At 46.4% G+C, this 71,566-nt stretch overlaps 1 protein-coding gene across 1 annotated transcript; it reads right to left on the bottom strand.

Moving 5' to 3' along the window:
* Positions 1–25,640: 25,640 nt before the first annotated feature.
* SCARA3 (scavenger receptor class A member 3) lies at positions 25,641–58,023 on the bottom strand. The gene is made up of 6 exons (XM_004579285.4): positions 57,737–58,023; positions 41,460–41,558; positions 40,147–40,266; positions 36,783–36,881; positions 34,835–35,878; positions 25,641–27,148 (listed from the first exon to the last, which is right to left on the bottom strand). The coding sequence occupies exons 1-6, from the start codon at positions 57,741–57,743 to the stop codon at positions 26,697–26,699; spliced, it is 1,821 nt and encodes a 606-aa protein (XP_004579342.4). The 5' UTR covers positions 57,744–58,023; the 3' UTR covers positions 25,641–26,696.
* Positions 58,024–71,566: the final 13,543 nt, after the last annotated feature.

Here is a 71,566-nt window from a genome sequence, read left to right as displayed (position 1 = left end):
GGCACCAGCAGGTCTTGGATAGTCCACAACACTTACCTGGGGCTTGACATAAGTTGTTTCTCTGCCTTCCAGAGCACCCAGCCTGGTGGGAAGAGGTTGGCGCCTTGGGCAGTGCCCCTGCACCAGTCTCAATGCTGGTAACACCAAAGGTAGGTATAGTCTAACTTTCAGCAAATATTTACTGAACATTTACCCCCCACCTGATAGGGTGCTAAATCGGAGTGGAGTTTCAGAGATAACTGGCTCAAGATCCCAGAAAAGGTGCCACTCAACCCAGTTTGCCTGGCACTGTCCCAGTTTTAGCATGAAATATCCTATGTCCCAGGAAGTGCCTGGGCGAACTTGGAGGAGCTTTGTCACAGATTTCAAGCAGCTCATGCTGTGGAGAAAGTGAGAGTCTTAGAATGTTATAAGATGCGCGGTACAATTCAGGCAAGACAGAGACCATTTGTAGGGGGAAGCTTGAGAAACGTGGCACCCTCACGGCATCTGTGAATAAAGGGGGGTGAATTTAAAATTCAGTCACAGGTAAGGGTTTGACCTAGTGGTTAAGGAGTCACCAAGGATGCTGACACTGCACATCAAAGAACCTTGTTTCAATTCCTGGCTCTAGCTCCTGACTCCAGCTTCCTGTGACTGCAGACCCCAGGAGGCAGCAGCGATGACTTGAGTACAAGGATCCCTACCACCCAAGCAGGAGGCCTGGATTGAATTCCCAACCCCTGACCAGCCATTGCAAGCATTTGGAGAGTGATGCTGCGTTATACAGAGGCTTGCTTCGTCTCATTACCTCTCAAATTTAAAAAAAAAAAAAACCAGTTTTTTAAAAATCAACTATAATGCGAAGTTTTTATAAAGTACTATATCTATACCTCAATGCACAAATATATTTTGCTGTATAGATATATAGATATACCCATGGAAGTGCTATAATGAAGTATTTCTTCAAGGAACCAACTTGTAGCTTTGTTAACTTTTTCTATTGTGTGTGTGTTTTCTGCTCATTAATTCATATTCTTATTGTTTTCTATTTATTTGGATTTAGTTTGCTCTTCTAAAGATTTATTTATTTTTATTCGAAAGTCAGATATACAGAGAGGAAAGACAAAGAGGAAGATCTTCTGTCTGATGGTTCACTCCCCAAGCAGCTGCAATGGCTGGAACTGAGCCAATCTGAAGCTAGGAGCCAGGAGCTTCTTCCAGGTCTCCCACGTGGGTGCAGGGTTCCTTGGCTTTGGGCCATCCTCTACTGCTTTCCTAGGCCATCAGCAGGGAGCTGGATGGGAAGTGGAACAACTGGGACATGAACTGGTGCCCATATAGATCACGGTGTGTGCAAGGCGAGGATTTTAGCCAGTAGGCTATCGCACTGGGCCCTATGTTTAACTTCTTTTGGTTGATTTTTTTACCCTCATATATGATACAGGCATTTGAAATATTTACTTACTTATTTATTTGAAAGGTAGTGTTACAGAGATAGAGAGAGAGATCTATCTGTTGGTTCACTCCCTCAGTGGTAGAACAGCCAGGGCTGAGCTAGGCTAACACCAGGAGCCAGGGGCTTCATCCAGGTCTCCCAACCCTCCTTCAAGGTGTCATGGACGGTCACACAGAGCTTCAGGATTCCTTCCTTGCATGTCTCTGGACCCCTAATCCTCAGCTCAGAAAATCTTCTGTACTCTTGTTGGGCTTTATGTATCTGCCGTATAGCTATAAAATGTTCTTTGGAGTACTCAGGACTCAGCAGTTGGTTTTCTTTCTCACAGGAGTTTTAGTCTTGTACTGTACTGTCTTAATGTTAAGAGTTGTGTCACATCTTGTCCAGTTTCATGGCATTGTATGATGACTGTTCTGGTATCAGTAATGAAGCTGTGATGCTGCTTGCAGAAGGGAAAGTCACCTGTTGGTGACTCCATTTCTTTCATCTGTGTTAAATGGGAAAGTTCTGGTAGAAACCATTTAGGAGCCCCTGAGATGAGAATGACTAATCTCACTGGACTCTACCCCTGCCTCCTCCTCCTTTATATTCCTTCCTTCTGTTTTCCTCCTCCCAGGTGTGGATTTTTACCCCCTGATGATTTGGTCCTTCCAGGTGACACAGGATGTGTTTTGACTCAGGGTTGCTTCCCAGGAGTCCTAAATAAACACACATCTCTTCTGTGGTTTACTTTCATTTCCCTTCCCCATGTCCCTTATTATCTTAGATAAATCAAATTCACAAATGATCACAAATAATTGTGCAGTAAATATCTCATTGATTAGAGTTCCATTTATCTATTAACATGTATTAACTTACTGTACTTCTCAGCTGTCTATTTCTTTAACTATCTGCTAATCACTTCTTCTACATAAGCTTTTCTTCTCTTCCTATTTCAAAAAAGCATTCTTATTTCTTGAGTCATGGGAATCTGTCAACCAGTTTATAAGTGGCAAGTGTTGCATATGCTAGTTGGGCTATATATGTGGTAATTTCTGTAGAATTAACATTGGTGGGGTGAGATTGGAGAATATCTAGGATGGAGTGCATGACAATGACATCAACTCTTTAGTCAAGGCACTAAAACATACTTCTTACTTCTTACCTACAGATCTCATTTAACCCTCATAGCTACCCTAACAAGCAAGGATTCTTATACTTTTTTAAAAAATTTTGTTTATTTGAAAGTCACAGTAACAAAGAGAGGGAAAGACAGAGACAGAGAGATCTTCCATCTGCTAATTCACTCCTTAAACTCCTGTAGTAGCCAGCTGTGCCAGGCAGAAGCCATCAGGCTGGTGGTAGGCTGGGTAGAGCAGGATGCTGGCCTGAGGCAGGGTGAGTCCACTGTGGGTCATCCTGGCTGTCTCCTTAGGAATGTCTAGAATGCCCTACAGGAGCCACTCTGGCCTTGTCTCAGCCCACCATGAGGAGTACTCTGTGTCACAGGCCATTTACTATATGTTACAAGCATGTGCAAATGGAGGAGCTACCTTCTCCCATCCCCCATGCCTAGAATGTTTAAAAGCTCAGTGCTGTATACTTAGGGTGGCCATTTCCCTCACACTGTTACACTGTTATGCGGAAGTGGTCCTGGGTTGTTTCCCAGGCCCTCTCCCCTAACTAATATAACTCTGCCTGAACTAAAAGCCTTTCTTTCACTAGCAGTCACTTCTTTTTTTTTTTAAAGATTTATTCATTTTATTACAGCCAGATATACACAGAGGAGGAGAGACAGAGAGGAAGATTTTCCGTCCGATGATTCACTCCCCAAGTGAGCCGCAACGGCCGATGCGCGCCGATCCGATGCCGGGAGCCTGGAACCTCTTTCGGGTCTCCCACGCGGGTGCAGTGTCCCAATGCATTGGGCCGTCCTCAACTGCTTTCCCAGGCCACAAGCAGGGAGCTGGATGGGAAGTGGAGCTGCCGGGATTAGAACCGGCGCCCATATGGGATCCCGGGGCCTTCAAGGCGAGGACTTAAGCCGCTAGGCCACGCCGCCGGGCCCTAGCAGTCACTTCTTAACAACAGGAACTCCATCAGGGTCTTTCATATGGGTGACAAGGTACTTGGGCCATCATCTCTCAGGCACGCTAATAGGAAGTTGGATCAGAAGTGAAGCTGGGATTCCATCATGTGCTCTTTTATTTGGGATGCAAGTATTCTGAGCAGCAATTCAACTTGCCATGCCACAAGGCCCACTCCTTTAGTGTTCGTTTTTCAAAAAGAAATCTAGACTTAATGAGGGGAAAGCCACTTGACAGACCTCAGAGACACTAAACAACAGAGCAAGGATTCAAACCACATCTCTGACTCAAATCTGGACTCTTTCTGTTCTACAAGAGATCTTTCAAGCATTCATAGAAAAAAAAAATCTTAGAAAAAGCCTAGGCATGGATTTCACATTTTTCTCTTTGCACCAGATAAACCAATCTTTTAATTCCATTTTCCTTGAAAATTTTAAAACTCTCCAGAAGGAGTCTGTCTATGCTCAAAGGGCATGCTGTTGCTTAGCTCCTGAGGTTAGCATGAAGGACAGAAACTACATGGACTCAGTTTGTGGTTCAGCATGTCTTTATGGGAGTTACGGGATCTTAGAGGTCTTTTGTTATCACCCCTACCCGAAACCTGAGTGATCAGGCACAAGAGAATGGGAGGGGACCAAACACTTAGATCATTGCCAAGAAGGAAATGGGCCCTAGACCAGAGGAGGAGGGGGAGGTCAGGAAAAAGGACAGTACCCCCAGGTGACAAAAAGGCCACTTGTGCATGCAGACTTACAGGAACAGCCCAGGGACAGGGTAAACGGAGCAGGTAGGGGTTTTCCAGAAGCACCCACAGGTTCATAGGCAGCCACAGGGTGACACAACCAGCCAGCTGGCTCTCAGCAGGGGGCTGCCGATGTGAATTACACTCAGGATGAAATCAATGGCCAGGTTGGAAATGTCAACAGGTTAGGAAAGTGTGTTGAAATGCAGCATGATGTCATGACAAGTGCAAGATGAAGGGAAGGCGTCCAACAGCTTGAAGAAGAGAAGAAAGGGAAAGGAAGTAAGATTCACAGATTTTTGCCAGCATGACCAAAGAGAGATGTGGCAAGGGGTGGTGGCTGGGGATTCAGCAGAGTGGTCCCCAGGAAGCTGTACTCATGAATGAATATTGATGAGTACCTTACGTCTCCCCACTTTGAATTCAATGTGAACACTCCCAGTTTTGGAAAGACAATGCACCTTCTTTGCTTTCAAAAATATTTTAAAGCAAAAAATTTGTTAACACGTGCAAAATCGAAAAGGGCCCCCTTCCCGGCTTCGGATTGGCGCGTACCGGCCCGTTGCGGCTCACTTGGGGAGTGAATCATCAGGCGGAAGATCTTCCTCTCTGTCTCTCCTTCTCTGTGTATATCTGGCTGTAATAAAATGAATAAATCTTTTAAAAAAAAAAGAAAAGAAAAGGGCCCCCCAAAATATAAAGGGACAAGATGATCTACTTCTACCTTTACTCCCTAGAGGTAATTTCCTTCTTTCTTTTTTTAAGACTTGTTTGTTTTATTTGAAAGAGCAATAGAGAGAGAGGGATCTCCCATCTGCTGCTTCATTATCCACATGATCACTGTGGCCAGGGGTAGGCCAGGCCAAAGCTGGAAGCCTAGAGTGCCGTTTGGGTCTCCCATGTGGGTATAGGGGCCCAAGCAATTAGACTGTCTTTCGCTGCTTTCCCAGACAAATTAGCAGGGAACTGAATAGGAAGTGGAGCAAATGGGACTTGAACAGGCACCCATATGGGAGGCTAACAAACCCAACTCAACACCCTCCCATCCTCTGCCTTCTGAAGCAATTTCCACCAGTAGTTTTTATGGATCCTTTGAAAGGTCATCTCTGCATTGTGAAATGTCTCACAAATTGTAGTATATTGGACATGCTCTTTTGCACCTTATTTTTTTTCCAGAACTTGAACTTCAAATTATATTTTAGGAATTATTCTTTATCAGCACAAAGATAGCTGCCATATTGCTTTTTTTAAAAAAAGATTTATTTATTTGAAAGGCAGAGTGACACACAGAGAGGGAGAAATAAAGAGATCTTCCATCCACCAGCTCACTTTCCAAATGCCTAAAACAGCTGGAGCCGGGCTAGGCTGAAGTCAGGAGCCAGGAACTCCATCCAGGTCTCCCATAAGGGTGGCTGGGCCCCAAGAACTTAGGCCATCTTCCACTGCTTTTCCAGGTGCCTTAGCAAGGAACGGGATGGGATGGTGGGGCAGCTGGGACTCAAACCAACACTCTGAGAGCATGGCAATGTTCCAAGTAGTGGCTTAACATGCTGTACCACAATGCCAGCCCCATTTTAAAACAGCTACAGGATTTTCCATGTTGGAGATGGATCCTGACTTACCCAGTATTTTCTTAATGGGAATGCATCTTAATTTCCAATCTTTTTTATTACATACTGCTGTAATAAACATCCTTGAACATATGTCATTTCCTGTGTGTTTGAAAAAGAGGAGAGAGCAGGCATGGAACTGTAAAGGAAAAGAACATAAGCATTTAAGATGTGGAGAGTGCTTGTCGCCTTCTAGATGCTGGCTGCTCCCAGGGGACGGAGAAGCTGCCTGCAGAGCCTCTGATTGACAGAGATACCAGCAAAGACGGGGCTTTAAAGAGCTGGAGGAACATTCACAATGACTTTTAATTCCCTTCGTGTCACAAACATTTTGAAACCCATCATATATGCTATTTGTCTCAGCAGTGAGACAAGACTAACCAAGTACCTGAGTAATGGAGTCAAATAATTGTTACATTGCTAGAAAATCCAATGTAACTGGCAAATTCTGATAGGTCTCAGTTTCCAATGCTTGGAAAGGCAGCTTCTCTCTGGATAAAGCATACATTTGTCCCATGTCTAGGAGTATGTGTTGCTCACTATAAATACCTAACCCAGGTTTTGGATCCAAATTGACCTTGAGTCTGAGCCCAGGGTCCTCTGCTGCTGCTGACTCAGCTTGACCAGACCTGAGAGAACACACCTTTCTCTGCTTCCCTTCCATCAGGCTGGTGAGGGAATCCTGAAAAAACCTGGCCAGCCGTTCCCCCAGCACAGGGCTCTACAATGACATGGTGCCTTCTTCATGTTTGCATTCCCACTTCCAATCACAGCAGAACTTTTGTTTCTGAAGACAAGCCTTGGGAATCCAGTTCTTCCAGCTCCTGTGGTGTGGGAAGGCTGAGGGCTGAATGTGCCCCCATGCGTTATCAGGTTTGGCTGAAGGATCACTGAATAATTGAGCTTTTGATCAGCAGCTTCACTTCCTCATTCCCCAGGGACTTCCACCTCTAGCCTGGTGTGAAGCAGGTTCTTTCTCTTTCAGTGTTCCAAGTTCAGAGACACCAAGAGCTATTCCCACTGTCCCCCAAGCCTACCCTTTGCTTGGAACCAGGTCCAAAGACTGCCTCCATTTCTGCTAGAACCTTCCAGAACAGCCTTTCAAGTATCTGTTCTAGGAGCCCTACAGAACACAGAACCTTACAGCTGGGCTCCTGAGCTCCATCTGGGGCTTTTCTGATCCATTTGTTCTGGGCAGGAACGTTATTAGTGTATGGCAGTGGAATTGTAAGCTATGAAGAAGTGCCTTGTAGGCTGCTGCAGGAAGCCTCTGCAAACAGAACTCCCAGGCATTTTCCCAAAAAAACATTGTGCAATACATATTCAGAAAAGCACAAAACATACATGTAGTACTTAAAAAATATTTATAAAGCAAATATCCGTGTAACCTTCAGCCAGATCAAGAAGCAGAATATGGCGGTGCCCCAGAAACCCCCAGGGGCCTTCCCTAATCTGTTCCATATGTTGAAGTTGAAGTTAAGCGTTGCCCTGTAACCAAGTCTGAAAAGCCTTGAGTCAAGATGCGGGTACTTTGTGGAAAAGAAAATTAAAAGGTAAGCTTACTTTGGTGCAAAAAAAAAAAAAAAAAATCCATGCATTTTTTAGAATGCATATATTCATGAACTTTTAAAAAAAAAGATGTATTTATCTATTTGGAAAGCAGAATTACAAAGAGAGAAGGAGAGAGACAGACAGAAATCATTCAACCACTGGTTTACTCTCAAGATGACTAGCAACAGTAAAAACAGCGCCAGGCTGAAGCTAGGAGCCAGGAATTCCATCCAGGTCTCCTGTGTGAGTGACAGGAGTATGAGCCTGCAGACCATCTCTGCTACTTTCCCAGGTACATTTGTGGGAGTTATGTTGGAAGTGGAGCTGCAGGTACCGATGTTTTCTCTGATTTGTGGTAGTTATTACCTAGGTGGTCTTTCTGCTTTGTATTTGTTGAATTCTTCATTTAGTGTAGCATTAAACCTGTGACTAAAATAAATTACGAAGATTTTAACCTCAAAAATTGAAAAAGAGAGGAAGGAGGAGGGAGGGAGAGAAAAAGGGAAAAAGTCATTATATTCTTGAAATTCTATCTGTGAATTACATGAAGTATATTCTCTATATATTAACAAAAAAATTAAGTATTCCAGAAAAGAGTTGGGCTGAGGGCCAATAGCTTAATAACTGGTACAGATGGACAGAAGGGGAACACAGATTGGCCCCTCTGAGATATCAGTTTAGTGGGGTCCTTTCCACTGCCACTCACACAGAGGAAACATCTTCGTATGCAGAGAAGTGAGTACTGTGTATGGAGAACAGGTGCCTCAAGACCTGCCATTCTGGTGAGAAAGCACACTTTGTCACAAGGCCGCAGTGAGAATGAAATGCTCCCTGATCCACACCTCACTCATCCCCACCTGATGAACTTTTCCCCCTATTTTAGAGAGATGGCCAGGGAAGCCCCTTTCAGGGAGGTGACATGTGCACCTCCCTGAAAGGTATAATTAAAAGGTAAGCTTACTTTGGTGCATGGGCTGAGAAGGAGTTAGCCACATGGAAGTAAGGCAGAAGAGTGTCAGGCCATGATGTATACATTGGTTTACCTCCTGAAACTGGAAGCTGTCTGATCTATTTGAGGGAGCTCTAGGTCACTGTGTCTAGGAGAGTGAGTGAGAAACAGAGTGACAGAATGGCTACAGAGCCTGTTAGGATCTGGTATCACCCTTCCTGATAGATCAGGAAAGCAAGTCACAACAAACCATAGCAAAGAAGCCATGCTGGAGGCCAGGGCCAGGGTTTGTCCATGTCCCCCACCAGGCTGCCACCATGTTCTGCTTCCAAGTTCTGGGAGAGGAGAGAGACCAAAGAATCTTCTGTGAGTGGGGTGGAGTGGATGGGAATTAAGAAGCAGGGCAAGAATCCCTGGCTGGCAGGCTTGTCCTAGCAAGGGAGCCAGTTAGATTAAGTTCATGGTCAAAGGCAAATGGCAGCACATCAGTGTGGAAAAGAAGAGGCCAAGGATACTCACATGCCAGAAAGTCAGCCCCTTGTACCTTTTCCATTGATTTCTCATCACTGAAATCTGTTGTATCTTCAAGTCTGTGTTCCACAGAGCTGAGACCCTTGCTATCTTGTCCTTTAGCCTAAAGGGGGATGCATTTTCTCTTCCTGACTCTCTCCTTTTTGTCTGCTCAATGGCCTGTGCCCTTGTCTCTTTTTCATTCTATCATCATCAAAATCATCATTTCTGTTTTGTTCTCCATCCTTTCTGTCTTGCTTCCATTTTCTCTTTGTTGCTTTCCCTTTCTCATGCTCTCTCCTTGTCTCTCTTTATCTAATCTCTTCCTGCTGTGCTAACAAATGGTTCTTTGATTAAGTAGCTCCTGGAAGATTAAGAGGGAAATGCGGTTATACTCAAGGACTCTAAGTCTGAGGCTCTGCATCTACTTTCTCATGATGACTTCTTTCTTGGGCAGGGTCTTTTCTGATTTTCAGGCAAATGGTCACAACTCCAGGAATAAAGTCTTCTGAATGAGCAGCCCCATGAAGAGAAGTGTCTTTTTGCTGGTACTTGCAGCAAATGTCTGGGAGTTGCCTCTCTTTGGCTAACATTCCAGCACGGTAACATGCCCATTCCTGTAATCAGTGTGACATTATTACTGGGCAGACCTGAGTCACTTGCACACCTCCCAGGGATGTGGGTGGTGAGGTCAACCCCGTCAGAACCGTGAAGTGATTAAAGGTGTTTTCTTTCTTGGGGACGTTGGTAGCTGGAGAAGCCAGCTGGTAGCTGGAAGCCAGTACAGCAGCAGCTTGTGCTGCAGGAGTGTTTGAGCTGGGCTTGCAAGATGGGCTGGACTGGGCCTGGAGTAATGAAAAGGAAGGCAACTCCGGGAGCAAGAAATGGTACAAAAAGAGAGAGAGAATGTGGAAACAATGGGCTTACCCACTTTCCTGTAGCCCTTGACTCTTTGTGCCCTAATCAACTATGAAAAGACTATCAAAATAAAATAATAATAATTTTTTTAAAAAAAGAAATGGTACAAATGTAGGCTGGGGGCGTGTGCTGGAGACATTTTATCAGTCAGGTCCTCCTGGGAGGCCCACGAGAGTGAACAAGGAGAGAAGCTTTGGACCTTGCTTGTTTCTTTTTGAAATCACATTTGTTGTTACAATCCTTTTTATTATCTTAAAGTTTTCGTTGGACAACCTTCCAAATGCACACAAAGGGAGCTGAGCTAGATAATGACTTTCTCCATGTAATCATAGCCCAATTTTAAAATTATTCATATTTTGCTTATCTAACTACTTAATTTTGCTTGACGGCATTTACTGAGATATAATTCACCTGTCACAATTCACCCACTGAAAGCACATCATATGATGGTTCTTAATAGGTTCAGAGAGTTGTGCAATCATCACAATCAGTTATTCAAAGTTTCCTCACATAAAAAAAGCCTGTAACCAGAGACATTCATTTCTCTTGCCCCCAACACTAGTCAGTCATGTATCTGCTTTTTGTCTCCATATATTTGCTTATTCTAGACACACCTTACAAGTACACCGTCCCTCCCACCTAGCTGTAATTACATACTCTCAGACAACATCTTCACTCCTCCGTGCCCCTCCAGCTGTGGTAACCATCACTGTACTCTTGAATGAAATCAACTTTTAAAGCAACTTCTTAGAATTTCTCCTTTGTGTGAGGTCATGTGGTATTTGTCTGTGCCTTGCTTCTGCCACTTAGCATAATATTATTCTCCAGGCTCCTCCAGGTTTGCCACAAATGACAGGATTTCCTTCTCTGTGTAATGCTGAACACAGAGAGCCCATTTTTTTCCTATCTGTTTGTCCTTTGATGAATACTTGGTTGATCCCCTATCTTGACTATTGTAAACAGTGCTGCAATTGTGCTAAACACAGTGAAGATGTTGCTTTAAAATATTGACTTTATTTCTGTTGGCTATATGTAGCCAGTAATGTCACTGCTGGGTCACGTGGTAGTTATACTTTTTATAGGTTGAAGATCCCCTGTATTACTAATAATTACTGATTTACATCCCACCAGTGGTGTGCAGGGATTCCCTTTTCTCCATATCCTCACCAACCTCACCAATGTTTGTTCTCCTTTGTCTTTGCTGCCCTAATGAGTGAGATGACATCTCACTGCAGGGTTTTGTTTTGTTTTGTTTCGTTTTTCAATTTTTATTGGAAAGGCAGATTTTACAGAGGGAAAGATAGACAGAGAGGAAAGATCGTCCATCCACTGGTTCACTCCCCCAAATGGCTGCAGTGGCCAGAGCTGAGCTGATCCAAAGCTGAGTGCAGGGTCTCCCATGTTGGTGCAGGATTCCAAGGCTTTGGGCCATCCTCTACTGCTTTACCAGGCCACAAGCAGGAAGCTAGATGGGAAGTGGGGCATTTGGGACACAAACCTGCACCCATATGGGATCCCAGCACTTGCTTCCATCTGCTGGTTTATTCCCCGAATGTCTGCCATAGCCAAAGCCAGGCCAGGAAGAAGCCAGGTGTCCAGAGCTCAATCCAAGTCTCTCCCAGGGGTGGCAGGGACCCAGGCTACTGGAACCATCATCTGCTCCCTCCCAGGGTGCACAATAGTAGGATGCTGAAATCTAAAGTGGAGCAGGGAGCTGAACCCAGGCATTCTGGTACGGAATGTGAGTATCCTCACTGCATTTGAACCTATTCCTCAGAAATATTTTTGCAGGATATTTTGGGTATATTTAAATTCAATCATTGTCTACACACTGCATTTGGCTGATGTGTCTCTTAAGTCCCTCTCTTTTTAATAAACTGTTATTATTTTAAATTATTTTAATCTGCAGCATTCTCTACTTGGGACTCGTGTTGTAGCATAGTGGCTTAAGCCACTGCCTCAACACCAGCATCCTTCATGAACTCTTATTTGAATCCTGGCTGTTCCATTTCCTGCTAATGTACCTGGGGACACACTGGAAGATCATCTAAGTACTTGGGCCCCTATATACTCATGGAAGGCACAGATGGAGTTCCTAGCTGCTGGATTTGGCTTAGCTCAGCCCCAGCTATTGCTGCCATTTGGGGAGTGAATTAGTTGATTTAAGATTCCTCTGTAACTCTGCATTTAAAACAGCCAAATAAAACTCTTTAAACATGTCCTGTTTATATCTGTGCATCTCTTTTCTTTCTTAGTTTTGGGTTTTCTGTCCTCACAGAATATATTGGCGAATGCTCCCTATGTTTTTCTGTTCCCTGGAAGAGTTTGTGTTGGATTGGAATTTTGCCTTCTTGCAAGGGGCTAGTGTTTACCTGTGGGAATATTTTACACTACCTATTCAATTTCTGTGATGGTTTCAGAGCACTCAGGTTTTTTACTTCTTCAGTCAATTTGTTGAACCATATTTTCCTATGAATTTGTTCCATCTGAATTTTCAATTATTGTGCCATCGAATTTTCACATTTTCTCTTAATATCACCTTTTCCATTGCTAATATTTTCTGCCTATTTTTTAAAAACAATTTTGTTTTTTTGAAACAAAATTTTTTAAGAAGTTTTTTTTTTTTTAAGATATCTGTTGGAGCCAGCACCATGATGAGTGGACTAAGTTTCCACTTATGGTGCCAGCACCCATGTGGACACTGGTCCTAGTCCTGGTTGTTCCCCTTTCCATCTAGTTCCCTGCTTCTGGCCCGAGAAAGCTGTAGACATTAGCTCATGTGCTTGAGCCCCTGCACCCCTATGGCAGACCTAGAAGAAACTCCTGGCTCTGGGCTTGAAATCAGCCCTGCTCTAGACATTGTGGCCATTTGTTGTTATTTTATTTTTTATTTTATTTTTTAGGATGTTTAATATATTTTTATTTTGAAATTTGAATTATGTGGTACAATTTCTTATAGGTTGGGATTTCCCCTGCAAACCCCCCACCCCTCGACATATTTTCCCCATTTTACTACAATGGTGTAGTCCTTCATATGGAATCATAATTCTATCAGTATCTTATTTAAATGTACCCCGACATTGTTGGTATAGACAATGTCAGACAGTCTAGCATCCCATTGTCTATACATGTCCAACAGTTTCATTGGGAATCCATCTTTATCTGGAAGAAGGGATGCATGTTCCATTATACTCCCACATCTGGATATGGTAGACCCCAATACTCCATCACTATACATTTCCATAATTGAGAAGCCATGAAACAAGGTCAACAACTGGTATGAGTTAGAACAGCCTGTTGTGGCCATTTGGGAAATAAACTAGCTGGTGGAAACTCTCTTTTTCTCTCTCTTTCTTTGTCTATCCATCTCTCTATAATTCTGCCTTTCAAATAAAAATAAGATAAATATATATATTTTTTAAAGATTTATTTTATTTTTATTACAAAGTCAGATACACTGAGAGGAGGAGAGACAGAAAGGAAGTGGAGCTGCCAGGATTAGAACCAGAGGCCATATGGGATCAAGGCGAGGACCTTAGCCACTAGGCCACACCGCCGAGCCCAATAAATATATTTTTAAAAACATGTTTTCATTTTATTTGAAAAGCAGAGAAAGAGAGGCAGTGCGCTTCTGTTTGCTGACTCATGCTGCAAATGCAATAGGACTGAACCAGGCCAAAGTCAGGGGCCAGGAACTTAACCTGGGTCTCCCTGTGGGTGGCAGGGACCCAGTAACTGAGCTGTCATCGGCTGCCTCCCGGGATGTGCATTGGCAGGAAGCTGGAATTGGGAGCAGAGCTCAGGACTTGACCCAAACACTCTGAAATACGACACAGGTGTCCAAGCGACATCTGAGTCATCATTTTTCTTGGTAACTGTTGTCTAAGATTTTTAATGTTGTTACCCTTTAAAAAGATCTAACTTCTGACTTTGCTGATTCTCTTGTTCCAAACTGTTTTTCCTATGTCATTAATTTCTATTCTTTGCTATGCTCTTCTGTTATATTTATGTTATGGTGCACTTCTTAAATTAAACATGTCCCCTGAATTTTGGCCCATCTTCTATTTCTAGAATAAATGCTTAAGCTTATTAACTTTCTTTTCAAGTTTTTAAATTTTTGATCTGTAATGTTGTATAACTGAAAATGTTTTGGTACACATTTAAATTTTTTATTCAAAAGTTTTGGAAGGAAATTTTTATTGCTTTATGAATCTTTTTTTATAAACTGACTGGCTCCTGACTTCAGATCAGCTGAGCTCTGGGCATTGCAGTCACTTGGGGAGTGAACCAATGGATGGAAGATGTTATTCTCTGTCTCTCCTCTCTGTAACTCTGCCTTTCCAATAAAAATCTTACAAAGAAAGAAAGGGAGAGAGAGAGAGAGAAAGAAAAGAAAAGAAAAGAAAAGAAAAGAAAAGAAAAGAAAAGAAAAGAAAAGAAAAGAAAAGAAAAGAAAAGAAAAGAAAAGAAAAGAAAAGAAAAGAAAAGAAAAGAAAAGACACCAGTCCCCATCAGATGTTGAGTCCTTAGCTGATTTTTCCCTGTTAATAAATTCTGTGCACAGAGGAGAATAATGCTGCCATTTCCTGAGGATCCCTTGTGTGAAGCAGGGTGCCTGTCATTTACTGTGTGGGAACAGCAGGGAGCCTTCCCCAGTCCTCCTTTGCTACCTCTGGAGCAGTTCCCAACTTTTGCTAGAAAACCCCAGGGCAGGTTGCTCCGCAAGGGCTTGGCTGCCCCAGGTCACAATGTCCCCATTATGTTCTTTGCTTGTCACAGGTAAATATGGCTTTCCTCTGTGTGTCCTCCAATCGAACCACCTAACTCACATTTTTGTATCCAGCTTCTTTTCTTTCTCTTCCCACCCCGTTGTTGTTTTGTATTTGTTTCCTTTTCCTTTTTTTTAAAGTCAGATTTACAGAGAGACTGAGAGACAAAGATCTTTGGTCCTATAACTGCTGGAGCTGAGCTCATCTGAAGCTGGTTTGTGTTTCGGTGTTCCCCTTGTTATTTTTGGGGTCCTCCCTTCCCGTACTCCCTTTCTCCGCCTACACTCCTCTCCCTGTCCCTCCCCTTTTCTGAAACCCTCTACTCTCTCCTTCCCCCTCATGTTTCACTGTATGAAAATATCACAGTCTGTTAACTCATTCCCTTGTGATGGATGTTTGGGCTGTTTCCAGGCCTGGGCAGGTATGATAATAGAGACTATGTATGTTTTTGTATGAGTGTTTTTGTGGAATATGATTTTGCTTCTCTTGGGCAAATACTGAGGAGTGGAAATGGTGAGTCTTGTGGTGGGTGTATGCTTACCTTTAAAAGAGGCCAAACAGTTTGTCAAAGAGGTTCTCCAATTTTACGCTCCTCCCAGGAAAGTACTCAACAAACGGCTGACATTTTAAGTCTTTTTAATGTTTATTTTCTATTGAATGGAATATGATATCATAACATTCTGTTCTCAGATCAATTATGTGATATACAATTCACATACAATAAATACACACTTTTGAAGTATATACTTTGGTGAATCTTGCCAAACATAGATGTTTTTATATGTCTGCCACCCCTAGTCAAGATATAGAACATCTTGTTACCTTGGACAAATTCCCTCGTATTCCTTTACAGGCAATTATCACTCTAATCATTCTAGGTTTCACTTGTTCTAGAATTTTACATAAACAGAATCAGACCCCATGCTATCTTGCTGTCTTTTTTGGGTATAATTACTTGGCTTTTTTTTTTTTTTTTAAGATCCATCCACTTTTTTGTGTTTAATACTATTTGTTCCTTTTTATTGCTATCTGTTCAATGTGTTCCTCCATTGCCTGGATGCACTGTTGTATGAAGAGGCAGACAGATATGACTTTCTTTGTGTGTGAACAACTCAAAAACCACAGGCTGACAAATGGCTCAGAAAATGTGGTTTCCTTAACTAACCTTAATGTCATTAGAATATCATTAACACAGTGACTTTGTCCTTGATTCACCTCCAAAATTGTCATCACAGATCTGAAAAGACCCTGTTAGGAAAGCAAATAGGTGGTATCCCTTTTCAAAGAAAATTTCACCTTACTCCAACCATTTGCTTGTTTGCTTGCTTAATAAAAATTTAACCCAGGCACATCCTAGAAGTTTTATTATTATTTTTTCAAGGGTTTATTTATTTGAAAGGCAACTGTAGAGAGAGGAAGGAAGACAGAGTGGTCTTCCATCTGCTGGTTCACTCCACAAGTGGCCACAATGGCTGGGATTGGACCAGGCCAAAGCTTAGAACCAAGAGTTTCGTCTAGATCTCCAACAGGAGTAGCAGGAGCCCAAGTGCTTGGACCATCCTCCACTGCTTTTTCCAGACTGTTTCTGGATCAGAAGTGAAACAGCTAGGACACAAGACCGGGCTCATGCGAATGTGAGGGACACAAATGGCAACTTAACCCATTATACCATGATTCTGGCCCATTCTGAAATTCTTTCTTGAGTTGATGTCAAGAACCCGGACATAAATTTTCCAGTAATACCAGGTAAATAATTGACTTGCCAATTCCCCTGGATGATAATTTTTTTTTTAGTTTTGCCTGTTATTACTAAATCTTTTATAACTATTCTTGTACAAGTGTACATATATACAGAAAAAAATTCTTTAAGATGAATTCTTAAAAGTAGAATGACTGGATCACATTGGACTTGTACGTTCCATTTTTGAGATGCTACTACGATGTTTTCCAAAGAGGTTGTATAATTTTACATCTCTACCAGTAGTGTGTGAGCATTTTAGTTGCTGCGCTTCCTTCCTGACACTATGTATGGGAACTTGCCCTAATTCTTTTTTTTTTTTTTAAAGATTTATTTATTTTATTACAAAGTCAGATATACAGAGAGGAGAGACAGAGAGGAGGATCTTCCATCTGATGATTCACTCCCCAAGTGAGCCGCAACGGCCGGTGCTGTGCCAATCCGAAGCCGGGAACCTGGAACCTCTTCCTGGTCTCCCATGTGGGTTGCAGTGTCCCAAGGCTTTGGGCCGTCCTCAACTGCTTTCCCAGGCCACAAGCAGAGAGCTGGATGGGAAGTGGAGCTGCCGGGATTAGAACTGGCGCCTATATGGGATCCCGGGGCGTTCAAGGCGAGGACTTTAGCCACTAAGTCACGCTGCCGAACTCGCCCAAATTCTAACCAATCTCATAAGAGTGCAGTAGTTTTAATCTGAATTCTTCTTATCACTAAATATATCCTTCCCAATGAATACATTCTTTTGTTAAGTGTCTAATTTTTGTGAATTGTTTTTTTTTGTTGTTGCTGTGTTGTAAGATAGAGTTGTATATTATATCAATAAAGTATTTGTAAGCTGTTTTCTCCCAATGTGTAACTTGCTTTATCATTTACTTACACGGATCTCTTATTGAGCAGATTTTAATTCTGGCGAAAACCAGTTATTCATTTTTTTTTCCCTTATGAATGATGGTTTTCCTATTTAAGCTGAGAAATCTTTGCTAATCCACAGTCATCATAGTGCTTGGGCTCCTCTGTTTACATCTGAATCTATCTTAAGTTATCTTTTGATCTAGTATTAGATAGGAGATCAGGATGCATTTTTTTCTGTATATGTAATAAATTATCCTAGCATCATTTTTTTGAAGAATCTTTCTTTTGGTGTGCTTATACAAATTCCACTGACATTTAATACTGAGCTCATTTTAGATTCTTTTCTGTTCTGTTTGTTCATATCAACAGGACACAGATTTGATAATGAGGTAATGTTTATAGTAAGCACTGAAATGGACAATATAAATCCTCCAAACTGGCTCTTTTTATCCAAAGTTTTCTATCTTACGTTCTTTGTATTTCTGTAAACATGTTGTTATTAACTTCTATGAAAAGGACTAATCTGTTTACAAAATTATGAAGGAAAATCAGATTCATGCCAGTTTTGCTGTTGCACTTTAAACTACAAAGTTATGATACAATGTGTGATAAGTGTTTATTTAAGATGGAAGAAGCATTAAATTTGTGCATATATGTGTAGGAAAAATCAATATACGTAGGGTTCAGTACATTCATGATTTTAGTTATCCCATGGGGTCTTGAAAGATAGCCCTTGAAAACAAGGAGATACTAGGAAATGTTAGTTATCTTTACTGTCTTTAGCCTGCAAAATAATATACCCTCTTTCATTGCTAATATAGTTTTTTAAAAATTCATTTCTTTTTCTTTTTCTGATCAGTTTAGCTAGGTACTTATTTTTATGTGTAATCTCAAAGAACTAACTTTTGACCAGGTCTACTTACCTTATTCTTTGTCTTTAATCCTATCCCATTTATTTTGTTTTAAATGTCTCTTGTTTCCTTTGTTCAGCTTATTCTAGGTTGAATTTCTTTTCTTTTTTTTTTCAGTTCCAACACCAATTGATCTAGAATGTTTTTCTATTTTCTTAAGGTAGAAATCTATATAGATGGTCTTAAATCTTTCTTTTCTTTTGTACTTATTTAAAGCTCTAAATTTCCTGTAAGTACTAATTTTTGTCATATTGTTTACAACACTCAGTTTAGTATATTTTTTGATTTCCATTGTGTTTTTTTCTGTGACACATGATTATTTAAAAATTTTTGAAATGTATCTTTACCTGCTTCTTTGTAGTTTAATTGTATTTGGAGACAGAATATTATCTGTATAATTTCAGTCTTTTGAAATTGATTGACACTGACTTTGTGACTTATGGCTGTTTTGGCTTATTTTAGATGTATCCTTCAAAGTCACATACATTTCTGAAGACTTCTATGTCAATTATATCAAGTTGATTGATCGAAATTCAGATAGTCTTAGATTTTACTGATTTTTGTATACTTGTTCTATTATTTATATGAGAATAATATTAATAACAATAATAATAAACCTCCACCTACTGTGGAATAGCATGTGTAGAATTTGTATCATTTCTTCCTTAAATATTTGGCAGAATTCATCAGTGTATCCAGTTAGATGTGGGGTTTTTGGTATGTATAGGGAGATTTTCCCCATTATGAGTTTCATTTTTTTAAAGATTTGTTTATATTTATTGCAAAGTCAGATATACAGAGAGAAGGAGAGACAAAGAGGAAGATCTTCCATCCGATGATTCACTCCCCAAGTGACCTCAACGGCCAGAGCTGAGCTGATCCAAAGCCAGGAGCCAGGAACTTCTTCCAGGTCTCCCATGCAGGTGCAGGATCCCACCACTTTGGGCTGTCCTGACTGCTTTCCCAGGCCACAAGCTGGGAGCCTGATGGGAAGTGGGGCTGCTGGGATTAGAACTGGCACCCATATGGGATCACGGTGTGTTCAAGGTGAGGACTTCAGCTGCTAGGCCAGCACGCTGGGCCCAATGAGTTTTATTTTAAAGAGCTATAAAACTCTTTACATTCTGCACTTCTTTTTCAGTGAGCTATGTAGTCTGTGTTCCTCAAACACGTGTTTATTGCATCTAAGTTGTTGACATTATTGGCTTAAGGTTGTTCATCATATCTTCTCACCATCCTTTGAATGTCTGTAAATCTCTAGTGTTGTTTTGCTGTTAGCAATGTGTATCATCTTTTGTTTCTAATCAACCTGGCTGGGAACTTATATTCATTGACCCTCTCAATGAACTAGTTTTTAGTTTCATAAAATTTTAATCTACATTTTCCTAAGATGCCGTATTTCCTGTATTTCTCATCTTCTTTTGAGTTTATTTAATTTGTTTTAATTTAATTCAAGTTATTTTCAGCTTAATTGGCTCTTAGTTTTTTAGTTTTGAAAGACTGAGTTTGAGACTTTTCTTTTTTTCTAACATAAATGTTTAATGTTTAACTATATTTATATTCTTGGTAGAAATAATTTTCCCTCCACATACTGTTTTAGCTGTATTGTGTAGCTTTTTATATTAATTCTTATTTGCATGAAGCTCTAAATATTTTGTAATTTCCTCTGTGATTATTCTGCTCGACTCCTGGATGTGTTGTTTCATTTCTGTTTTTCTAGTTGAATTCTATGTGGTCAGAGAATAAGCTCTGTGTGATGTGAATTCATTTATATATTTTGAGACTTACTTTATATGATCTTTCGATAGATTTCCTGCTGCCCTTGAAGAGAATGCATGTTCGCTGTAGCTGATACAGTATTTTTATTACATCATGAGATCATGTTGATTGACAATAATAATCAAGGCTTCTTCATCCGTGCTGCTTTCCTGGCTACTTGTTCTATTAGTTACTGAGAGCAGCGTTGCTTCAGGTTTTGTAGGTCTGGAGTAGCTCTTCCTCTATGTGGTGGTCTTATCTTTATGTTTTAGCTTCAACTAAATATTTGATGTGTTTAACAAAGCTTAGTTAGTCAGATCTCTAAAATCCCTCTGTTCTCTGCAGTACCTCCAGTGCCCTCTAAATCTTGCCTGCCCACCTGGGGAAACCACCCAAGGCAAAGTCGGTACAGATGTCTGAGCTCCTCCTGCCCAGTTCCTCCTGTCCAGCTCTGTGTCCAGCATCCAGCTCCAGCTTCCTTGGTAGCCCCAAACCCCTGTGAGGTCACTGCTTGCTGTATGGGCTCTGTGTCTCTGGTGTGATAGTTTGGAAGTGGAGTTGGTGTTTTTTGTGCCTGCTACAATGTGTGTCAATCACAGTTAAATAACTTTTTAAAGGTTTGTTAAGTTTTATTGGAAAAGCAAATTATATGTACAGAATACGGAGAGACAGAAAGAAAGATCTTCCATCCACAGTTTTACTCCCCAAGTGGCTACAACAGCCAGATCCAAGCCAATCTGAAACCAGGAGCCAGAAGCTTCTTCTGGGCCTTCACGTGGGTGCAGGGTCCCAAGGCTTTGGGCCATTCTTGACCGCTTTCCCAGGCCACAAGCAGAGAGCTGGGTGGGAAATGGAGCAACTGGGAAATGAACTGGTGCCCATATTGGATGCTGGTGCTTGCAAGGCTCGTCTCAGATTTAGCCATTGAGCCAACACACTGGACCCCGTGTTGAATAACTCTTTATTAAGATTCTGAATGTTTCTGCATCTAGAAGAAGTGATAGTAGATGATGGGGATCAAATAAGCTCCAAGTTGCAAACCTGGGGTTGGGGTGTTTTGGGGATCTGTGAGTTCAGACAGAGAAGGAACCATCAGACTGCGAATCAGGATAAACTCATCATGGGATAAATTCTAATATTTAATATTCTAATATTTAATGTTTTGTTATTTTCCCAGAGGATTTAGTTGGGCATTCAGTTGTGGCATCTTAGGAGAAAGACCCCAGGGAAGGCAGTGACCTGGCTGAGGGTTGGTACCTCGCTTCATTTGAGAAGCTGTCAGTTCCCAGAGTGGGAAGCACAGCTGTTCCTAACCCCTGGCCTGCTTTCATTTGTGGTTCTAGGCAATGAGACAGCTGGAACAGGAGACACAACAGCTCAGCTTCAGGGCCTCACCACAGCTTTGTCATTAGCTTGCTTTGGGACCTCGAGCAAGTTCTTTTCAGTGGATTCCAACTTGTTCAGATGCAAACCCTGGCCTCATCACATGCCCAGTCCCACAATCCTGTAAGAAGCAGTTCAGTATAGCCTGCTTCTGTAGGTTCCCAGGCGCAAAGCTACTTAACATCCACATGGTTTGAATGGATTAACTTTTCCAGACTTAACTTTCTGACTTGCAAAATGCGAGTGTACCAGCTAGTTGAGGGTTACGTGAGATACTATACATGAATCAAAAATCAATTATATTATTTATTGCCTACCTCTGGGGTACTTAAACTTAGGGGGCTTCAGAATTCCTGAGGAGCTGGCAGATAAGCCCCCTGTCCCCAGGCCTCCATCAGTTGGCTGAGAACAGGCTTGTGTTTTTTATGGGCTGCAGTGTGGCTGGCTGGCTGGCTGTACCACCACAGGAGGTCCACTGCTGAGAACACAACACTAGCCTTTGCTTATGCATACCTCCCATCACACCAAGCTTAGATCTTTACCCTAGGAAGCCTTCAAAAGAAAACAAAAGGACAGGTGAAGGCAAGGAAATCCAATGAACTGCACTTCTACACCCCAAGCAATCCCCAGGAAGACTGGCCTTTGCCAACCAGAGGCAACCCCGCCCAGGCTTGCTGGAAAGTTTTGTGTGGCCAGACAATATTTTTCTGCTCCCTGATCGCCTCTCCTGGGTCTCTGTTTTGACAGGTGTGTCCAAGGCTGGCAAGGCAGGCCTTGCCAACTCAGGTCTGGCTCGGAGAAGAGGATCTGGAGAAAGGGAGGGAGGCTTGCCCAGCCTCCTTCTGTCCTGCTGGATAGGCACTGGGGTTGCCAGGGTGAAATGAGTGGGCAGGCCTGGAGCTTTAGAGGCATTCAGAGGACAAAACCCAGGCCTGTCATTTCCAGAAAGCCCTTTTCTCGCCTTAGAAGGAGGCTCAGGAGTACCTTCAGAGCTTGATTAATCTTTTGGGGGTTAAAACCACCCCAAAGGGAAAAGGCTTTTGGTTCAATGGTTGGAATTCCACCTGCTGTCTCCTTTCACTTCTTGCTCACATGTGTTACCTTGGCCTGGGGCTGAGCAGGGAGTGGGCACTTGATGGGGAATGTGGAACAGGAGCCACCCCATGGGAGGGTGGTCTGAGAACCACAGTGGCTGCATGGACAGAGACCGGAGAGCTCTGTGTCCAGGACCTAGACCATAGCTCTAGTCAAGATGTGCAATGAGCCTGATGGCCTCCTTCAGCCTTCAGTGTCTTTCTTGAAAAGGAAGGAGTTGGACTTGATGACTTTTCCTGGTCTCTCCTGGCCCTCCCAGCACAAACTGTGGACACAGAAGTATGTGGGCTGATGTTCTGGCTGCTCATGTGCTGGGTGGAGTGATGTTGGCCCAAGGCAATTCCCTGCCTCTTGTTTTGTTCACCACTGCTGGATGCTATAGGTTGAGCAGCATCCCTGAAAAATCCCTCTGTTTGAAGTCCCAACCCCAGTGTAACTGGATCTGGAGATAAGATCTCTAGGAGGTAATTAAGACACAGTGTGATCTAAGAGGACTGGGGCCTTAGAAGACAGGGGAGCATTCATGTGCCACCCTGTGGGGACTCAGCAGAGAAGGTAGCTATTTGGAAAGTTAGGAAGAACTGGCACCTTTGTCATGAACTTCTCAGTTACCAGAGCTGTGACAAATAAACTTCTATTATTCCAGCCATGTAATCCATGATGCTTGGCTATGGTAGCTGCAGCAGACTGTCTACCAGGCAGTTGGCCAAATGCATCTCCTTGGCAACTTCAAGGGTGGGTCATGACCCTGTTTTATAGGGAAGGAGAGTGGGGATGGTGGTGGAAATAGAAGCACAGGATGGTTCAGTGGTTTGCTCAAGACTGAGTTGCCTTCCAGAAATGTCTAAAAACGCACTGATAGTGAAGTATAAATGAGCTACTATAAGAACAGTGTTTATAAATGGTGTTGTGCCACACTATAACCCTCCAGTGGTGTTGGCTGTCATTGCTATTTTCTTACTCCCAAGCTGCCCACCGTGGAGTTCACTGCTGGTTTTGCCTACATCTTTGATTTTAGCACGTGTCCCCCTTTTCCTCTATGGTCACAGTTCATTGGATGGACCCAAAGGACCTGACATCAGATTGCTGTATTGATTGGGAATTTGTAACTAAAGGGCTGAGACCATGGGTGGATGGAGAGAGGCAGCTCTTTCCTTTGGGGCCTTGTGCAAGCAGAAGGCACTACCAGGAGAAAGCTGCCGAGAAGAGGGGTCAGTGGCCCATAGAGAGAGGGGAGAGACCTATTGGTTATCTGGAGCAAGGAGAGTGGCTGTGGATGCTCACAGCCTCCTCCATCTTTTAGCCAGACATCTGTCTCTGTAGCCTGCTTTTCCCTGTTGTGTTGCTGTTATGAATGCACCTTCAGGTTTCCTTGAGGGAGCTTGATGTGACTGCACGGGTGGTCTCTGTCGTGTCTGCCTCCTCCTTCTGCCCTTAAATCCAGCTGCTTCTTCTAATCCCTGTAGCCAGGGGCTATTTTGGGACAATTTGAGGAATGTATGAGTTTTTGTCTTTGTTCATAGGATCTTGTCTCACTCTGCAGCCCCAAGCAGCCCTTGGAATCGATCCCAGTTTTGTCACTTTTGTGGATCCTGTCTCCAGGACAATGCCTGACTCACCTCTGCCTTTTTTCTTTTCCTGCTGGCCTGAACGATGAGTAGTCAGTTTCCTAGAGATTTGCTCGGGGCCCAGAAAGTGAACTGATGCCATTGGCACATTCTGCCTGCCTCCTCCAAAGCCTGGCATCCTTGTGCCTCCACCTCAGGGTCACCTTCCTTCATCTACCCAGCCTCCCCTGCCTGACTCACCCCTGATGCCACCCTCCTGGGCCTGTCCTGCATGGCTCTGGATGGAGCTGTAGCTTTTACTGTATGTGGCTCTCCCAGGGGGAGGTAGGCCTCCTAAGGGTGGGCTCTAAGACTCATTCTGCTTGCAGCCCCCATAGCATCTATCTTATTGCCCCCAGCATCCCAGCTGCTGGTGGAAGGAGGAACTATGTGCACACAATGGTAGAGAAAGCGGCCAGACCCCTGTGCCACGGTCTCATTTGGCCCCGTCCTCATTTTTATGCACTTGGCTCATATCCTGTACTATGTTTCTCCCACCTGTCCCCAGATAAACCCAGCCAGGGCCCAGGGCTTATATCAGGCTGCAATGTTCCTAGTGAGTGAGATCAATGTGACTTTAAAAAAAATCTTCGTGAGGGGCCCAGCACAATGGCTTAGTGGCTAAAGTCCTTGCCTTGAATGCGCCAGGATCCCATATGGGCGCCGGTTCTAATCCCGGCAGCCTACTTCCCATCCAGCTCTCTGCTTGTGGCCTGGGAAAGCAGTCGAGGACAGCCCATAGCCTCGGGACCCTGCACCTGGAGGAGGTTCCTGGCTCCTGGTTTCAGATCGGCGCAGCACTGGCCATTGAGGTCACTTGGGGAGTGAATCATCGGACAGAGATTTTCGTCTTTGTCTCTCCTCCTTTCTGCATATCTGACTTTGCAATAAAAATAAATAAATCTTTAAAAATATCTTCTTGGAGCAGGCTCAGGCTGATTTCCATGAGACTGAGCTGTCTGCCCGTCTTTGCAAGGCCACTGAGCCAGGTCCTTGGGGCTAGGTCTGGCTTGGCTTTTTTCCTATTCTATCTCTTAGTCTCAGAGATGAAGAAGGAGGCAGTAGGTATCCTTCAGAGGGTCCCAGGCCTGTTGTAGCTTCAAATCTCTGTTTAGTGCAAGATCTGCAGGGCCATGCTGCAAGAATAGTAGAGCTGACCATCTGTCACACAGTCCCTGACCTCAAGGGCCAAGCCACTCGGCAGCTATCACATTCCAGCCTCATTGTGAATGACTGCAAGCAAACCCACCAGCAAAACTTGGTGCTTCTGGGTGTACAGCCAGACCCCACAGCAGGACTTATTCTCTGGGGGACTCTAGATGTGGCTTCTCCTTTGACGTGCAATGTGAGTGGGGCCCTGATGTCATCAGGTAGAATAGAAAGGACTAGCAGACCCCTCCTTCCTGGAAATAACTCTTTACTGAGGCAGAGATACTATGTTGCGTGATAGGATCATATGTTGACTGGAGAAGGATACTGCAGTGGGAGGGGCAGGTAGTGCAAGCCAGTTGCACAGCCGTAACAGTCATGAAGGTGGCAGCAAGGCCTTGAAAGTAGAACAGGTTGGTCTGAGTCAGTGTTGGAGAGGAGGCAGCTGCATGCTTCGACCCCCTCCCCCGGCGGGGGGTGGTGGGGGACCCGCACTTTGTGTTTGAGCATAAAAGGGGCTCACGGGAGACCTTCCTCCTGCCAGGGTAACTCCCCAGCATCCCCATCTGCCAGTGCATGTTCAAAGGCAAGGGGTGATGTCCAAGTAAGCTTCCTGGGGCTGTCCAGGCCCTTCGTGCAGAGAAAGCTTTGGCCATGCTGGGTCATTGCGTGGTGAGGTTAACAGGTGGCACAAGGAGTGTTGCTGTGTGCGGGAGGCCAGAGCTGCCTCCCTGCAGCCTGTGGTGTTCTGCCTCCAGAGGAGCTAGCTGGTGGACAGGGACAGGCCAGCCCCCTCGGAGCAAGGTGAGCCCTTTGCTGGGAGAACTTCCACACTCTCCTCTGCTTCCTGCTTCTGCAAACTTCCCTGGGGTTGCACATCACTGCAGTGGAATATTCCAGAACCTGAGAGATGAAACTCTGGCATGGATTCTTCCTGGGTTACTCCTGAGACTGAGATGTGGAGGCAAAGAAGAAGCAAGGAATGTTCTGGTTACTTGAAAAAAAGAAAAAAGCTTGACTGTGTCTGGGGCCCTGTGGGCAGGGCAAAAAGTGGCAGGCTAGGCGAAGTCCCGTTGCTTAGGTGAGGGGGGTGGACAGTTCCCTGAGGACTCTGTTCCCATAACAATGGGGAAGGTCTGGCAGACTCCTAACCCCTAACCTTGACCCTGGAATTTTAACTCTCGTTGCAGAGGTTTCATAACCTTGGGCAGCCCCAGAAAACTTGTTTGCTGGGACAGGTGTGGCGATGTGGACACCATTCAGAGACAGATTGCAGATCCCCTTCCCGAGGTAGCCTCCTCGCTGGCAGGCTCATTCATAGGAGAAGGGGCCCTCTCCTCCTGCTCAGCCGGGTTAACCCAGTAGACCTCCTGACCAGCAGGGCGATGTGTGTGCATGTGTATATGTGCGTGCACGGGTGTGCATGTGTGTATGCAGGTGGGTGGGGTGTGCATGTGCGTGGATGTCTAGGGTTGCTTTTTCCACAAGTTGCATCACTGTGGTTAGGTGAGCCCAAAGCTGCAGGTCAGGTGTGGGGGATACCAGGGGAGTCAAGGATCCTAACAGTCTGTAGGTGAGGCTTCCTGGAGAGCTTGAGGTGCTCAGGGCCCTGCAGCCCTCCTATCTGGCAGGGTCTGATCTGAGAGGCCCTCCTCAGTAGGGGCTCAGGCTACCTGGAGGGCCGGGGGGCCCAGGAAGGCCGGGAGGACCCTGGATCCCTGGCTCACCCTTCGGCCCCATGGTGCCCCGCTGACCTGGTAAGCCTGTCTTCCCTGCAATCCCTGGTTTTCCTTGAGGCCCTGAAGGTCCTGGAGAACCTGGGGGTCCCTCTGGTCCTGGTGGCCCCACATCTCCTTTGGGACCTGGCTGTCCCCTTGGCCCTCCAGTCCCGAAGCTGCCCTTGGAGCCCTTGAGGCCAGGAAAACCCCGAGGACCAATGGGTCCCCTCTCTCCTGCAGCTCCCGCCTCCCCTGGCTGCCCCTGGGGACCCTGGGGGCCTGGTGGGCCCAAGCTGCCGGGGTCTCCTTTTGGTCCTCTGCTGCCAGCAGGGCCTTTTGTGCCCGTGTCTCCTTTGAGTCCTCTGGCTCCTGGAGGGCCGGGAGCACCTGGGAGGAGAGAGAAGAAGGAAGAGGTCAGTCTGTGAAGGGTTCACTCAGTGACTCAGCAGGCACACTGACAGCCTGAGCATCAAGCAGAAGCCCTGCCCAGGGCAGCCACTACTGGCTACCATCTGGGAAGTGATGACAAGAACAGTGGCAGCCACATGCCAGGTACATGACTGGCTTATGAAACTCGTTCTTCTGACTTCCAGGTTTTCCCCCCGCTCCACCTGTGCCCTCAGGTCATGATCTGAGAGGGTTGGACTGGCCTTCTACACCTCGTGGCAATCTTTGACCATCACCCCTGGGAGGACTGAAGTCACTGAGGCCGGGCAATGGCATAAAGGAGGAAACCAGGAATGTGAGACAACAGAATCTGGAGGTGTCTCCTGACATGAGCAGGTAGGCCCACTGACTGTCAGAGAAGAACAATTCCTCCAGGAGGCCCACCCTGACCACTCTAGCTTCTTTCCTGAGCTCTTGAGGTTAGAACCAAGGAACAGTGGAAGTGAATGTAACGTGTCTAGCAAATGGATCCTGCTTAATGGGTGAGGGTCATGTCTCCCATCTCAGCTCCAGACACAGACAGAGCCTGGCTAATGGTTGGGAGACCTTGGTATAGCCTTGATTCTCCAGCCATGAGCCCTAGGAGGTACCAAGATGAAGTCATAGCCCCTCTCTGCGCCCCCATTCCAGCCATGCCCCAGCTCTGAGGATACACAGGGGAAAGTGGCCGTGGCTCTGCCTGGGCAGGTCAGCCAGCCACACGTGCACACAGGAAAGGGGTCAGGGATTGTGGCAAACAATAGCCTGTCCCATCACAGCCTGCATTCCACCTTCTTCAGCAGTTTGGGTAAGGGGCTGGTGGGTGGGGTTGGTGAGAGCAGTGAGCCCTAGGGTGGGCCTTGGGGGCAGGAGCAAGCTGCTGCTGCATTTTCTTCTTTGCAGTAAAGCCCTGAGTTTTGGAACTTCCTGGAGGCCTTCCACAGGGAAGGCAGTTACGGCTTAGAAGTGAAGTGAGGTCCCCAGGGCTTCCTGAGTGGAAACTAGCACTCAAATGGACTTCTAGTGGGGGGATTCTGCAGGCCAGGAGTGGACAGTCCTTCCTGTTGCCATCTCCAGTTCTGTGACATCAGGGTCACCATCAGAGACACCCTCTACCTCCCGAGTTGTCCATGCCCTACTGTAGAGTTCCTTCCTGGAGTGTTTCTAAGTGGAACAGAGGTGGAGAGTGCCATCGTCTACTATGACCTAAACTGGAAACAGATGGGCTGCCCCACCAGGGCTAGAGAAACCTTCCAGGCCATTCCCTATCCCTACTTGCACATGCCCACCTCCTGCTGCAGGTGTGTGGCTCTGCAGCATCTCATGTGGTCTGCCAGCAGCAGGGGTTAGGGCTCTGTAGTCAGGATGGTGAGGAGCTGGGCGCTGGGGGGCAGCTGGCAGCTGATGGCAGCAGCCTGACATTCGAGAAGCCGGGCGGCAGGCCCTCCCCATTGGTCCCTAGTGCAGTACTGCTGGCAGGGTGGCAGCCAGAAAAACACAGACACACACAGATGCCCAGGCAGGAGCTGCCTCCCCCAGCCTGGCATGCCTTGCTGGGAGTTGGCAAGTTATAGAATCTGTCTTCACCCTGACTCTGCTCCTGGCACTTGGGGTCAGCTGAGGTTTGGAAAGGAGACAGCCTTTCAGAGGCAGAGAGGCCCCAGGAGGCTCTGTGGGTGGGTGGGAGTAGAGCGGCCAGGCAGGACAAGTCTCTCCAGAAATTGGGTTTCCTCTGCGAGGTGGACTTAACACTATGGAGCCACACTATGTAACCACACTTAGTGCATGCAGTGAAGCTGCACACCATGCAACGAAACAGTTGAATTGTATTTCATGTAACTGAGAATGCAATGGAATTGTACTTTCCTGCTTCCAAGGGCCTATGGCCGCAGACTCCTGGCCTGGGGTACCCTCCTCATCCTGACCAGCAAGATACTCTCCCCCTGCCCCTTCCTGGCTGCCTCTCTGAGGCAGCACCCACCCCTGGCTCTTTAGTACTAAACTGTCCTCCTTGCCTTTGGGCTGGATGACTCCCACCCTGGCAAGCATGGCCTCTCCCTGCCCAAGGCTGACTGAGACCCCTTGTTTTCTCACTGTGAAATCCTCCTGTGCTCTCATCTTTGGCAGACAACCTCCTATCCTTGGTCCCAAGGAGCACAGCAGTCAGCTGCAAGGACTGCCAAAGGTCTTCATGCCAGTGGGCAAGTAGGAGATAGACACAAGGGCCTGCACATACCCACTCTGGTCAGCCCCTCCGGCTCTCTTTTCCCAGACAGCCCTGGGGCACCTATTCTTGAGTGGGGCAAACATCCACGCTCTTGGGGATGTGTGTGCAGAAGTCTCAGTCATAGCCTCCTCCTGTCTCCCCCAGGGTGAGAACATTGTTACCATTGTCAACTGAGGGTCTATTGTGTCCCCCAGCACTGAGGCGGTTGCCTCCCCTGCAGAGCACAAAGCACTGTGCAGGAAGTGTGGCTGACGAGGTTCCACCTGTTGGGGGTGGGTCAGAGTTCAACCCAGGTCATGGAAGCTCTGAATGAGACCCTGGCTCCTTCTGCCTCACATATTGAAGGTCTCCCCCTCCCCCTCCTATGGGTGTCTCCACTCTGGGGTGTTGTCTGAAGTGTGCTGAGGGGACCCTGGAGAGTGGAGAGGCTGGCTTCCTCAGGGGAACAGAGACCCCACATACCCCCTGGACCAGCCAAAAGTCACAGTCAAAGACCAAGTCAACAAGGTAGTTTAGTTGTTACAGTATAAGAGGAAGGAATGTGACAGAGGTGACCAGAGGCCCTCCTCAAGGACCCAGACAGTAATAGGATGGTGTCATCAGTAGTTAAGTGTGTGTGTGTGTGTGTAGGGGGGTGTTGGCTGCTGCCCTGAGCAGAGAGAGGGGCCACTGAAGGCCAAGGAAGAAATGCCAGCTGTGGTGGTCATGGGCCAAGTTGGGAGAAGGGACCAGTGCATCCTGTGGCTGTGGGGAGGCCCATAATTGCTGAGGAAGCCATTGGCTGTAATTAGGCTCCTGGGCCCATTAGGGTCCAGCCACAAATGACTGCATGTCTGGAACAAGTAGGGTGGTCTGCTCTGTGGCCTGTTCCCGGAAGGGGGATGAAGGAAGGGTACGGGGATGCACCCATTTTCTCAGGGCTCTGACACTGCCCATTCAGGGTCAGGGGTGCATGGGCAGGCAGGGCCTCAGTACTTGTCACCATTGGAAGCAGGTGGCCAGCTTCCCAGGGTAATTGAAATGGAAGGGGTGCCTCTTGAGGGACTGGCTTGGTGCCGTGGGAGGCACACTGGCCTGGCTGGAGTCCTGGTTCTGGTGCTGCTGTGCTCTGGCTCCCTTCCACTTTGTGAGAATTGTGGTCCAGATCAGGGACTCTCGGTCTTGCCTGTGGTTACTATTGGGAAAAAATGCCACAGGACTTCCATCTCATCTTGGGATGGGTTGGTTTATAGCAGGTTAAACTTCCTGCTGAGAACAAGCAGGGCCCTTAGAGAAAAACCAGAACATCATTCTGAAGGCTGGGAGAGGCACCAAGGGCCATGATGCCAGGGAGAAGGGACTTGTGGAAGGGAGCCCAATACCCTTTGCAGCTCTTCACCACGAAGCATTTGTGGATGTCATTGGTTTAGGCAGGGAGTCTGAGCAGCCAAACAAAAGGTTGCAGGTACTGGGCTAGGAAGCTGAGTGTTCAGCAGCCTTGCTGGACCTGGTAGAGAAGACCCCTTCCCTGCCACTTCCCTCACCTTGAACAAGGGAAGGCTGGGACAGCCTCTTTCTGTCCTGCATGGATGTTTGTTTGCATGCTGATTGCAGGAGTTGTGTGGAGGGGGTTCCTGATGCAATCACATGTTTGTAAAGTGAATTTCTCCATGTCCTGTCCTTCTTGCCCACCTTCAGCTTCTACCACAAAGTCCACACTTTCATTTATTCATTCACGGAACAAATGGTGTCTTGATTATCTTCTAAGGGTTGACACTCCACCAAGGTGTGTGATGGGTAAGACAAGGAGCCTTCACCATCCAGCACTTGAGCTTCATAATAATTCCATAAATGTGACACCCCCTTATAGTTCACAGCAACTTGTTCATGCTCATGGTTCCCATGCATCCTCACAGCTACCCATGGAATACATGCAAGTAGGTATTAATATCACTAAATGTGGATGAGGACATGAAGTTGAAAGCAGCCAAGAATCCTGCCTCAGGTAACTCAGCTAAAAAGTAGAGATGGCTTTTCTATTTAATTCCCAAATGATAGTCCTCATATAAACACTGTCTAGCATAGACATAGAAATTACCCTGGAGAGTGGGAAGAGATGAATCTTGTATGAGCGAGATGAACACTGTGAGAGCATCACCCTTGAGTAAATGAAGACTTAGCATTAATCAGAGCTGGACAAGGTCTCAGAGATCAGTCCATCTCAACCCTTCATTTCAAGATGAAAGGAGCAGAAGCCCAGGAAGATGAAATGAACCTGTCTAAAGACCCAGACAAAATTAGAAGCCAGGTTCCTTTCCTATGCAGTTTTGGAGTTCCAAGTCTTCAATCAGGATGGGCTGGGGCAGCTCCATCCTTCCCTCTATTGCAGACAGTAGCTCAGTTTCAGCCATGGGGAGAACTCATTGGCAGCCCCAGCCTCCAAGCCTGCCGGCACCTGCCTGTGGATGAATGCATGAGTGATGAGGTCTCTGTGAGAAGGCATGTGTGTTGTGTCCAGAGCTTTCAGTAAGAGAGATTTTACATAAAGTGGCTTTCATAACCCAGAAATGGAAACAAATGTGTGGAGGTTAAACCAAGAGTCAGATATCCCTCCAACAGATGTCTTTAAGAACTCTATCACAATTAGGACAATAGTACACTTACATCCCTGTTAACGCTTAGAACAATTCCATGGTCAACACTTGTGATACTGCCTCTCTGTTTCGCAACCTCCACCTCAGCAAAGAACATTTTTTGTATTATCTTCCTGTTCCTGTCCTGGGGTAGGGATAGGGGCATCTTCTTAGGCTCTAGATGTGTGTGTTTCAAAGTCATGGTGAGGGGTCAGGGTTTTCATTCCTGGTGTGACCTTATGCGCATTCCTTAAACACCCTCCCTCATCATCTCTGGTCACTCTCCTATAAAATAGCGACATCAGCATCTGTACAATATTACCTTTTCTAGTGTACAAGGATTGCTGTGAAACGTTCAAGTGAAACAAAGTGTGGAAATGGGCTTCTACCTCAGGAAAGCTTCCGATTTCCTTTGTTCTTAGGTTGAATCCAAGAAAACCCTGACATTGGCAGATGGTGAGCCACAAGAACTATCTACCAATGGCCCTCACTGGGACTGTATCTGTATAAACTGAGAAGTTCAAGATCAACCCAAGCCTCCAACCTGAACCATAAAATGCTGTCATGCCCTTCAGTCAATTCCCAAATTGGGAATCAGCTTATAGGATCAGAACCCCTTGAATGAAGTGGAGGCAGAGTCCTTTTGAAAAGATTCCGCTGTGTGGCATTATTTACAGTGTTAATCTGTCAGTTTACTCAAAAGAATATATGGTCTTTTACTAGACCGACTGCTTTGGGGGTGAGGAATGAGTCAGAATTGATCAGAACCTTTGGGGCCTACTGGACCAGGCTCTGATTTGACTCTCATTCCAGACCTAAGATGTCACTATGGTGACATCTAGTTAGACTAGGTAGGCTTATAGAGGTCTGATGATCACTGGATTGGTAGCTTAGGTTCAACTCACAGCAGACTCAGTGGGCCCCTAAATCCACTCTGTGGTTGCTTTCCCTGTCCCAGAGAACGTAATTGGAACAGACACCCCTGGCAGCTGGTAGAATCCCTATGTTGGTTTCCAGACATGATGAGAAAGTAAAACTGCAAGCCAACATAACCGCCTCTAACTAAAAACAAAAACAAAGAAAAAAACAAAACAAAAACAAACTAAACCAAAGCAATACTGCATCGCTGTAGGCCTTGCAGAGGTCTGTGCCACATTAAGGATTTGAAGGCTGCAGCGGTGCCGATTCCTACCACACTCCTATTCAGTGTGTGTCCATGGCCTATGCAGAAGACAACTGGGTCTAGAAAAACCATGGTGGATTATCACAGACTCAACTAGGTGGTGACTCCAGCTGCAGCCTCTGTTCATTGTTTGAGCAGGTTAAGCTATTCCCTGGTACCTGGCTTTTAGCTAATGATCATGTATATGTTTTTACCACCATCCCTGCTGATAAACACTCCGGGAGAAGTCCGCTGCAAGCTGACAAGGCTGAACTAGACCACCAGTGTCCTACTTCAGGGTAGAAGCAATTCTCAAGCCTTATGTTGTAATTTTGTCCCCCTCCCTGTGGGGATGGAAAGATCTTGATGACTTTTCTCATCTACAGGATATCACACTGATCCCTTACACTCATAGCTTTATGCTGATTGGACCTACTGAGTAAGAAGTAGCAACCATCAATTTATGTTAAGAAAGGTATCCATCAGCAGGTGGGAAATAAGTCTGACAAAAGCTCAGGGTACTTCAATCTCAGGGAAATTTCTAGCACTATGGGCACATCATAGTATTTCTTCTAAGGTGAACTACTGGTTGTTGCAGCCAACCCATTCTAAAGCCAGAAAAAAAGCACAATGTCTATGAGCCCTGTTTGGATTCTGGATGCAGCATATTATAAGTCTGTTTTTCAGGTATGTTAACCCTGACCATTTACCAAGGAATTCTGAAGATCTTCTGATTCTGAGTGAATCCCAGAACAGGAGAATGCTTTGCAATGGATCCAGGATACTGGGAAAGTGACTATCACTTGAACCATGTGGTCCACCAGATCTCAAGGTTCTTGAAGGACAGAGATGCTATTGGAGACTATGATAGGCCCTGACAGGTGAATGGCAACACACTTCTTTAGTTGTGTAGGACTTTGGAGCAAAGTCCTGTGGTTCTCGGCAGGTAACTTCTCCTCTTGATAGACAGCCTGCTACTTTGCTTTAATAGAGATAGATTACTACATCATGGGCTACCAAGTCATCCTGTGACCAAAGACAGCCACTGTGAACTAGAGGTAAATTGACACATACGGCATAAATATGGGTGTGCACCATAGAGTACTCCATCATCACATGAGAGTGGATATGTACATGAGAGGGTCCGAACAGGCCTTGAAGGTACAAGTAGATGAGCCAGATGTCTATGATTCTTATTCCTACTATGCTGTCTTTTCTTTCTCAGGTTCTGTCTACAGCCTCATGAGAAATACGATAAAAAGATAAATGAAAGAAAAATTAGGCCTGTTTTACAGATGGTTTTGCAAAAAATGCAGGTACCACCGAAAGTGGGCAGCTACCATGATACAGTATTTTATGCAATGTCGCTGAAGAGGAACAGTGAAAGAAAGCCCTCCAAGTGGCAACACACAAAGTATGTGTGTCTATGTGGGCCTAATGAAGCAAATCTGTGTAAAAATCTGGATTTGTAGAACAGGCACAGTTAAAAATTGTGATGTGCAAGGATGCTGCCTAAGTTGTTCATTACCATAGGCTAATTTAATTAACCTGCTAGGATTATACCTAAGCCCAGGTGCTTTCGTGTCTGGCAAGCCCACCAAGACTCAGGGAGCTTTGCAACAGCCCTGCCTGCAGGCAGCTCTTACCTCGTACGATGGTGACATTGTGAAGGAGCTCTCCATGCTTTGTGTCCACGGCCTTCATCTCCTCCACAATCATGGAGAGGTTGCGGACACTGAAGTCCAGCCGGGCACTGAGCAGGCTGAAGCGCTCCTGGAGCAGGTCTGTGGTGCCCAGCATGAGGGAGACAGACTTGTTCAAGTAGTAAAGCTCCTCAGCGTGGGTATGGAAGCCCAGCGTGCAGGACAGCCGCACGTCATCCAGGTACTTGAGCATGCTGTGCACATGGCTGTCCGTGGCATTGATGTTGGTGAAGATGGTGCCGATTTCTATCTCATGAGAAGCCATGCGGCCTTCCAGGGACTCAAACCTCTCTATTGTGCGGTTTTGGGCATAGCGGGTGTGGTACTGGAGGTCGTGCATATTTTCCTCATGGTCATCCAGGAAGGAGGAGATGTTATCCAGTTGCAACTGCAAGCCCATGACCTGAAGAACCAGGTCATGCATACTCTCAGAATTCTGGCTGATGCGCTGTGAGGAGGTCCCCAGCGTGGCTTGGATGTTCTTAACCACCTCTCCGGTCTTGGCCGAGGTGGCACGGAGGCCACTAAAAAGCCGGGTGTAGTTCTGCCAGTCAGTGACTATCTTCTGCAGCGTCAGGGTCTCCTCGTCTGTCTTCCGCTGGATGCCATGGATCCACTCGGAGGTCTGCCCCACGGTGAAGTTGATCTGGTTCACAGCAGCTTTAACGTCGTAGCAGTCCTGGGTGAGGTCCTTCAGAGAGAGGTCCAGGCCCGTGGTGGTGGCCTGCCAGCCCCTCACCTGTGCCAGGAAGAGCCCCAGAGACTGGTTGACCTGGTGGATGGAGAAGGAGCAGCTGCCCATCTCCTGGGAGATCTGACTGCTAGTGCTGGACAGCAGTTCCTGGGCCTGCGAGGTCTGATCCAGCTGGACCTCCTGGGCCAGAAGCATCTTCTGCAGTCCCTCCAGTTCCTCCTGCAGTTTTCTGATTTCTTTGCCCAGCTGCCCAGCCTCATGGCAGAAGGAGCAGTTGTTGAGGGCTTTCGGATCTTCCGGAGAAAGGGAAAACATTTTGAGTGGCTAAAGATCAGGAGACAACAGTTGTTTCTTTAAACAAAATGTTACAGGGCATGATGAATTGGCAAATGACTACCCCACTCTGCCTTTTTTCCATGAAGTGTCTATGAAATTCTCAGGAAAGCCTTGTCAGTGTTACAAAAGTTCATTTCACTCAATGCCTTTATGGTGATCTGAAATGTAGGATTTAGGATGTTTTGATATTCCATGGCCAAATTCTAGAAATATCTTTAGAACTTTCCGAAGATGACCAAGAACCTCCCATTTGTTTTCTATTTTAAACTCTCTTTGGATATTTTTACACCTGTTTTCTTGCTTGATTCTCTTGTAATGGACACCACAGAGGGTGGCCTTAAGATCTGCATGCTGTGACTCTTGAGGAATGAGGCACAACAAATTGACTTGTAACAGCTTAGTGCTTTCCGTCTGCATCAGAGCACACCCCTTCTAGACTCTCTGACGATGGTGCCGCAGTCACCTTCCCTCTGAGAAGATGCCTGAGTGAAGCTGGAGACAGAGCTCTGGGTTGCAGAACAATATCATGCAGGGATGAATAAAGAAAGAGCTAAGCCTGTTAGGGGTCTTTGGAAGGTCTTAGCATCATTTCCAATACACAAGGCTATTTTGAGAATGGACTATACTTGATTTTGGTTCTATCTGCAGACTTTCACTAGGTGTGTACCCCTCACAGAACCACCTGGCCCAGGCCTGGCTGGAGAGGGAAGCAGAGGGCTGTGAACATTGTATCCTTGTGCCTGGAAGGCTGATGAAGCCAGCCCTGCTCTGGACATCACAGCACTGCAGGCACCTTGCTCTGCTGTCAGGGGAGGATTGGTTTACATCAGTCATCAGCACAGCTGGACTCTGCACACTTACCCAGCCCCTGGAGGTTCTCTTGCATTGACACAAGCTTCTTGTCGTAAATGGATTGAGCCAAAGAGATGTCTTCTGAGAGAGAGTCCACCTTTCTGAAGACTGTAGGGGAAGGGAAACACCGGTAAGAAACCACTGCAGGTCTTAGTTCAGCGGATCAGTGGTCTTTTGTTGGGAAGCATTACTATCAGGCCCTCTGCAACCTAAACCATTCACTCTCCTGGTAGGAGGCTTTCCAGAGTCACTATGTATCCCTTTAAAAATAATAACATCCCCCACCCCAGATGTCAGAACCAGGGCCTTATCATAGAGCAGGGAAAATTCAAAAAAGAAAAAAAAATCCTTAATTCTCACAGCCAGAGATTGTTGCCATCAAAATGTTTGTGTATTTCCTTGAGCCTCTTTTACACTGATAGTCATTTTTCAGCCACCTAGATAATGTACTTCTTTAGAAAACATAAGTAAGTGGGCTGGTACTGTGGCATAGCATATTAAGCTGCAGTGGCCTGGGATACTTCCAGCATCCCATATGGAAACTGACTCAATCCCCAGGTACCTTACCTCTGATTCAGTTCCCTGCCAAAGTGACCAGAAAAGCACAGGAAGATAGCCTAAGTCTTTGGGCACCTGTCAACAATGTGGGAAGCCAAGATGAAGCTCCAGGCTCCTAGTTTCAACCTAGCCCAGCCCTGCCCACTGAAGCCATTTGAGGAGTGAACCAGCAGATCTTGCTCTCTCTACCCACCTCTCTCTCTGTAACTTTGCCTTTCAAAGAAATCAAAATAAACATTTTTTAAAAAGGAGGAAACCAAAAGCAAAATGGGCATGTTCTGAATATTTAAACTGATTGGTATCATATCATAGATACATATTTTTAAGATTTATTTATTTCTATTTGGAAGGTAGATTTTCACAAAGGGAAAAGGAGAGACAGAGAGATCTTGCATCTGAAACTAGGAGCCAGGAGCTTCTTCGGGTCTTCCCCATGGGTGCAGGGTCCCAAGGACTTGAGTCATTCTCTACTGCTTTTCTGGGCCATTAGCACTGGACTGGACGGGAAGTGGACAGCTGGGACATGAATTTGTGCCCATATGGGAAGACAGTGCCATTGGGTGGAAGATTACCCTAATATGCCACGGCACTGGCCCCCATCATGTATATTTTTCCATCAATGCTTATGTCACTTTAAAATCTATTTTTAGGATCTGGCCCAGTGGCCCAGTGGTTAAAACCTCACTTTAAACCATACGGGCACCAGTTTGTGTCCCGGATGTTCCACTTCCTTCCAGCTCTCTGCTTGTGGCCTGGGAAAGCAGTAGAGGTTGGCCCAAAGTCTTAGAACCCTGAACCCGTGTGGGAGACCAGGAAGAAGTGGCTTGCTCCCTGCTTTGGATTGGCTCAGCTCTGGCCATTGTGGCCAATTAGGGAGTGAACCAGCAGACAGAGAATATTTCTCTCTGTATTTCCTTCTCTCTGTAAATCTGCCTTTCCAATACAAATAAATACATCTTAAAAAAAAAATCACCTACTTTTTGAGTCCGGCACTGTGGAATATCAACCTAAGCCTCCATCTGTGATACTGGTGTTAGTTTCAAGTCCCAGGAGCTCTACTTCTGATCCAACTCCCTGCTTATACAACTGGGAAAGCAGTGGAGAATGACTCAATTCCTAAGGACTTGGCTACCCAAGCGGAGACAAAAGCTGAAAAGGAAACCCCAAAGCTCTTCCATGACCCCCCAATTTGCTCACCCCTAACTCTTCTCCCCCTTATCCCATTCATTTTGGATCTTGTTTTCTGTCATTTCATCTTCTCAGATGTGACTTCTCAGATGTGGAGTGGGACTCATCTTCCCGCTAAGGGTGTATTGAGATGATCCAGGGACATCACCGTATCTTCTCTGGGCTACTGGAGCTTTTATGAAAGGATTTAAGCACCTTGGGGGCTGTAGGCCAAGGCCCTGGCAAGGGTTATCCAGGAAGTGTGGGGTCCCTGCGGGACCATGTGTTGCTGCTGTTAATCATGGACTGTGGTTTTTCCTTCCTCTGGTCAGGGATGTTGGTCACTTTCTGAAAATCAAGCACCAAGGAGTGCTTAGCAGAAACAGGTAGAGCTGAACAAGGATGAAGAGCTTGGAAAGTTCTGAAATGCATGGTCTTCAAATCTGGGTGCATGTAGTAGTGCAGTGAGAAGATTTTAATAAACAAATAGGGCCTGGGTACAAGCCAGAGATTATGATTTAATTCATCCGGACTTTGTATGTTTAGGGTAGGAATGAGGGACTCTGGTTCTGGTGTTGGTACATATTCTACAGGCATTCTGGTGTGCACATGAAGTGGGAAGAAGTCCCTTCACTGGTGACATGCCATTGAACTCATGGCTGCCAATACCTGGCACTTATTAGTGGTTGGCTTGCGAATTCATGCCTACAGGATAACTGGAAGACAACTAGAGTATTGATTCAAATTAAAATACCAGCCTCCTGTCTTGAAGCCAAGAGAGCCGGTGAATGAATAACCTCAACCAGGGCCAGGAACAGATGCCCTTCCTAACAACACGTTCACCCTCAGGGTGAGCAAGCCTCTCCCTATCCCCACCTTGGCCTCTGATATCTGATATGTTAGAACAAGCTTATTCGAGCATGGGTTTTCAAAGTCTGAAGCTGAGGGTGGAATGGGATTGCAGTGAGATACCATCAATTTTTCTTATAGTTAGTTTACCATAAATGGAGCACAAAAAGGTGAAAGTTACCAGACTGACTGGTCCAGCTACTGCAGCTACAGATGATAGTATATATGTATGTATGAGAAGCAATAGCCTTCAGCAGCCCTGTGGGTAGACCTGGGTGAGACCTGGCAATTTTCATTTTAATGAATCCTGGGAAGGATTTCAATGCAGAAGGGGATCTAACCTTACTTTGAAAAACACTTCCACATAGGCTATGGAAAGAGCTTAGAAGTCCCCTGATCCAATGATCTCGATCCTTGATGCTAATAAAAATTCCCAAACACCAGAGATTTGAAAGAGGTTGAGTTAATTTAATTATCCGCAGTAAGGTCCAAGTGCCAATATTATTTTAAGGTCTCAGGTGACTCCAACTTAGAGCTGAAACTGAGAGCAACACATCTAGTCCCATATTCTCTTTTCCCTATAGGAAAATAGGGAACCAGGATGATAGAGTGCCTTGGTCAAAGCCACATGGCTAATTCTTGAGCAAGAATCAGGAGTTTTGGTTAGGCAGTGAAAGTCCTCAGTTGGCTCTGGACCATGGGCTACATATGTCGAGTGTTCTTTACAGAGGACTTCCTGGTGCCAAAGCCCTGAACAGACACTTCCTTGAAGCCTGAAATGGGCAGGCCCTGGACTCACCAAGCGAAGCCAGCACAGCCACGGCCACTAGGAGAAGGGCCAGGAAGAGGTAAAGAATCCGCACAGATGTGTGTAGGGACAGGTTCTTCTGGCAGCGGCTGCAGTGGGGCCCAGGCTGGCCTGTGGAGGGGGAATGGTAGAGGATGGGAGAGGTCACACTGGGAGGCCAGAGCTCAAGGGTCAATGCCACATTCCTGCTTTGGCTGTCCTCATCACATTTCAAACCAGCCTCAGAAGGCAGCTGTTTTTCCACCCTCACTCTTGACCTATTTTACTACTTTTTCTGTGTCCTACAGCCACCTGGAAGGAAGAGACAGAGTCAGCATCTTCAATACCATTCCCCATTGCTACCACCATGCAGCCTAGGAGGCGGAGGAAACATCTCTTCTTACAACGCGTGCCCTACTAATGACTGACAATATGAGCAGCCAATCTTTGAGCACAACTGGGTGATCACTTCATCCATTTGTCCAGGTAATACCCAGGTTTTATTATTGAAACTTTCCAATCAGGGGGACTCTTTGGGATGGAGCATACAAGGATGGTTTATAAAGACTATCTCTGTTTTCAAGTTAAAAGTCCACCTATATCCTGGAGAACCAGAAGGTTGGTCACCAGTTCCCAACTTTGTAGGTAATTAGAAGTTCTCTTGGAAGAAAAGTCAGTGATTTCTGTGTACCAGTTGGGCCAGTGATTTGAAGGAATGAGGAAGCCAGGTGTTCCTGGAAACTCTGGCAGGTGACCAAAGCCCAAGGGGAATGCAGTGACAGCCTGTGAAATTCCCAGTGGGAACTCAACATCAGCTTAAGATGATAATCACCGGGACTTCCTACAAATCCAGACGCCTGGCCTCCAGACTGACAGAAGCTAGACTTTCTGGTCTTGGTCTTAGGCATCACAAGGTAGCTGTGCAAGGCCCACGTTAAAGACCATCATTCTGATCTAGACTGAAAGTCCTATTCCCAGTAGCAATTCACATGGCATGGGATATGATACAGGGGACAGTTCTGGGCCAGCTGGAAGAAAAAGGTCCTAAAGACAGGGTCCTGGCTAAGGGAGAGGGCAGAGGGTACAGAAAGGTCTCAGGAAGAGCCTGGGAGACAGATGGTGCTTGTGTGAAACTTGGATGTGGTCTCTACTACATAGCCCAGGGCCGTGCAACTCTGCCCTTTGCTTTCCAAGAAGCCAAAGGGAAAGGAGATCCAGATTTTGAAGCCAGAAAGAGAAAGACACGATTCTTGCACGAGCCTGGGATTGGAGCAGAGGGCTCTCAGCTCAGACTGGAGGTCAGGCACAGTCCTCAGAGTCCTTACCCTCCTGGATGCAGGGGAAGGATGGCATGTCCTCGTCTTCAACAGCTAGCTCTTCTTCGGTAACACACAATGCATCTCCATCACCACCGGCTGATCTCACTGTGACAGAAGCAGTGCCATTAGAGCCAGTCTGGGAGCCCGAGGCACCCCTATGCCCCTCCAGCTGCCCCTTTGGTGTCAGTCTCCGCATGTCAATCTCTCCCTGACCCCTGGGTCCAAGCCAGCCCTCCTGAACTCCAGGTGATGTGACTGTACATTGAGAAAAGGAGGTTAAGAATCAGGTGCTTGTCTGGATTAGGGGATCTCTCTGTCTTCCACAAGCTGGAAGAACACTCAGGTCAGCTCTGAGAGCCAACTGATCCATACTTTGCTCAGACCTCTGGGCTGCTTGACTCAGTTCAGATTCTTCCATCCAAACACTCGGGAGGTGAAGGAGGCTCTCCCCTATCCAGGCACAAGGCTGGATCCAGCCCAGTAGTCCCAACCAAGACTCTGTGTCCAACATTTTTGGAGAAATTGAAGATGAATTGGAGATGAAACTCAGAACTCTTAAGACTTGTTCCTAAGAACTCATGTTTATGTTTGTGTATCTATAGTCCTGCTGGCTGGCAGGTCCAGAAAGCAAAAACATCACAATAGCACTGAGGGCCCCTACCCACTCAGCTCTTGATCTCTAGTGCTCCAATACTCGAATTTTCCACTGAAAAAGAACCAGAGCTCCTTGGAGAAATGGGTGACTCTAGGGTAGGGACAGGGTAGACAGAAGAACCTGGAGCATCTTATTAATGCAAAACAAACACAAAGCCCCAAAGGTGCGTATCACCAAGATAGAGAGAACAGCTTGCAGGTGTCCCCGCTGGTAAAACTGGGCTAGTTTGAATAATATAACAATTAGGTATAAGAAAATAGTGACGGGCCCGGTGGCATGGCATAGCAGCTAAAGTCCTCACCTTGAACTCTCCAGGATACCATATGGGCGCCAGTTCTAATCCCGGCAGCTCCACTTCCCACCCAGCTCCCTGCTTGTGGCCTGGGAAAGCAGCAGAGGACGGCCCAAAGCCTTGGGACACTGCACCCACATAGGATACCCGGAAGAGGTTCCAGGTTCCCGGCTTCGCATCTGCGCAACACCGGCCATTGTGGTCACTTGGGGAGTGAATCATCGGACAGAGGATCTTCCTCTCTGTCTCTCCTCCTCTCTGTATATCTGACTTTGTAATAACATAAATAAATCTTAAAAAAAAAAACAAAGTAGTGACAAGTCATTGAAAGAGGAGGAATTAATGGATCCAGGACAGTGCAAGACTGATGGGCAATAGGTAGATAGGAAGAAAAAAAGGAGGGCTCTTTCTTGGGTGGATATTGAAGTTGAGGAATCAGAATTTCGCAACCATGATAGTAAAGACTGGATCAGGCAGGAACTGACCATGAGCATTGTCGGCATTTTGATGTGAGTGTGAGGGTTGTTTGATGTGGAACAGAATATACACATGTTCTCAGAGTATCTACTCACAAACTCTTATTAGTTGCAAAGAAAGGTAGCAAAATCCAGTAATTACAAGAGGGGAACTTCCCAAAATTTGTGGAAAATGTAATTAAAAGAAGGGCAGAAAGTACTTTAAAAGCCATGCCGATGAAGGGTCTTTGAGAAGTTTATGAAAGAGCTATGCTTGGATTTAAAATATTTGCACTAAAATAAACATTTCTTGCAACTCTATTTTTGTATGAACTTCTTGAAGTTGTTTCATACACTGGGGATATCAGAAAACACCCTCACTAGTGGTCAGAATCTTGGAGGACAATGGACACTGTGAGAATCACCCACCAATGCCTATATAATGTGTTGACCCAGAAGGCATGCTCCTAACACAAACACGAGGGAATAGGAGGAAATGCAAAAATAAAGATCACCTCATTAGTGAGGGGAGGTTACATTTGTCAAAAATCTCAGCATCATAAAACAAAGAGTGAATGAGACATAACCACTAACTGCAATGCTTACTCATAGACTGGTCCCTGTGCTGGAGGAAAAATAAAGTCTATGGGAGCTATTATAAGACCAACTGGCCAAACTGTATTATGAAGAATAGACCGAGTATTAACATAAATTCATGGTGTTCATAACTTCATCTTGAGTTCACACATAAAAGAAGCACTCAAGTACTTTAGAAAAAATATGGCTGACCATATGCATATGCATGTGTGTATGTGTGTGAATAGTACTGTAGCGAAAATCTATTTCTATGGAATATTATTCACCCAAGATTGTCTGAAGATAATTTCCTAAAAGTGAATTTACTGGATTAGATTATCAGAAAACCTCAATGATATACTTGACAGGCAAGTTACCATCTAGAAAGGATATACAGATGTCTTTTCAACCCACACAGTATATATTACTGATTTGTCAGTGAGTCTTGTCACACAAAATGTATTTGAATTTAACTCAACAGATCCACATAATATTTTAGCACATTTAAAAGTATAAGTAAGACAGACTGAGTGTGTCAAGGACCTCCCAGGTCATGCCTTTCCATGAATTATCTCTCTGTACCCTTTGTGTTTCTGTTGAGCTGTTGATTTTCCTTTTACAGGCGAGGATTTTTCTAAGAACACAACCCTTCCTCATGTGTCCTACAGATGAATCCTGGGGGCATCTGTGTTCCAGACTCTCACCCAGGGGATGTGCCCTTGCCTTTTGCCACTGCTACAGCAGCTGCACTCTAACATGCCTGCACATTGGTTTCCTGGATGGGCTGTCCATGTGTGCCCACAGGATACAAACTGGAACTCAGACCTGTGAGGGCAGGCCTGTGCCCACCCAGCGCAGCCCTTTTCTGCTGGCCTGGAGTCTCTGGGGAAGCTGATTTCTTTGGCAGCTCTCTGGCAGATGGATGCCTTCCCCTTAGCCTATCACCACCCCTTCGTCTCCATTTTCTCAAGCAGCAGATTCCCTGCAAGGGGATTTCAGATGGCAAGACCCTGACCAATCAGTAGGAAGCTTGTAGCCAAATCAGAAAGAACTGGGACATCCCGGGTTTGTGCAGTGTCACAGCAGCCTAGGAGACACACCTTCTTGGGTCTGAACTTCTGGCTGGACGTCTTTGGTCCAGCTTTTCTTTACCTCTCATGTTGCCACTCATGGCTTGTCCCTCATCCATCTCCTCTTGTACACAGGAACCTGTGCTCCTGATTCCCAGCATCTAATGTGAATTTGTTTTTCTTGTCTCATTTGGAGACTGCCAACGTTTCAAATTCTGCTTTATCATTTGTCATTTGCATTTATGCTTGTCGTTCATCTAGTACCTAAGGTTTGTGACTGCAGAATATTTGTTAAAGATTTATTTGGTTAGTGAGTGTAAAGATGGAGTGACAAACAGGGACAGACAGAGAATCTTTCTGCTTTATCAGTTATCATTTGCATTTATGTTTGTAGTTCATCTAGTACCTAAGGTTTATGACTGCAGAATATTTGTTAAAGATTTATTTAATTAGTTAGCTAGTTTCAAGATGGAGTCACAGACAAGGATTGACAGAGAAAGAGGGAGAATCTGGCATTTGTTGGTTGGTTTATTTCCCCCAGTGGCCACAATGGCTGGGGCTAGGTCAGCCTGAATCCACAAGCCCAAGACTCCATTTGGATCTTCCATGTAGGTGGCAGGGGCTAAGCACTTGAAAACCATTTTTCTGCCTGTATTTGCAGGCTCATTAGCAGGGCCTAGATCAGAAGTGGAGCAGCTGAGCCTGAAACTGGTACTCCAATATGAGATGCTGTCGTTGCAAGCATTGATTTAACCAGGTGCGTCAGAGCTCCTGCCCCATTTTTTTTCAAGCTGGAGAATGTTTTAAGCCTGTATTGATGGAAGCAGAAATCTCAAGTTTTGTTTTTCTCCATTTTGTTTTTTAATAAGATGAAGTGCCAGATCTTGCCTCAAGACAGTCCCCCTAACCACCACTTTTACAGACAAAAAGACCAACAAAGTTTAGAGGAGTTAAGAATGCTGCTTAAACAGCACAGAGAATGTAAGTGGTAAAGTCCAGATTTGAGTTTAGAAATCTCAAAAAAGGGCGTGGCTCAGTGGCCTAGCAGCTAAAGTCCTTGACTTGAACATGCTGGGATCCCATAAGGGTGCTGGTTCCAATCCCAGCAGCCCCACTTCCCATCCAGCTCCCTGCTTGTGGCCTGGGAAAGCAGTCGAGGATGGCCCAAAGCCTTGGGACCCTGCACCCACATGGGAAACCTGGAGGAAGTTCCTGGCTCCTGGCTTCGGATCAGCTCAGTACCGGCCATTGAGACTCTGCACTCATGTGGGAGACCCGAAGAAGCTCTTGGCTCCTGGCTTCAGATCAGATCAGCTCTGGCCATTGTGGCCACTTGGGAGTGACTCAGCAGATGGAAGACCTTTCTTTCTGTGTCTCCTTTTCTCTGTAAATCTGCCTTCCTAATAACAATAAATATTAAAAAAAAAAAAAAGAAACAAAGAATTCCATTCAACCATACCTACGACCATGTCAAGGTAAGAGGCAAAATTCTGCAAAGTGCTAAGAAATCTTGCTTCTGCAAGTACAAGGTCAGCAGATAGAAATGAAGAGATTTTAACACCCTGAGCCTGTGGTCCTCCAGGGGTTCCTGACAATGACGGATGGGAGCATCCCAGGCCTGTCGACACCTGAGACCTCATTTCCGAAATGCTTGTGCCTTGACCATTGTGATCAATCAGAGAGCCACAAACCAGGGTCTGTGTGGAACACCTGCCCAGCTATGGCAGCCCTGAATGAGCTCAGTTAGGGAGAGATAACAGGTGACCGCAAATCAAAGGTGCCTTCAACACTGCCATGAACACTCTCTGCTCTGCCTCTAGGTCATAGCTTAAATGTCACTCCGGGAGTTCCACAGTGGAGTGGGTACTTCCATGCGCTCTGCATGCCCCCTTGGTCAGAAGCAGTGTGGCTTCCTGTATTTGGTCAATAGCTCTCTTCCCATGTGCTTAAATTCTGAGGGTAGGGACTATATTTGTCTTATTCTCTGCTTTATCCAAAGCCTGAGGCATGAGGAAGGGCCCAAGAAGCACAATGCCTAATGCATCTGTGAATGGCTTTGTATTATGCATTCTGGTTCTAGATCTGGAGTCATTTAGGGGACTTTTTTTTAAAAAAAAAGATTTATTTATTTTCATTGCAAAGTCAGATATATAGAGAGGAGGAGAGACAGACAGAAAGATCTCCTATCTGGTGATTCATTCCTCAAGTGGCTGCAATGTCTGGAGCTGCACCCATCCAAAGCCAGAAGCCAGGAGCTTCTTCTGGGCCTCCCATGTGGGTGCAGGGGCTCAAGGCTTTGAGCTGTCTTTTACTGCTTTTCCAGGCCACAAGCAGGGAGCTGGATGGGAAGCAGAATTAGAATTGGCACCCATATGAGATTCCAGTGCGTGCAAGACAAGGACTTTAGTTGCTAGGTCACTGCATTGGGCTTATTTAGGGAATTTTTCAACAGAACAAGTTCAATGCCATTTGGCTAGAGATGCTGAGTTAATTTGTAGAGAGCCGAACTTCAGGACTTTGAAAATACTCTAAACCAATCTTTCCCCCCACTGGATTCCTATCACTAGTCTGGCAAATAGGTGGTGATAAATTATTCTCCCGATCAAACAGATGAGGAAACCAAGGTGTGTGTGCACGATTCTGTGTGTGTGTGGCAAGATTTACAGACTGGCTCAAGTCACAGAGCCAGCTAGTGGCCAAGCTTCTTAAATTCCAATTTTCTTTCCACTATAACAGATTCAGTTGGTTTCTTTCTGATAGTGCCTATGTGTGAGTATGTGTAGCCAAGTGTTTGGGAGGCGGTGCTGCAGAAAATAGAAGACAGAAGGGTAGAAGGAGAAGTATGACGTGGGGGACACAGCAGATCTCTTTAAACGTGTCCTAAGAAGCCCTCCTTTCAGTGCTGTTTTGCCTTTCTGCTGCTCTGCCGTCATCAATCTGCCAACAGTTTACGAGGCGAGTTTTGTTGGGTAGTCACTAGGATTACGATCTCTTTCCCATCAATAAATGCCTTGGGCGAGGCAGGCCAGAATTCCTTGCTGCTCTCTGTGCTTGTCTGACCAAGACCTCATCCAGCCAGCCATGGCTTCTCACCCTGGAGTGAGCTCTGCGGTCTGCTGGGGTGGACGTGGAGGCCCATGGGAGATATTCTGTCCACTGTGCGTGGCAGGAATGCCTCCCCCGTCCTGGTCTTTATGTCTCCCCACCCTTCGGTTGGTGCTTCTCTGTCCTCCCTTGTGACCAGGCTCCTCCCAGTTCCGGCTTCAGTGCCAATTTCATCACTTCACTCTGAATGGCCTTTGCAGGGAATCAGAGATGATTTAAATCAAGTAAGGCTGACAGCAGCCTTCAGCAAACACCCCACTGGCTTTGTCATAACCTTGCTCTCCCTGGAGCCCCCTCAACTGGTAATCATTAGAAAATAGGAATTAATAATGACCATTTTCCGGTACAGTTCATAGTGACCCCATGGGAAAGGAAGTGACAGCTGCCAGAGCAGATCTTGGCTCTCAGATTCAGAGTTAACTCAAAACCTTGAGTGTCTGGCCATCTTCCTTTTGCCAGAGATCCCAGTGCCAAACTCCCAGGCCTCTGTCATCCCCACAGATGGCTTCTCTTCCTAAGCCCTTGGATTTCCTGTCTTCTGGTGCTGCGCCCAGATCTGCAGAACCCTTGATTTACCTACATGTGGAATGTTACAGCAACTCCCTGCTACGGCTGTGCTATCCTTAACAAGGAGGTAATCCATTTCCACGACTTTCCTAAGCCAAGCCGTCTGCAAGCACGAGCTCATTATATTTATATTTCAGAAGATAGTTCCGCTTGGAGCATGGGTGAAGAAAGACACGAGAGAGAAAAGCTTGGCTGGGAACTCAGAGCTGTGACTGACTGGAGGATGCTTGATGAGACTGGAATCTCTACTACCTTCGCACTTGGCCAAGTTGGTCAGTAGAATAGCGAACCTTCTTCCGCCTTCTCGTCTCCTCTGGCTTCTGTTTGCAGAGCCAGCGCACCACAGACTGAGTGGGATGGGAATGTCTAAGGGGGAGTCCACCTGTGTCATGTTACAGGGGCTGGGAAAGGATAAGTGATCAACTAACCAACTGCTTGGTGGTCCCTAAATGTCCAGCCATCTGAAGCCAGACCCAAATATGCACATAGGGGTCTGCATGGCTGTGTGTGGCCAGTTCAGAAAGGCTGCTGAGCTTCAAGTCTCACCACCCCAAGCTGATGTTGGTTCACAGGCCATGCCTCCTTGAAGCAAGACACCTTCAGCATCCTTCAGCATGAGGCTGACCCAGAGTGGGTGGCCATAAAGATGGCTACCTGCCCCTTCATGAAGGCCTATATGTTTGGTTGGTTATCGCCCTCGGCTGTTTTAATGATGATCTCATTTAAAAATATATATATTGGAAAGGCAGATATACAGAGAGAAGGAGACACAGAGAGAAAGATAATCCATCTACTTCTTCATTCCCCAAGTGGCCACAACAGCCAGAACTGAGCCAATCTGAAGCCAGGAACCAGGAGCTTCTTCCAGGTCTCCCATGAGGGTGCAGGGTCCAAGGTTTTAGGCCATCCTTTACTGCTTTGCCAGGCCACAAGCAGGGAGCTGGATGGGAAGCAGAGCAGCTGGCACATAAACTGGCACCCATATGGGATCCAGGTGCATGCAAGTTGAGGAGTTTAGCCTCTAGGCTACTGTGCTGGGCCCGATCAGCTCATTTTTATTAAAAATGAAAACAAATGACTGAAGGGTGGCGCAGGTCTGATATATTTTTGCCGTATTCCATGGCTAGGGAGTGTTGCAGAGTCCTGAGGCAGGGATGCTGCAAAGGCTTGAAGCAGCAGATACCACAGTAGCGTGAGACTAGAGGTTTGAACTGCGAAGGAATGAACTGTGTGTGGGAAGGGATGCAGCAGGATTTAAACTGCTTCTTCTGCTCCTCTCAGCCCTAGAACAAGAAAGAGGGCTGGCATCATGACACAGTGGGTTAAATGGCTATCTGCCATGTCCGCATCCCATATGAGCACCAGTTGGAACTCTGGCAGTGCCATTTCTGACCTGGCTCCCTATTAATGCACCTAGCAAAGCAGCAGAGTATGGCCCAAGTCCTCCAGCACCTGCCACCCGTGTGGGAGACACGGTTACACTCCTGGCTTTGGCCTGCCTCAGTTATGGGCATTGTGGCCATTTGGGGAATGTTTCTGTCTCTCCCCCCGCCTCACTCTGCCTTTCAAATAAATGAAATAAATCTTAAAAAAAAAAAAACATAGATGGGGGAAGTATTATTCTCCTCTTTTTTAGGTGTGGGGTGGGGGAAGTTTTTCTTTTTTCCCATTGTTGTTCAGTTGAGTGCCTTAGGTTCTGTTGGTTATTTACGGCCCTTTAAGATAAGACTGTGGCTCTTGAGCACGTCATGCTTAAAAATCCACGAATTCAGGGTTTTGGCATGCTGAAAATGGAGGCGCCCTTGAATGTAAGAGGCTCTCTATAGGAAGACATAATAGCCTGCTTCTTTCTCTTCTCCTTCTTCCTTTTTTCTTTTTGCTGATTCCAGGAAAAACAAAATAAAACAAAACAGGAGGATGTGGGCTTGGGAGAGGACACTGGCGATGACAAGGTAATGTCTGGATCTGAAAGTCCTTAAGGAAACTCCTGTCTTTAAAACATGTTTATTTTTATTGGAAAGGCATATTTTAAACAGAAGGACCGACAGAGAGAGAGGTCTTCCACCCACTGGTTCAGTTCCCAAATGGCCACAACTGCCAGAGCTGAGCTGATCCAAAGATGGCAGACAAGGACTTCTTTCCAGTCTCCCCAATGGGTGTGGGTCTCAAGGACTTCAGCTACCCTCTGCTGCTTTCCCAGACCACAAGCAGAGAGCTGGATGTGAAGTGGAGCAGCCAGGACATGAACTGGCACCCTATGAAATATGGGTGCTGGTAGGTGAAGGATTAACTGGTTATGCCACCACATTGGCCCTAGGAAACATCTTTCCTGGGGACAAATTTGGGACAGCATGCTGCTCTGGGAATCACCAGAGCAAACAGTCTTAGGGAGACTCTGTGAGTCAGTTACTCTTCTCCATCCCTGTTCCCAAAGGACAAGGTTGTCACAAAGGAGCATCCTGGCATCTGCCCTTGGATTATCTAACGAAGGCACAGCCAGGCTCTAGTCTTCCCACCCCATCACAGTGATGCACTTAGACCAAGAAAAGTCAAACAGCCTTTGAAGGTCAGCCTGCCAAGCCCAGACCCACAAAACAGAGACAGTCCCCGGAAAGGTGAAAGGACCTCTTGCTGTCACACCTTTGGTCTTCATGCCCAACTCAAACATCACATGTGTGGCCACAAGAGCAGGCACTCCCTGTTTTCAAAGCCTCTGCTTCCACATAGCCACAAGGAAAGTGTGACTGAAGGTACGTGTCTTGGCACAAGGCTGTATGTGGTTGCTGACTCCATTGGGGTTGAGCTCAGTTCAGCTCTCCCCCTGCGGCGGTGGAAAACAACTGAGACCTGCTAACCAATCACTAACTTGACTATGGTCACCCAGGCTGGCTTTCTTTGGGTTACCTCAGCATATGAGCTGATTCACTCTTTCGCCTTCCTGGGATTGCATTCTTCCATGCAAGTCAGCAAGAGGGAGAGATTCGAGGAACTGAATAAAAGGTCTTTCTTTGAGCACTTCAAGGAACATATTTTTGATGATTTATCTTCAGCGGAGTTCACAAGAGTGGGTTTTCTAAACAGCCAATTGGGTCAGGAAAAATAAAGATCTCAGAGTTCTCTCCAAAGCCAATGTTATATTTAAAGTTGCAGAAGAGCTATAGTTTAAGGTCAGAGAATGCTGTAATTAAGGTTCCATAAACTGTTTTCATTAGAGCCCTCCTGCCACTACCTCCTCTCCCCAGGCTTCCTTTGTGGGTTGGTTTGGATTCAGTGGGAAACTGTTGGCTGCACTCAGCTCCAAAGAATCTGATCCTTTTCTGCTGAGATCCTCCAGCTCCCCAAGTTCTCACTGGCTGCCTCCTTGGCTCCCCCAGCACTCGGCTACCTTCAGGTCTCCGTCCTTATGCACCTTCATCCTAGAAACCCACACCTGCTTCTCCGGGACAGATGCTTCCTTGGCCCTCTCCTGCTATCTGCATCTGGATTCTGTCGCATTCTGCTGAGTTCTTGGCAGCTACCGAAGTGGTGGGCAAATGACCCCCTTTGTTCTGAATCTCCTTTTCTTTTCCTTTCTTTTCTTTTTTTTTTCCTCTTGATTTTTCTAACTGGGCCCCTCCTGACATGTTGCAGTGGCACAATTCTTGCTGAGATGAGATTTACCCACTCTGGGCAGACATGGAGAGTTCCTGTCCTTGGCCATGATTGCCAAGAACAATTGTTCGTCACCGTGACAACTCCAGAAGCCATCTCATTTCTCAATGCCCTTCTCAGAGGGTGGCGTGGTCTTGAGATGAGAAGAGACCACACGTTATCTATTTAATTCCGCAGATCTCTGCACCCTCACACACACGTTGGTCTCTCGTGCAGCACCTGCTCCGCTCCCTGGAACCTTCCAAGATTCAATGGCATGGGAGAAGTGGGGATCACCAGTTTTGTCTCTCTGTTGTCACCTCTGTCATCCACTGTCTCACATGGCTATTCCCCTTCCCTTCTCTGAGCTGTTTTTTCTTGTATTTATATCATGGGAATGCTAGTCACTCCACAGAGCTGCCACGGCAATGCAAAGAGATGATGTATGAAAAGTGTCTGCCTGTAGTGTAAAACAGGCTGGATCCATGGTGGCAACAGTCATTCGATTAGGATTATTTTTCTATCTTATTCCAGTTATTATTTTAATGTGTGGCCATATCCCAACCCCAGTCACTCTAAGGATTAATTTCCAACTTTCAATAGATCCATTTTTCTCAAAAATACATCCCACAGAATACTATTAATAAAATGTCTTTTTATGGGAAAAGATTCTTTAGCCAAGCAAGGGAAATTGTTCACTTTCTTTGTGGTGAACATTCAGAGAAGTCTTGCCAAAAAAAAAAAAAAAAAAAAAAGGAGAGGATTGTTTAAATCTGTGTTTATTTCTACATTCTCAGATTTGTTTGACCACAGATTTTTTTCCCTGTTGGAGAAAGAAAGCACACACACACATGCACACACACGTATGTATGTGTGTATATCTATATAGCCTATGGAACTGACATGCAGTTCACTTGCTTTGAGGAGTACTGCTCTGGATAACATCCCCTGATGTTGATTATTTCTTCATCTGGGCTCCTGCCATCCACTTGAATGGAGTCAACCTTTACACTGCAGCTCAGGCTCCGGCACCTGGAATCTCTAGTGCTCACCTCCAAGTCGACTATAGCCCAGGCTGCCCACCCTTCAGAGCTTAAAGCTCAGAACTGTTCCATCTGTATGATCTCATCCTCCATTTTGTGCACCTCTCCTTACTGCTGTTTTTTTTCTTCCTAACCCTGTGCCATGCAACCTCTACATTTTCTCTTTCACACAGGCAAGCACATATACCTGACCTCCAAGACCAGCCTCATCCTCAGGCCCTCTGGAGCTCTGTCTCCCAGCCATGAGACCATTCTGTCTTCAGTCTACTTACTGAGCTCTGTGCCAGGGAGACCCAGCACAATGGGAACAAATCAGTGGGATGGCATGGAGTTGGCTCCAATGAAGTTCCTCCTCCTTCCTACCTACTCCGTTTTCCAAAGATGAGCTCCTCTCTTCCTTTTGTAGCAAGACACAAACTATGAGGTTTTAATGAACATACCTCCTGCAAACTCCCTCAAGATGCCTGTGCCTCACTCCCAGCATAAGTATATGTGTAGGGGAAGGAGTCTTGAGTGAGTTACATGGAAAGAGGCAATCCTGTGCATTTGAAGCAATTCAGCACTCTAGCTCAGCACTTATAATGAAAACCCTCTTTGACTCAGCAGTCCGTTGACTCGGCCCTTTGTAAGAGGATGATTAGACAACTAAGCAAAGACATACATGCCAAGATGATCACTGCATGTCAGGATAAACCAGAAGAAAAACAAATAGCCCAATGCCCATCAACAAGGGATTGGTTACATAAATTGCTGCAGGAAGTTTCCCAATCATCTCAAAGATAATATAGATCTACATTTGTTGCCTGGGGAAAGGTATCTATATCCTATTGCTGAACTTTAAAAATGCCTAGGACAGAATAAAATGGATAGTTAAAATCTTAGCTATGTGTAAAAATAAGTCTAAATGCAGAAATGCAGATTTTTGGAATACTCATCTCCATTCTGGTCATCAATTATCTCTGAGTGGTAGGAGTTCATGTTAATGTTGGTTTTGTTCTTTTTAATGAAGTTTCCATTAAAAAAAAAAAGACGAGCTTGTATCAAAAAAAAAAAAAAATCAAATGCAGGGCAGGCATTGGGCAGCTATTAGTTACAACTTGCTCCACAGCAGAGCATTGGGTTCAAGTCCTGGCTCCATTCTTCATTTCTAGCTTCCTGCTAGTGCATCCTGGGAGGTGGCAGGTAGTGGCTCAAATACTTGGGTCCTTGGCACCCATGAAGGAGTCTTGGGTTGTGTGCTGGGTTCCTGGCTTCAGCCTGGTTCAGCCCTGGCTATTGCAACAAGCTACGGAGTGAACCAGTGGATAGAAGATCAGCCTCTCTTTCTGTCTCTGCCTTTTAAACCTTCTAAACAAACTAATTACATGAAAGAGCTCAACTACTTAAACAAATTAAGTACAGCAAGGAAAGTGCCAAGTCTCTGTCCTTGTCCATTTTTTTCCTCTTCTCCTAGGTCCCCACAGAGAACCTTCCTTATCCCCAAGTCTCCCTTGGCCAGCTCCTCTCACTCTATCTCTGCTGTCCCTTGGCCTTCAAGTGAGCATAGGCCAGCCCCACCTTGAAAACCCCTTCCTGCATGGCCCTGTTCTTCATTCTTCCTGATCCTCTTTTTCCTTCCAGCTCCTCAGCCGAGGGAGGCCTTGTGCTCCTTGAAATACACACCTCCCCTCTTCCAGCACAGACTGGCGAGTGCTCTGCTCACTCTGGGGATCATCAGGCAACATGGTGGACCCCGTCTTCCCACTCACTGGGAATTTGTCCTGTGACATTGTCATCCTGGTGGATGCTAGGCCTGAGGACACATGATGGTGTGATTCTTGCCTTGAAGGATCTCAGCCCAGCGTGGGGATCTGTTGGACCCACTGAATATATATAGTGAGCACCACTCAAGAGCCAGAGAAACGGCAGCTGGAGACCCCAGGGTCGGTCTTGACACTCACACTTTGGTATCACCCTGTGGGATTATCCAGCTGCCTTGGCTGGGGAAGACTATCATCCAGGGAGTACCAGCCATGAAGATATTGCATGACAGGCCTGGGCCTATCCTTGGGGAGCTTGTGCTCCAACAAACACACTAACTAAATGAGGACCAGACACAGGTGGTGCCCAGATGAGTGGCACAGTCCATCACGTTGGCCCGTGTGCCAATTCTAACACCCAGCACAGCTGCCTGCCCTCCATGGAGACTGCCAAGTAACTGTTTTACAGGGTTGTGAGCGTCTCAGGACTGGGAGTCAACCTCCACCATCCGAGTCCCTGGTGCCCCTGCCAGTGGGTTATTTGGTACCCTTTCCACCCCTGGCTCATCAGTTCCTTTGTTTCAGGCCCAGGCTCCTTCCTGTATCCCAAGGGCTGGGTGTTGGAGGTCAGGCTTCCTAAGGGGCTGTAGCTTGCCCTCCCATGCATGGTCAGAACCATCCTTCCTCAGTGGTAGAGGTCTCCCCGGACCACATGTGTGTATTTCCCCAGCCCTCTCCCTTCCCTGCCCACCCACCCTTTGCCCAAGTGATCTGTGCACCCATTCCTGATTCTATAGGCAGAGGTGTGGTCTCCCCTGAGGGCAGGCATAGGAGAGTCATCCTGGCAGTGCGCCAGGCCACTTCTGGGGTACCTGCCAGAGCTCCCACATCAAGATCCTTTCCCTGGACAGCTGGCAGCATGACACAGTACCTGGGGACCACTCAGACAAGCCAATGAGAAAGGCCCTCCGCAATGCACTGATGGCTGCTGCAAGTCCCTTAGGATCACAAATGGGGACAGCAGGAGTCAACTTGCATTCAACGACCCAGCTGCCTGGCTGTGAGGCAGGAGCAGGGGGTGGGGGGCTCGGCTGTTACAGTGGGTTCTGGCACCTGGCCACTGGCAGGCCAACCTACTCAGCATGCATGTTGAAGTGCCATCCCCACCAATACCTCCCTTGGCAAACACTGCCTCACTATGTTTGTTTTGTGCAGGGGGATCAGGCTGTTGTGCCAGGAGATGTTATTTGAGGAGCACTAGGCTAGCTCCCCCTCAACTGCCATTCTCTGGCCCTCACCTGCCCATACCTCCCTCCCTGCCAGCTCCTTAGCTGGGGTGGTGACCCCAGGATGTGCTGAGACAGAGATCACTGACGGTGTCTTGAGACTGAAGAAACAGTCCAGGGGTGCTGACTTAGGGCCTTGGTGGACAGGAATGCCACACTGCATGTGCCAAAGGTGCTGTGCGGAGCAGGGGAGGAAGCCAGAAGCAGGCCCAGGAACCACAACCCCTATTCCAGCAACCCAGGAGGCCCCAGAATCCAAGGGTGTGTATCTGCAGGCGCCCTTCGGGACCTCCTCCCAAATACTCATGCACGCCGGCTCTTGGCTCCTCTGTTGTATGGGGCTCCGGCCCTGCCCAGTTCGCTGTTTCTCTGGAATGCTGGTGGGGCCCAAACCACTGTGAGAATGTGCAACAGCACAGCATCATTGTCAAGGCCTGGGGTAGTGTGGTCAGGAGCCCGTGGTAAGATGTGCACTTTCCAGAGGTAAGAGCTTTCTCTCTCTGGAGGCACACATGGTGTGCCTCAGCCCTGTGACCATGGAGGGCGCAGCCCCATAGATGTGGTAGCTGGGGGAAGGACCTCTGTGGGTGAGGCCTCTCTCTGTCTGCCAAGGGAACTCCCTGGGGTGGACTGTAACTGGCATGGCTCACCCCCAAGTGAATCAAAACACAGTGAGACATCAGCAAGCCCTGGCAAAAGGTGCCAGCAGCCAGAGGACAGCATGGAGGAGACAGACAGGAGTGTCTCCTGGACAGGAAGCCAGGAGCCCTGGATTCTAGATCCCCAGAGCATCTGTAGCCCTTCAGTCGGTCACTTCATTGCACAGGGGGTCTACACACTTTGTGTGACTCTGTACCACAGGCCAGTGGGGGGAGGGGCTGAATTGAAGTGTGAATTGCACACTCACCAAGTCCACTCTACCTGTTGCAGCCTGTCTCCTCAACCACATGACTGAGGTGGGAGGGGGTGTTATCCATCAGAGTTTTGTCTTAGGGAGCCCTTGCTTCAAATGAATCTTCACACTCTTACAACAGCTGGGCGTGCAGAAGCAGGATTGGGAGCACAGGGCCCTCAGCTCTCCACCCCAACAGCTCTACTGGACACTGCCCCAGGGAAGAACTTCCAGCCGGGTAGATGATCCCAAGGGGCTCTTCCACCTTTAAGCAAGCGGGATGAGGCAGTGGAGCTCTCCCTGCTGTGGACCCAACCATCATCGGAGCTGCTATCCACGACTCCCACCGCTCCTGGCCCACAGACCGGCTTCATCCCCCTGGCCTCGGAATAGGCTGCAATACCAGACTGGGACCCTCCAAGTCCTCAAAGCACAGCCAGGCCCATGGGAAGCTCCCCAGCGGCCCACCCCCTGCCTCTGCCTTTGGGCCACTGCGGGAGGAGAGCGCTCTGACTTCCTTCCCAGCAGCTTTGTCCCAGGGTGGTCAGAGGGCAGAGGAGGTGGGTTCAAAGGTTGAGAAGGGTGTGGGGAGGGGGGATCAGGACTGTCATGGGGGAAGGTGTTTCTAGGAGAGAACCCAAGGCTGGAGCTGGGCAATCGCCTCCGGGGTGGGTTCTCTTTGGAGTTGACGCTGGATAAACAGAGGGACCAGAAACTTCCTAGGAGAGCTGTTTTTATCCATCCTCCATCCTCTCTTCTCCTTCTCCTTCCTCTTCACTTCTGGTCCTCCCAGTTGCCCCCCACATCCCCAGCTCTCCCTTTGGGAAAAGTTCTTCCTTCTCTCTGCTCCGCCTGCTGGGGGTGAAAAAGGGCTTCCCCCCCCCTCCCGCCCCCGTGCTCCGGCGGGTGGTCCCCGGGTTCTGCCGTTGCCTGCAACGCAGAACTCCTCCCGGACCCGCTGCGCGCCGCTTACCTTTCATGGTCCCTCCGGCCCGGGCCTCGGCAGGGCCCCGCTGCAGGCGGCGGCTTGGAGCAGCCGGGGAGGCGGCGGGGGGTCTTTCCAGGGCACCGATCGCCGCCGGCTACGCGCCGCGCGTGGGAGAAGGGCTCGGGCCTGGAGGCATGCTCCCGCCTGCGCGTTGCTGCCGACGCGGCCGGCCCAGGGCAGGATCCCGCGGAGTCGAAGGCTGGGGCCGACCCCGCCGGGCGCCTTAGCGCCGCGCCCCGCAGTCCGGGGTGCGCATCCCCTCTCCGGCCGCCGCCGCCGCCACGCACCTCTCCCCGGAGCCCGGCAAGCTCTGCCGCCGCCCCGCGCGCCCTCCCTCTCAGTTCTCCCTCCCGCCCTCCTCGTCACTTCTTGGGCCCCGGCCCAGATCAACTTCCTTAGTATTTTCAAAACTGCCGCGCCAGGACCGCTTTGTGTCGCCGCCGGAGCTTGAGGCCCGCCCGCTTCGCCGCCCACCACTCCCCACCCCCAAACCCGCCCCGCACCTGGCTTCTGGCCTTGAACTCGGGCCCCACCTCTGGTCCACTGGGGGCCGTCAGGTGCGCGGATTCCGCTGCACGGGGGCGCCCAAGGAGAGACCTTGGTGTCACAGTCTTGTTCGCTCTGGGGCCCTCTTGTTTGGCGTTGGTGGACGGCCGGGACCTTGATTTCAGCCATGTCCGATTTTTCTTATCCCCTGACCAAGTAGTAAAGGGATCAAGGAGAAGGCGGGATTCTGGGAGTTTGGGCCTCAGCTTCATCAAAGTCTGCTAGGGAACTTTATTATTTTATTATTATTATTAATTAAATTTTGATGGTCTTTACATAGTTAATTAGGACTCAAAGAGCCAAGGGTTACAGGAAAGTGGGTAAGACCATTGTTTCCACATTCTCTTTTTTTCTTTCTGTATCTGGGGGAAAAGGAGAGACTAAGGGATAAGCCACACCCACCCTCCCAACCATCCCAGGGTCCCCAATGTGGGGCATGCTCCAAGGGCACTGCTCAAGTGGTTTCCACAGTTCAGCTGTTCTGAATTACTGCCAATCTCGCCATTCCAAGCACGATGAAATCTCTTCAGAACCCACTGGCTGACAGTGTCCACCTTAGTGTCTCCACTTGCCCAGATTTTCACCGCCAACTCTTGGCTGGTGTAGGTGATCAATTTTTTCTGGCTTCTGTTGTGGTACCAGGTGTCCTATGAAGGCTCCAATGTACTGCCATATCCTCCATGTTCACTTGAGTATGCTGGCCACTGCTCCATCTGAGCCACTGAGGAGGCTCAGCTTTGACACATGGACTCCATGGTCAGACCATGAAACCTGCAATTCTCTTCATGGTTGGGGTTCTAAATCTGGCAGTTCAATTGGGGGAATCCCCCAAAGAAACTTGTGATCCCAGGCCAGATTCTTGTGTGTGCTTGCCAGTACAGAGTCCGGCAAAGGCAGTCGCCCCAATCAGCTTATGTATATGCTGATGGTTGCAATTACTGCGTCACTTCTGCCTCCAGCCCCTTCTTCTACACAAACCAATGGGTGTTGGGGCCCATCCCAATCCCGCCCACCACACATACTCCCATGTAAACCAGTGGGAGCTGCAGCCTAGTTGGTGACTCCCGATAATCCTCACAGGCCTGCCCCTTTCCCTGGTATCCATGCTTGCCAATATGTACAGCAGACTGGTCTAGTCTGTCTCACATCCCATCCAGCTCTCATACATGTCAATGGGCAGTGAAGTCTAGTTCAACCCAACCAGCCCCACTGTCCAGCTCACAAACCTGATGATGGGTGCCACTCTCTGTCAGGCCATGCTTGCCTCAGTCCTGGTTCTCATGCTCACCAGATGGAGTGGCAACCCAGGAGGGAGGTGCCCACTGTTTCCTTACTGGGCCCACTCCAGAATCTTGCACTCTCCAGGTGGTTCTGTAGTTTGACTTGACAGAATTAGCCCCCCCCCCCCATGCCAGCATCTGCTAGCTAATGCTGTGGCAGAGCCCAACCAATCCATACCCACTCTGACTTACACTTGCACCAATACGAACAGTCAACCCAGCCTGGCTTCGCCCTGGTCCAGCTCAAAAGAGGCCAACAGGTACTGTAGCTCTGCCAGGTCTGGTCTGCCCCCATCCTAACTCATGCTCTTCAGTGGGAGTGGTGATCCAGCAGGGGAGCCCCATGCCACCCCCGCCACCAACTTTGCCCCCTCTCCCCCAGGTCTTGCATGTGCTGGTTGGGTACCATCCAGCCTGGCATGACCTGCCTCACTTCAGCTTTAGCCAGTGGGTCCTGTAGCCTGCCCCAGCACGGCCCACCCCAATTCCAGCTCAGATTGGTGGGGGCTACAGCCTAGCCCAGCTGGCACCCAGTCCAAGCCCTCATGTGTACTGGGGTGTATTATAACCAAACCTGGCCAGACCCATGCTTCATTCTGGTGCTCGGATTTGCCAAGGGTGATGTGAACTGGCCCTGCCTGGTTTGCCCCTGACCTGCACCAAATGTATGCTGCTGGTTACCATTCCCTGGCCTGGTCTGGGCTGCTCCTTATTGCGGTTGAACTTTGTTATTTTATCCCAAAAATTCCTGCACCCTTTACCATTCTTCAGGCCCGGATAGTTGGGAGTGGTAGGGTCAACTAGTGGTCATCGTGGCTCTGATTATGCTGCTCCAGGTGACCTGAGGGTGTGCATCTCTGGTCTCTAGACCTGGTGTTTTGCACAAAGAACGTAGGAGGCCTTATTCTGCTAGGGTTGAGGTCTCTGGTATACACAGTGCCTGGGGAAAATGACCTCAAATGGGTTGGCTCAAAGTGGCTAAAGTCCTGGCCTTGCTTGTGCTGGGATCCCATATGGGCGCTGGTTCATGTTCCGGTTGCTCCATTTCCCATCCAGCTCTCTGCTGTCGTCTGGGAAAGCAGTCGAGGACAGCCCAAACCTTTGGGACCCTGCACCTGCGTGGGAGACCCGGAAGAGGTTCCTGGTTCCCGGCTTTGGATCGGCGCAGCACCGGCCGTTGCGCTCACTTGGGGAGTGAATCATCAGATGGAAGATCTTCCTCTCTGTCTCTCCTCTCTGTATATCTGACTTTGTAACAAAAACAAATAAATTAAAAAAAAAAAAAGAGCTCCCCAACCCAGACCTCTCTAGCAATTTTACCTTTCATCCTCCATGAGCCCCCTAAGGCCATGGATTCAAGCTTTATGCACTATTGCTGTGTTGGTTTCTTCAAAATAATCATTTGGAAGATAAAGGGCAAAATATTTCTGAGAGAAAACACAGGGCCAATCCAGGACATTTCATAAAGTTGTGCCAGTGAAGCTGGCCATAAAATAAAAACCCAAGTTACATTCTACACATTGCTTTAATTCAAAATAAGAATACAATACCCTGGCTTGGGGGGCGGGGAATCTATTGACATTCTCAATTCTCTAGCGTTCTTGTCCAAAGAATTGTTACATTTATTGTCTTTACCCCATTCTCTTAACTATGTGATATGGGCATGGTTTTGAAGTCTCCTTCCTTTCATTGCCTACTCTTTAGACATTACCAAAGATTTCTCTCATGTCTAATGAATTCTTCCTTCACTTTTGGCATCTGTCAGTGATGTAATTTTGAGCATGATAAAGATTCGGAGGTTACTTGCAATACTACTTTTTACCAGTGGGTGATACTGCAAAACATGAGTACTTGCAGCCTTAAAAAATCCTTAAAGGGGCTGCACATTGGCCGTGGGAGTCAAAACCCAATTAAATGAGCTTTTTAAGGGTGAAGTTCTGAGAAAAGCGCTTGAATATTTCAGATCTTCTACAAATATTCCAGATTAATGCAAAACTGTTTTAGCAGAGGCAAACTACTGAAATTATTCATCTGAGTCTAATATAAATTTAGGAAGAAAAAAGGTAACTTCCTTTGGTGCTGGTTGTAGATGAGGGATTAGAGATTAGAGTCTTACCGAGTTTGCATGCAGGAGCAGCCTTCTTGGAACAATCTAGTAGATAATGGAGAAAGAGTCCTGTAGGCAGGCCCATAATTTACATTACTGTAGTACAGGCTAGAAAAAGGTCCGTGTGTCCAGGTGCCAAAATTTTTAATAGAAAATATATTAAAAATGGAGACATCGGAGGTAGAGGGGCATAGTTTCTTCTGGAGAAGATATTGTCCATAGGGTTTGGTTCATAGAGATTTCCTTATAGGAGACATGCACAAGATGGGACTTTGAAAGTGTTAAGCAGGGTTCTAGCGAACTTAGTACTTCCTTCCTCCCTCCCTCCCTCCTCTCCTCATCCATTCTCCCTCCTTCCTTCATTCTCTTTCTTTTCCTTCCTTCCATCCATCCTTCTTTCCTTCCTTCCTTTCCCTATATATTTCAAAATTTACTTTTATTGTTATTTCAAGTACATTTTCAAGTACATTTTTGTGGACAGTAGTGTGATAAATCAACATGTGTTTAATGTGTGAAGATAGAATCAGATTAAGTAATATTTCCATCTCTAAATTTAAAAAAGTTTTGATTTAAAATAATGATACATATTTACAGGATGCAGTGTGACATTTCAGGAAATGTATATGCAATGTAGGATGATTAGCACTTCCCTCCCATTATCATTACTTTATGATTGGAGCCCTGATACTCCTGTCTTATATTTATCTGGAAACTATGGAGCTGGCTATTGTAAACCGTAACACCTTCTGAGTAACTGTGATTTGCTATCCATTAATCTATCTACTTTCAGCCCTCTTTTCTGCTGTTTTTGGTTCTAGTAATCACAATTCTATTTTCAGGCTGACATTTTACATCTTCTGCATCTGAAGGAAGAAAGCAGTATTTGTCTTTCTGTGTCCAACTTATTTCACTGAACATAAAGTTCTCCAGTTTATTTAATTATGTATTGCTGCATTCATTTTATTGGTGGAGGCTTAGTCCATGGCACAGTGAGCTAAGCTTTTTTTTTTTTTTAAATGTTTTGAAGAAGGGCTACATTTTTTTTTTAAGATTTTTTTTTTTTTTTTATTGGAAGGTCAGATATACAGAGAGGAAGAGAGGCAGAGAGGAAGGTCTTCCATCCATTCATTCACTCCCCAAGTGGCTGCAAAGAGTGGAGCTGCGCGGACCCAAAGCCAGGACTCTTCTGGGTTTTGCACATGGGTGCAGGATCCCAAGGCTTTGGACTGTCCTTGACTGCTTTCCCAGGCCACAAACAGGGAGCTGAATGGGAAGTAGGGCTGCCAAGATTATAACCAGTGTCCATATAGGATCCCAGCACTTTAAAGGCGAGGATTTTAGCTGCTAGGCTCCAACTCCAGGCCCTCAGCTAAGCTTTTATCTTTGGCACTGGCAACCTGCCGGAGTCCAGCTCCAGCTGAGTTCGGAGCTCGAGAAGGGTGCGTGGGGTTGGTGATGGAGAAAAGACATGGACACTGTCACTTCGTGCGCTCTTGCTACAGCTCATGAAGAAGCTGTCTTTTTTATTTACTCTGACTCATTACAAGCCTTTATACAAACAACTAATTGTTCTACTTTTACTTCAAGACTAAGAGGGCATGTACAGACATTTGGTCATTCTATCTGCACTTCAGGGCTAAGCAGGTGCTCCCAAAGATAATTCTGCAAAATATTATATTCTTATTCTTCAAAGCAAGCCCTTATTCATTCTTTACTAGTAGTCATGGAGTGACAGCCAGGACTCCAAGGCCAAGGAACATGCGATTACCTGCTTATCAGTATTACATTACTACCACATTTCTATTTCTATAATTTACCTATTATTTAATGGTAAAATAGGTTACAAGGGAAAAAACATAAAATCCAAGACAAAAATTTTAAATATTAAATATCCCTACAACTATAGACTCTATAACCCTATAAATTTACTCACTCCCCAAATGGCCAGGACTGAGCCAAGCCAAGGCCAGGAGCCAGGAGCCTCTCCTGAGTCTCTTATGTGACTGCAGGGTCCTAAGACTTTGGGCCATATTCTGCTGCTTTCATAGGCCACAAGCAGAGAGCTGGATTAGAACCAAAGTGGGTGGGACATGACCCAGTGCCTGTATAGGATGCCGGCACTTGGAGGTGGAGGATTAGCCTGTTGAGCCACTTCTCCAGCACCACTAAATCTTTAAAAATAAAAAAGCAGTACTTAAATTACTTGATGACATGATCTCAAGCAGGAAAAAGGAATATAAAATGTGAGTTGTTTTCAAAACTAGTATGTAGGGCTCAGCACAATGGCTCAGTTGGCTAATCATCCCACAGCAAGCATCCCACATGGGTTCCAATTCGTGTATCAGCTGCTCTACTTCCCATCCGGCTCCCTGCTTATTATAGCCTGGGAAAGCAGTGGAAGATGACCTAAAGCCTTGGGACCCTGTGCCCATGTGGGAGACCCGGAAGAAGCTCCTGGCTCCTGAGTTCAGACTCATTCAGTTCCAACCATTGTGGCCACTTGAGGAGTGAACTAGCAGCTGGAAGAGCTTTCTCTCTGTAAATCTGCTTTTTCAATAAAAATAAATAAATAAATCTTTTGTGATCATGGTATCTCCCCTGACAGGTAAGTATAATAAATATATCTTTAAAAAAGAGAATGTAAATGGAATACAATTGCAATGTCATTTGTTTCAACTGGAAAAAAAATAAATTTAAAATTCATACAAAAGAGTTAATATGTAAGAGTGGCCGATAGTAGGTGAAAAGAGAGAGAGATGATCTTATAAACACTGTGTCTTAAGGTTATGCATTAAAAAAATAAATTGTACATGAAGAAAAATCAGAAGTGACTGGAAAGTCCTGAAAGAGACTTAAATTTGCCTGGGAAAGCTCACATATGTAAACACAGCATTTCATGTTAGTGTAAGTAGGGTGGCTTGTGTAATTAGCTGTGTGGGCACATGAGGAAGAAGATTAAGTTAGATCATAATCTCTTTACACACACACACACACACACACACACACACACACACACACCGGAAAACAGGAAACTTAGGGGAATTTCTGTGTATCTTCTAGCCAAAGAAAGCATTCTTAAGTAAGACATGAGATTTAGAAACCTTAAAGAAAAAGAAAAACACTAAAAAGCCTCTGTACATGAAGATAGAAGGCAAAAAATACCCTAGTTTTTTTTCCCAGAGCTTTTGTAATTCTCAAAGGTTATCCCTCTGTTTATAGAACTGCTATAAACTGATAGAAAAATGAACATCTTGAAAAAAATGAATAAAGATTGTGATTAGGACAATCAGTAAAGAGGTAATTTTATCTAAAAATGAATAACTGGAAACAATGAACATAAGAATAGACTTCAGGAGCAAGGTGGGGTTTTTCATCTTCCAGATTGTAAAAGTTTAAAAAGATAACATCAACATCCACTCTTCTTGAAAAAGATTTGTTTAATTTTTATTGGAAAGGCAGATAAACAGAGAGAAGGAGGGACAGAGAGAAAGATCTGTCCATTGGTTCACTCCTCTAGCAGCTGCAGTGGCCGGAGCTACACTCTTCCAAAGCCAGGAGTCAGGAGCTTCTTCTGGGTCTCCCACGCGGGTGCAGGGTCTCAAGGCTTCGGGCTCTCTTCCACTGCTTTCCCAGCCATAAGCAGAAAGCTGGATGGGCAGGAGCAGCTGGGACATGAATCGGCGTCTGTATGGGATCCTGGCATGTGCAAGATGAGGACTTTAACCACTAGGCTACTGGGCTGGATCCATCAACATCCAATCTTACAACATATAGAAATCAGTGTAGAAGACAGAGTAACCTTTGTTACCAGGTAAGATGTGTGAACATTAAGAATGCACCTTTGGGCTGGGCGTTAGATACCGTGACTAAAACCCTGCTTGGGATGCCTGTATACCATGTCAGAGGGCTGGGGTGAATCCTGGCTCCGCTTCTGGTTGCAGTTTCCTGCTAATGTGCACCCTCGAAGCAGCAGGTGAGGGGTTCGATACTTTGGTTCTTGCCACCCACGTGAGAGACCCTGAGTGAGTTCCAGTTTGCTGCTGTTGCAGGTGTTTGGGTAGTGAATCAGCAGAGGAGAAAATACTTGTTATTCAAATAACACAAAAACAAAAACAAATACATTTTAAAATTCAGAAACCCTGATTTACTGTATATAGAGCAATAAAGACACCAACAAAGTAAGATGCACACAAGCAGTTGTTCAACAACAGGAAAATGTTGGGCTGGGCAAGAGTGAATCAAATATCTTCAGCTTTGCCATGAAAAGTCTGAGTTAAGCCTGCCTAAGTACTAACTGGGAGATTGTTGGTAATATTTTATGGAGTGGAAAATAGTATCTTACAGTAAAATATGTATCATACTTTTTTCCTGTTTTGATTACTTTTTAGTTTTTACTTTTTATTTATTTGTTTATTTTAGATGATGTTTACAAAGTCGAGCAGGGTGGGAAGGATCGAGGGTTAGGGAAAAGTGGGTGTGAGCATTGTTTCCAAATTTTCTATTTCTTGTTCCTCTTTCTGGAGGGAGGTGGGAGATAAAGGGAGAAGCCATACCCAGCCTCCCAACTGCCCCAGTACCCAGGGATGGGGAACAGCTCCTCAGTAACAACCCACACTCCGAGGGTTCTGCCCAAGTGGTTTCGATAGTTCTGAAATGCTCTCCATCTCACTGATCCAAGGATGAGGGGCCACTTTCAATGTCCATTGGCTAACATAGTCAACCTTAGAATCTGCATTTGCCCAGATATTTGCTGTCATCATTTGGCTTTGGTAATTGTCCAGTTTGCTCTGCCCTCCTTCCTCTGTTCAGTACCAGATGTCCTCTACAGGCCTCAATGGGCTGCCATATCTATATGAATCTGGGCCAGTTGTCCACTATTTCATCTTTTCCACTGAGAAGGACCAGTTCTCATAGGCAGGCCCAAGGATCTGGGCCAGGCAACTCAGGCCCCGCCAGAAGCCCCACCCCCGGAGGCTCACGGACCCCGTATTTGCTGTGCAGGTGGGCTCACGGACCCCCCTGCCAGGTGACGTGGCCCCACCGACACTCCACCCCCGGGCTTCACAGACCCAGCTCCCATCCCACAGGTGAGCCCAAGGACATATCATGATTTTATATATCTTTTTTAAAACAAGAGAATACAAAAGCTATGATAAATGTTCACACACAAAGAATATTCTAAATATAGTACATGTGTATATAAATGGAGCTGTTAGTTTAGAAGTGTAAGAGTTAGAAAGGAATAGGACAACAGAAAAAAAGAAGGGCGGAAGGGAAGATTGATTACTCACTAAATATTAACTTTCCTGTCTACATCTTTGGGTAAAGCTGCAGCCAGGATTTCTGTGCCTTTGTGTACTTCCAGCCCCAACCTGACCGACAGCTCATCTTCGATCAATTCCAGAAGCACAGTGTATTATCAGGTTAAATCGCATACACTGAGGGTGCCTCGGGGGCACAGGGAGAGCACAGACAGGAAGCAGCCCACTGCCCTCCCACCCACCGGCCTGAGCTGGTGCTTTGTGTCTGGTCCGAGAGCCACACAAGGGAGAATATAAGAAGATGCAGCATCTGTGGGACAGAGCAGAGAAGAGCCTGGGACTTGGCAACCGCATTCCCCAAGAAGAGTGGAAAGGCCTGTGCAAGGGAACCGCTCAAGTCGAAATATAGTCTTGTTTTCAAAGTTCAGTGTCAGGCAGACGAGGGAACCACAGAACTCTATTGCCTTAGAAATAAGAGAAAGGCAGAGAATTGATAGGTAGTTTCACATATTGCAAGCAAAAATATTCCTCTGCCTACATTCCTTTCTCATCTTAATTTTCTTTTTCTTCTTTTAAAAGACTTATTTACTCTATTTAAAAGGAAGAAGAGAGAGAGAGAGAATGATTTTCTTCTGCTGATTCATTCCCCAAATGACCTTAGTGGTTGAGACTAGGCCATGCTGAAGCCAGAAGCTAGGAACTTCCTCTGTGTCTCTTGCACAGGTGGCAGGGGTTCAAGGACTTGAGTCATTTTGTTCTGCTTTCCTAGGCACAGTAGCAGGGAGCTGGATTAGAAGCAGAGCTGTTGGGGCTTGAATCAGTGCTGTGATGGTAGAATGCTGGTTTTGTAAGTGGTAGCTATAGTCCATGACCCCCAATCCATGGATTTCTCCTCATTTCTTAAAATAAGAATAATGCCAAGCATGCTACAAGAACACAGACATGCAATGAGGCTAAGATGGGCTACAGCACAGCCAATGTTGTGCAAGCCCTACAGCAGTGTCTTCCATGTCGGCTACTTTTATGTGGAGAGTTTTACAAGCTCTGATGCTATATACCATGTTAATTTAGTCCTTATCTCTGCCCAGTGATGCCATCGTATAATCACCATGTAGTTCCACTGAGAACTACTGTATGAAGTAGATATTATATTGCCAGCAGGATTAACAGTAGTTATATTAGCAATTAGGATTCTATGAAACAAGGGTTTACCTAAGGCAGATGTGGGAGATCAATTTTCTACAAAGATTTATTCATTTGAAAGGTAAGTGTCAGTGAGAATGCAAGAGACAGAAACAAATCTCCACCTGTCAGTTCAGTCCCTAAATGGCCACAATAGAGAAGCTTGGAACTCCATCCTGGTATCCCATATGGGTTTCAAGTACCACACATCACAGTCTCCTCACGTACATTTGGATAGGAAGCAGAGCAGACAGAGCTGGAAGTTTGATGTGCCTCGTGGTTGTGAAAAGCAGCAGCCTTCTTCTTCTTCTTCTTTTTTTTTTTTTTTTTTTGAGGCTTATTATCTTAATAATTGCAACAAACAAAGCTGAGCAGATTTGGCGTGAAATACAGACCTCAAAATCAGTGAAGAGCCTCAATAGCAGTAGAACTAGTTTAGGTGACATTTGTCTGCTTAGGGCCACATGAGACATGACTCGGGATTGGTTACTGCAAAATCATTTTCCAGAAGTATGTGGGAAGCTGAAAGAAACCAGCTGATGGAGAGACTGTTCTCTGACTTGAGCAAGGCCAGGAAAAAGTGCTCATCGTGCTGCTAAATCGCACGTGGGCCTATTTCATTGCATATGACTTTATTACCCCCAATTTCATCATGAGCCTGCAGTTGACTGCCTGTACCCATTAAATACTTACAACTTGGAGAATGATTCTTAATTTGGGCCACAGGATATTGCTCTGATCTGTTTCCAGCTTGTTCTGTTATGTCGGGGTTGAGCCATCATTCTGGGAACGCTGAGTTGGCCAACAGCCAGGAGATATTTGAGCATCCAGAGGTGGGCACGGGGTACAAAGAGTACGTGGACAAAGGGATACTACCCTCCCCTTAGGTTCCCATCTCTCCAAAGAACAAAGATTAAGTTCAACCCCAAGACCAGAGTAAGTCCACAGCAGGAGAAAAATAACAAAACAGCAACACCTGCCAAAATGGTGATGAATTCTGTATGAATCAGCCAAGTGACTCAGCACCTAGATAAAAGCTTATTTGAATCTCTGAGGTTTGGTGAAGGGGGTAGTTCTGCTCAGTTCCATGTGCCAAGACGCCCCTGGCATTGGCAAGCACAGTGCCAGGCCCCAGGTTTCTGAGAGAGACACAGTCCAGAGGGTCAGAGGGCTGTGGACACATCTGCAAGTGCTGAGAAGGCAAGGAACTAACGTCCTAAGGTCCCTACGAGCTGCAGACCAAGTTGCCTTTAGATACTGGATATCAGATGGATGAAGAGGCTAGCAATGGACTTGAACTTAGCACTGAAACACCCACACCAGCTCAACAAAAGATGCCACTAATGTGATCCATAGCTTCACTGAAGGCGATGGCTGTTCGTTCCTGGTGACATTCACACTGAGGCAGAATGACCACCGCTTGCTAGAAAGAATGGTGTGGGCATAAGGACCCAGCAGATTGTGGAGATCAAAGCAGTTGACCTATATGATTTACTTAGAATACTAAGAACCCATAGTGGTTCAGTGTGTTAAGCCTCCACTTACTGCTGGATCCTATATGGGAGTGCCTGTTGGTGTCCCAGCTGCTTAGCTCCTGGTCCATCTCCCTGCTAATGCAGTGGTGAGGCAGTGAGGGAACGACCCAAGTCCTGGGGACCCTGCTGTCCATAGGGCAGACCTGCATGGAGAACTGGCTGCTGGCTTCTGCCTGGTTTAGACTGTTGTTGCAGACATGTGGGGAGTGAACCAGTTAATGAAAGATCTTTCTCTGTCTCTTCCTGTAATTCTGCCTTTCAAATAAATAAGTAATAAGACAAATCTTTAAAAAGAATACTACTAAAAATGTAATGATGCATGTATGGCACTTTGAAAGTTCGTGTTCTTTTTTACGGTTTATTCTGAATCCTGTTTGCTTAGTAACAGGAAGTAATCAAGTACTTGTCCCCTGGGCTCTGCACTCATGGCTGTGAATCATGCTATTTTTTTCCAAACCCTTTCTTCCTCTCCGCCCATTTCTCCATTGCGGCTGACTAAGCCTGATCTCCCTGCCTGACCTCCAAAAGCCAGTTTTGAAAACTGGTCATTGAAGATTTATGCCTCTCTCACCGGATGCTCAGGGAACTAGGGAGCACAAAAGTTAAAAGGATTGAGGTTCAGAAACAATGTTTCTGACCTTGGCATTGACAGGGCTGCAGAGGAGGCAGTTCCCATAGACAATGTGACTGCTACTGATATATATATTTTTAATTACAAGGAAGCCTTGAGTTCTTGCTGCATTTCTCCTCCTCCTCCTTGGCTGAAGATCTCACACTTGGGGACCTCAGACACTTAATTTAGATGCCAAGACACCTGCTTGTGCAGGGGGCAGAAGCGGAGGCTGGGAGGTCAAAGCGATTGGTCCCATCAGACCTGGGCTATGAGGTCCAGCTGTAATTGTTGCAAGGCCTGCAAGCATGCAGCCCACACTTGCTGGCATGCCTTGCAGCTTCCTACAGGCCACACCTTCTTACCACAAGTAGGGTCCTGGTGGCTCCTGGACTGTGGGTAGCCAGGGCCTGGGTCTCCAGGCTGCATTGTATAGAGGTTAATAGGGAAACGCAGCCCTGACCACTGGTATCCTGCTGTTCTTTAGGCCATTTTGTTTTATGCTGGTTTCCAAAGCCGTTCCTGCCCCAAACCAAGCTACCTATCCCTGTGGGGTCTACCTGACTCCCACCAGCCTGATTGCAGCCATCAGGGAAGGTCTCCTTGTCCCTGCTCCTGGAGCTCAGATGTCCTGGGGACCCGGATCAGGAAGCTTGGCTCCTTCCCCAAGAAGTGCTGCATCTCAGAGGCTTCTGATGGCTCCCTGTCCTGTCCCTTCTGCACCAGAGGCTGGGGTAGTGCCAACAGCAGGAAGTTGGGGCAGCTGGAGGCTACTGGGTCCCTAAAGATACAGATGCATTTGCATAATTGTCAGGCCGGCATGGAAGAGGAAAATATAGTCCGCCCCTCCAACCCCTGCAGAAAACACTCAGGGCTTGTGACAAACCAAGCTTGGGTCCCACCCCATGAAGCCCACATTGCTTGGCTGGTACCTAAATGGCTGGGGAGCCAGAAGAGACCTCTCATTCCCCTAAAACATGCTCTTCAAATTAAACTCATTTCTTTTTTTCTCCAAGAGAAATGGGTCTGTCAGGGACCACCTTACCTTGCGATGGGCCTTGGCATTCTAACACCTGATGCCTTTCCTTGAAGCACAAGGCCACTGTGTGTGCCCCGCCCACATCATTCCTGATACCACCCCATTGAAATAGGCATATTTCATGGGGAACTGTGAGATGGTCTTTGCCTCCTCCTATCCCACCCCGGTGCGGGGGATGTCCAGATGGACACAGGAGCCCAGACGTTGTGTCCCAAGTCCTCGGCTCTGAGCCTCCCTGGATCACCGGGTGAGTGC

The sequence above is a fragment of the Ochotona princeps genome, chromosome 11, assembly GCF_030435755.1.
Source record: "Ochotona princeps isolate mOchPri1 chromosome 11, mOchPri1.hap1, whole genome shotgun sequence".
Classification (NCBI taxonomy): domain Eukaryota; kingdom Metazoa; phylum Chordata; class Mammalia; order Lagomorpha; family Ochotonidae; genus Ochotona; species Ochotona princeps.
Note: the sequence above shows the minus strand (reverse complement) of the source record. Positions and strands in the feature narration are given on the sequence as shown.

Excerpts from the sequence above, each read along its gene's own strand:
- SCARA3 (XM_004579285.4), bottom strand. Across the intron at positions 40,267-41,459 it reads CTTCCCCTGCATCCAGGAGG|GCCAGCCTGGGCCCCACTGC; the intron begins GTAAGGACTCTG and ends CCCCCTCCACAG. Across the intron at positions 36,882-40,146 it reads GGCTGTGCTGGCTTCGCTTG|TCTTCAGAAAGGTGGACTCT; the intron begins GTGAGTCCAGGG and ends CTTCCCCTACAG.